General features: G+C 38.5%; 2 protein-coding genes across 2 annotated transcripts; both read left to right on the forward strand.

The window, feature by feature from the left end:
• The first annotated feature begins 16036 nt into the window (after window positions 1–16036).
• Window positions 16037–19077, forward strand: LOC113293087 (DEAD-box ATP-dependent RNA helicase CshB-like). Its single transcript, XM_026541852.1, has 7 exons — window positions 16037–16265; window positions 16657–17177; window positions 17391–17479; window positions 17614–17713; window positions 17815–18072; window positions 18266–18435; window positions 18565–19077. Exons 2-7 carry the CDS (start codon window positions 16770–16772, stop codon window positions 18851–18853), a joined length of 1314 nt encoding a protein of 437 aa, XP_026397637.1. The 5' UTR covers window positions 16037–16265; window positions 16657–16769; the 3' UTR covers window positions 18854–19077.
• A 29246-nt stretch (window positions 19078–48323) lies between these two features.
• LOC113298780 (glucomannan 4-beta-mannosyltransferase 9-like) lies at window positions 48324–53186 on the forward strand. The gene is made up of 9 exons (XM_026547606.1): window positions 48324–49194; window positions 49305–49403; window positions 49768–50020; window positions 51035–51145; window positions 51277–51413; window positions 51515–51628; window positions 51720–51919; window positions 52017–52217; window positions 52385–53186. The coding sequence occupies exons 1-9, from the start codon at window positions 48862–48864 to the stop codon at window positions 52545–52547; spliced, it is 1611 nt and encodes a 536-aa protein (XP_026403391.1). The 5' UTR covers window positions 48324–48861; the 3' UTR covers window positions 52548–53186.
• Window positions 53187–72089: the final 18903 nt, after the last annotated feature.

The raw sequence follows: 72089 nt of genomic DNA on the forward strand, positions 1-72089 counted from the left end.
TTCATCATTTGTAGATCTAACATTCTTCTTCCTTGAGGAAAGGATTCCTTCACAAAGATACACATTAACTTCTTCAAGTGCATCCCTTTTTGTGGTACCTCTAGTTACAGGACCCATGAAACTGTATCTTTCAAGAAAAGAGAAGTGAAGGGCATTTTGATTAATATAAATAAACTTACGGACACCTAAACTCTGGAAGAACTTTGAACAAGTCTTGTACGGTTCGTGATCCTTTACTATTCTTAACAAAAAAGAAATTATCAAAAATACAAAACTTGAGCAACCTTGATTCAATCCTCATTTTCTCAAGTTAAAACTGAGGACCCAGATGTCAATATTATTAGATAGTGACGGAGTGAGCCAAATGCTCACATCTTTTGTCACATTGTGACTTATCAAGGCTTGTTGTATAAACAGACTTCTTATCTCGTATGAATCTGGTTCTTCTAGATTTCTTCTTGTTATCAGTAGAACTACACAGAGTCAGATTCATCCTTTGCATGTCATTTTGAAGTTTGGCAATCCTTTTGTTGTTCCTCTTGAATTTCTAACACTTACTTTGAACATGACTTGCACTTCCATAAAACGAACAAATCAAGGATGATTTATTGTCTTGCTTATTTTCCTCCTTTTTATCACAACATTCATCATCAACCGTTCCAAACCCGGCTAGAACAAAGGAGTTGTTTGTGCTCACAGTTTTGCTTTTGAACCCTAAACCATTTGTGTTTCCAAAAGACTTCTGACCAAATAACATTGCTGAGATTTTGTCAGAACTTCCAGACAACCTTTGCAGGTTACACTTAAGAGTATTAATCTCTTTTTCCTTCAGAGATAGGATCCTGGTGAATTCATCATTAAGACAATTTATCTCAATATCTTTCACCTGAAGTGATGATTCAAGTTTTTCCAACGAAGCCTTTATTTGGATGTTTTCTTGTGAATTTCTTCACACTTATTCAAGAATTCAACAATCTTAGTGTCACACTCAAACTCTGAATCAGAATTTGAGTAGGAAAAATTTTCTCCTGTGAGAGCCGAAAATTCATTGAAAACATTGGAAGTATCCAAGATATTGACAACTTGGGATGACTTTTCTTGTATTGAATCATCAGAAGCATTAAATGGAGAGAGACTTTACTCACAACTTTTGCTTCTTTTTACCAAGTCCTTGATCTTTTGTAAAATCAGTGATTTATCAAAATCAACATGATTGGAACAACATTAATCAACCCAAGACAAGTTAGAATCTTTGCTTTTGTTGGCCACAACATTGAACGCAGATGTTCTGACCATGTTCTGATCAAGATCAAGTATTTTTAACTTTCCAACCAGAGTATTCCTGGAAAGCGTATCAAGGTTATTTCCTTCAACGATGGCATGTTTCTTAGAATCATATCTAGATGGAAATGATCTGAGAATTTTCATCACAATGTCCTTTTAAGGAATAGTCTAACCCAATGCAAAAGATATATTAGAGCATTGCTCGGACGGACTCGCATGCGTTGCTATCTCAAGCATGTTTGTCAATGTTAGTGATCAAAACTATAAGTCTTGATTTCTAGACTATTTGTAGATGTCTCGGACTAGGACATAGATAGTGTAGTTGAGCTTAAATCTCTCGACGTTCATCTCTTGAAGACGAAGAACTACTAAAAGGATCTTGTGGAACTTCTTCGACAAAAGGTATGTGGAGACTTGAACTTATCTATCACTTGGAAATTCTATTTCTACTATCTCCAATATTGAGACATAAGTCGTGTTACGATATAGTTTTCTCTATACACATTTGAGATTTCGAGCTGAGTATATCTCGCTTACATATTTATCGAAATATGTGTTGGTAAGCTTTCGCTTCGACCAAGTTCATCTTATATCATGAGAAAATTGCCGAGTAACATCTTACATGGTTTGTGTGATACAATCATTTGGTGTAAGACTTGGAAGGTTTCAATAATGATTATTTCAATATCTTGAAAATTGCTTTGATGCTAATAGTGTGTGAAAACGGCTATTGACATTATAGAAAAATGTTTCAATGATTGAAATAAAGAGTTGATGATGTAACCATCTTTGGATATAACCATATATAATGTTCTCACACATTAGTGTATAAGTCCATAAACCGGAAGCCAATAGTATGCATATGTGTGTATACGAAATTGGTGAAGGAGACAGGTTAAGTATGCGTACCCGTACGCATACTGGCGGAAGTTCTCGAACCGAGAATTTCTGCTGAGTTTGGTTTTGGCAAAACTCTTAACTAGCCACCTTAAGTATGCGTACACGTACGCATACTGGCGGAAGTTTTTGAATCGAAAATTTCTGCTGAGTTTGGAAACTTTACAAACTCAAAAACTGGTTGCTTAAGTACGCATACCCGTACGCATACTTAAGTTGGTTACTTTGTCAAATCGGTCAAGTTCATGAACTTAAACATTTAAATCATAAGGAATGCAATCTTTGCAAACCGTGTCTATAATGTTCACGATTGATTCAAGTGAATCAAACCGATTTGATTTCAATTGTGTTTTCTAAACAATTGAACAACTCTTAACTAGTTTCATTTGAGTCATTTGAACTAGTTATGGTTAAGATGAATAAGGTTGCTATGAGAGTAATCATATGGCTGACCTCGGTTAACTATTTGTGAACCAACATGGTATACACATTTAGGTACGGTTACATAAACCTAAATGAGGGTACATTTCATTTGTGTATAACAAGCTAAGTTCGATCTAACGGTTTAAATATATTAGCTTGGTTGAATCAGGTTTTTCATCTGACGGTGAATATTGAATGCTTTGTTACCAAGGTAACTTGGATTGCAAACCCTAATTTGAAAACTATATAAAGGAGAACTATAGCAACTAGGAAACCTAATCCCCACACCTCCTGTGTGTTACTAGTTGCATAACTAGAGTTGATTCTCCTTTAACCTTAGGTTTCTTCTCGAGACCCTGTAGGTTAACGACTTGAAGACTTCATTGGGATTCTGAAGCCAGACCCAACTATTATCTTTATAGTTGCGTGATCTGATCTTGCTGTTTCTATCGTGTTGAGTACAATTGAAATAATTGGCTCGAGATTTTATATCTCCGATAGGAAAAATAGAAAAGTAATCACAAACAAACTTCGTCTCATCGTTTGTGATTCCACAATTACTTGTTTCGCTAGTCGATTAAGTTTATTGTGGGGTGATTGATAATACTGAGTTGTTCTTCGGGAATATAAGTCTGGTTTATCAATTGGTTCCTGTTCACCTTGGTTTATCAAAAGACGGAACAAAAACTCTTGGGTATTTCTGTGGAAGACAAATTTATTCAATCCTATTGACTTTTCTGTGTGAGACAGATTTGTCTATCAAGTCTTCGACTTTGGGTCGTAGAAACTCTTGGTTATGGGTGAGATCAGCTAAGGGAATCAAGTGCGTAATATCCTGTTGGGATCAGATACGTAAGGATTGTACCTTGAATCAGTGTGAGATTGATTAGGGTTCAACTACAGTCCAGTCCGAAGTTAATTGGTAGTAGGATAGTGTATGTAGCGGCTTAATACAGTGTGGTGTTCAATCCGGGATAGATCCTGGGGTTTCTCTGCATTTGCGGTTTCCTCATTAACAAAATTCTGGTGTCTGTGTTATTTCTTTTCCGCATTATATTTTGTTATAAAATTGAAATATCACAGGTTGTGCGTTAAAATCAATCAATTAGAATATCCAACTTTTGGTTGTTGATTTACATTGATTGACACTTGAATATTGGTCTTTGGTACCGTTCAAGTAACTTCTCTTATATTCAATCAAGCTCACAGATTTCTATTTGCTGATTGCGGATTGAATTAAGAGTTGGAGATATTAAACTCTTTGATATACTTTATTCTAGATTGAGTCTGACTGTCTAGTTGATTCTCTAGAAAGTATATTGGAGTAAGTCCTCTCAGATTTCCAAACGAATTGTTGGGTGTGGTTGTTAGAACCCCGCATTTTCAATTGGTATCAGAGCAGGCAAACACATTAAAGACCTTATAAGTATGTGTTTGTAGTAATATGTGTTCTGAGGACCTAAGAAGTATCTCGTTAGATAACGCATATTATATGTCTTTCAAAGGTTCGGAATCTTGGGTTTGCCTCAAAGGATAACTCTTTAGTTGATTCTTCCGAATCCCGAGGGAAAAACAAGATTTGCAGGATTGTGTCAGAATCCGAAATGGAACTCACCAGATCGTTAAAAAAATCAGCTGATATCATTGATGTTCAAGTTTCTGAAATTATGACTCTTGAAGAAAAAAATGATCTGCTTATTGATGAACTTGAGAAATCCCTTGAAAGAGAACGTGAACTCTATTGCTATATTGAATCTCTCTCTGACAATGTCGAAAAACTGGTTCAAGAAACTACTCTGCAGCGTGAAAAGATTAGTTCTCTTGAAGATACAGTTAGAGAAGGCTCAATTAGAGAAAAGCATTTAATCAGGGCTCATTCATCAGAAATAAACAGCTATCGTGTTGAAAAGGAGAAACTTGTTGCATCTCTGCAATTTTCCCAAGAATAGTGTGACACCCTGAAAAAGGGAAACTCTGTTTTGATGATTAAGTCATCTTCTACACCTTCTCCTGATACTCACAAGGTCTTTCCCAATGTAAAGAAAAATTCCTACAAGGAAGTACCTACTGAGAGTCACTTGCAAAATATGCACGTGAAGGATGAAGGTCTGGATCAAGGGAATCATGTCTCTAAACCACGATGTTGTTCTTTCTGTGGGAAAAGGAATCAATGTGCTCTTCATTGTTTTATCAGAAGGAAACATATTTCTAATTTTCATAATTTGCTTCTTTCTACTGTCAATGGAGTAAATCGTCTAACGACATCTACAGTGAGTTTCTTACCTACAGAAAACCAGAAATCTTATAAAAATGATCTCTTGTCTGGAAATCATCACATGTTACATGTTCCTCATTATGGTGTAAATCCTTCTGCCACCAATGAACACTTACCCTGTGTTTATAAGAACAAGTCTGGTAAGTCTAGATCAAGAAAATGGAAATCCTCCAAATTCCCTATTCTGGAACCGATTTCTAGAGGTCCTAGACTCAATCCTCAGAAAAATCCTTCAGATGGAATTTTGAAAAGGTTTATGACAAATTCCTCTGAAATATGTTATAATCGATGGAAAGTAGGAAATATACAAGCAAAACAGTCAAACAACTTGTACAAACCTTCTACCATTTTAGTAGTGAGGTTACTTCTCACTCCCCTACCTAACTCTAGGTAATCCCATCCTTAAATCTATCTTGAGAGGTACAAGGATGATGACTATGTGAGTATCAAGATTTGTTGTATATCTATTGTGAGATGTTGTCAATCAATCTGAGTCATGCAAGCCTACTTCATGATTCATGCTCTAAATTTTAATAATCTGTATGAACAAATCCTATTATAATTCCAAGAGAATCAACTAGACAGTCAAACTCAATCAATGGAAATATATCCAAGAGTTTATATCTCGATTTCTCAATTCAATCCGCAATCAAACAAATAGGAATTTGCGAGCCCGATTGAATAAGAGAAATAACTTGGACGGTATCACAAACCAATATCCAAGTGTCAATAAATTCAATCAACAACCCAAAGGCATGATTCAAGAACTGATTGAAATTAATACACAACCTGTGATATTTTTACTAAATAACAAAATATAATGCGGAAAAGAAATAACACAGACACCAGAAATTTTGTTAACGAGGAAATCGCAAATGCAGAAAACCCCCCGGACCTAGTTCAGATTTGAACACCACACTGTATTAAGCCGCTATAGACACTAGCCTACTCCAAGTTAACTTCGGACTGGAATGTAATTGAAAGCTAACCAATCTCACACTGATCAAGGTACAGTTGCGTTCCTTACGCCTCTTGAACCACGCCAGATTCTGCGCACTTGATTTCCTTAGCTGATCTCACCCACAACTAAGAGTTGCTACGACCCAAAGTCGAAGACTTAATAAACAAATCTGTATCACACAGAAAAGTCTATTGTATAGATAAATATGTCTCCCACATATATACCTATGAGATTTATTTTGTCTTTTGATAAATCAAGGTGAACAGGAACCAATTGATAAACCGAACTTATATTCTCGAAGAAATCCTAGTATTATCAATCACCTCACAATAATCTTAATCAATTAACGAAATAATATATTGTGGAATCACAAATGATGAGACGAAGATGTGTGTGACTACTTTTCAATCTTTCCCATCGGAGAATAAATCTCGAGCAAATCTTAAAGAAGATAGTACTCAATCACGATAGAAAACAACAAGATCAGAACGCACAACTACGGAGAAAATAGTTGGGTTTGGCTTCACAATTCCAATGAAGTCTTTGAGTCGTTAACCTACAGGGTTTCGTGAAAAACCTAAGGTTAAAGGAGAATCGACTCTAGTCGCAACTAATATCACACAGGATGTGTGGGGATTAGGTTTCCTAGTTGCTAGAGTTCTCCTTTATATATTCTTCAAATCAGGGTTTGCAATCAATGCTACCTTAATAACAAAGCATTCAATATTCACCGTTAGATGAAAACCTGATTACATTCAAGCTAATATCTTTCAATTGTTAGATCGAACTTAGCTTGCTATACACAAATGAAATGTACCATCATTTAAATAAAGGTAAATGTACCTAAACATGTACAATTATTTGGTTCAACAATAGTTAACCAATGGTAAGCCATATGAGCACTTTCATATCAACCTTATTCATCTTTATCATAACTAGTTCAAATGAATCTAGTTTGAGAGTTTTTCAATTGTTTATGTTCTCATAGAAGTATACAAGACACAATTGAAGCAAAATCGATTTTGATTTACTCGAATCATTTCATCAACATTATAGCACGGTTTGCAAAAGATTGCATTCCTTATTATATAAATGTATTAGTTCATGAACAAACCGATTTTAGAACATAACCTACTTAAGTACGCAAACGGGTACGCATACCTAAGTAGACGGACTGAGTTTGGTTACGCCTGTATGCGTACGGATAAGCATACCATTTAAACTTCCAAACTCCAGCATAAATTCACAGAACTTGAACTTCCTCCAGTACGCGTACGGGTACGCATACTTAGTTTCCAGACTTTCAACAACTAACCAGTACGCTACGCATACCACGGTTCCCGGTTTTGGACTTTACACAAATGTGAATACACAATATGTTTATATCCAATCATGGTTACATGTTCTAAGCCCTCATTTCAATCATTGAAACATTCTTGGAAGACGACAATAGATGTCTCACACAAACTATTAGCTTCAAAGCAATTTTCAAGTGATCGAATGAGCAATACGAAACATTCCGAGTGTACTTCAAATGACCGTCGCACACAAATCATGTAAGATGTTACAAGGAAATTTTTACATGATCATCTTTTGACTTTCGTCAAGAATAAAAGATAATCTTGGTTAAAGCGAAAGCTTACCAACACATATTTCGAGAAATAGATAAGCGAGATAAACTCGGCTCGAAATACCGAATGTGTATAATTGAAGTTTATATAGCAATACGAATTTTTGTCTCAAATAGGAGATAAAGTAGATAGACTTTTGAGTGATAAATGAGTTCAAGTCTCCACAAACCTTTTGTTGATGAAGTTCCACAAGTTCCATTGAGTAGTTCTTCGTCTTTATTCGATGAACGCCGTGAAGTCTAAAGCTCAAGAACACTTACTATCCTAATCCGAGACTTAGCTATAAGTAGATTAGAAATCAAGACTTATAGTTTTGGACAAACAAGCTTGAGATAGCAACGCTTGCAAGTTCGACCGAGCAGTCGTTTTCCATACGCCTCTAGAACCATGCCTGATTATGCGCACTTGATTCCCTTAGTTGATCTCACCCACAACTAAGAGTCGGTATGACCCAAACTCGAAGGCTTATAAATAAATCCGTCTCCCACATATATGTTTATCCTTTATTCTGTTTGTTCCGTCTTTTGATACAAAGATCAAGATGAATAGGAACCAACTAATAATCCAGTCTTATACTCCCGAAGAGCAGCCTAGAAATATTAGTCACTTCACAATAACCTAACTGACTAACATAAGAAGTTATTGTGGAATCATAAGAATCTGAGACGAAGAACTGTTGTGATTACTTTTTATATCTTACCTATCGGAGATAAATCTCGAGTAAATCTTAGAGAAGATAAAACTCAATACGATAAAACAAGTAAGATTAGAATGCGCAACTATAGAGAAAATAGTTGTATTTGGCTTCGCGAATCCCAAATGAAGTCTTCAAGTAGTTAACCTAATAATAGTTTTGGAAAAACATAGGTTAAAGGAGAATCAGCTCTAGTTTGCAACTAGGACACATGAAAGTGTCGGTATTAGGTTTTATTTTTGCTAGAGTTCTCCCTTATATAGTCTTTCAAATTAGGGTTGCTTACAATCAAAGCTAAGATAGCTTAGTAACAAAGCATTCAATATTCACCGTTAGATGAACTCCTGATTTAAGATTCAATCTAAGTCTACTTAGAAATTAAGCAATCAATATCCACCGTTAGATGGTCTTAGCTTGTTACACACAAATGAAATAACTTATATTTAGATATGGGTTACCGTACCTAAACGTGTATATTAAGTTGGCTCAATAACAGTTAACCGAAGTTAGCCATATGAAAACTTTTATCTTATACGTATTCATCTAACACTTCTAGATCAAAAATGAATATCAATTAATCATGATAGATAATCAAATGAAACTAATTGTGTTTCAAATAGAGTTGTTTGATTGTTCACTATCTCATAGAAACATATATGAACAAATTGAACCGAAATCGGTTTGATTCGTAATCGTACAAAGTACTTACACAAGAATAAATTCATGAACATTAAGCATGGTTTGTAAAGTTAATTTGCATTCCTTACAATATAAATGTTTTATTTAATGAGTATGAGAATCATACAATACCGATTTTAGAACTTCACCACTGTGTTCGCAAATTGGGTACGCGAACAGCAGCTCCGGACCTTGGCCTAGTCAAGCCGTTCGCAAACCCTGTTCGCGAACAACTGTTCCGAACCTCAACTCAGTTAAACTCGTTAACATACTAGCTATGCAAATAAGAGTTCCAGACATGAATCATCACAATACAGTTCGCATACTAGGTATGCATACCGTGTTGTATCCAGACATGGTAATTGTTCTAAAATATCATTTCAATCATTGAAACATCCTTGAAACACAACAATGGTAATCTCACACATACCATTAGCTTCAAGTACTTTTCAAGTGATCGAATGATCAATACGAAACTTCCCAAGCTAACATCAAATGAGTGTCTCATATAAATCATATAAGATGTTCAAGGTAATTTTCACATGATCATCTTTTGACTTAATATTTAGTATCCAACAAATAGATCTTTTCCAACTAAACTCGTCAAGAATATGATGAACATAGCTAAAGCAAAAAGCTTCCAACATATATTTCGGGAAATGGATAAGCGAGATAAACTCGTCTCCAAATATCAAATGTGTATAATGTGAAAGTCTATATAGCTATACGGTTTAGTATCATTAGAAGGTACAATAGAATAGACTTCTGAGTGATAGATAAGTTTTAGTATCCACATAACTTTTGTTGATGAAGTTCCTCCAAGCTCCTCAGTAGATCTTCTTCTTTAATTGGTGAACGCCGTGAAGTCTAGATCTCAATTACATATTATGAAAAAGCGGGGGTCTAACAACCACACCCAATATTTCACTTAGAAATCTGTATGGACAAACTCCAATATACTTTCTAGAGAATCAACTAGACATTCAGACTCAATCTAGATAAAAGTACATCAAGGAGTTTTGTATCTCAATCTCTAGATTTGATCTATACTCAAGCAAATAGAAACCTGCGAGTCTTTATCAAAGAGAGATAACTTGGATGGTACCAAAGACCAATATCCAAGTGTCAATCAATTTAAATCAACAACCAAAGGTTGGTTATTCTAATTGATTGATCCTAACGCACAACCTGTGATATTTCAATTATAACGATAAACAATATAATGCGGAAATAGAAATAACACAGACGCCAGAATTTTGTTAACGAGGAAACCGCAAATGCAGAAAAACCCCGGGACCTAGTCCAGATTGAACACACACTGTATTAAGCCGCTACAGACACTAGCCTACTTCAAACTAACTTCGGTCTGGACTGTAGTTGAACCCCAATCAATCTCACACTGATCCAAGGTACATATATGCTCATACGTCTTTGATCCCAGCAGGATGCTACGCACTTGATTCCCTTAGCTGATCTCACCCACAATTAAGAGTTTCTACGACCCAAAGTCGAAGACTTTAATGAACAAATCTGTATCACACAGAAAAGTCTATAGTAATAGATAAATTTTTCTCCCACAGAAATACCTACAAGTTTTTGTTCCGTTTTTTGATAAATCAAGGTGAACAGGACCCAATTGATAATCCAGACTTATATTCCCGAATAACAACCTAGTATTATCAATCAACTCACAACAATCTTAATCGACGCGGGGAAAGAAGATGTTGTGGAATCACAAACGATGAGACGAAGATGTTTGTGATTACTTTTATATCTTTCCTATTGGAGATATTAATCCCAAGCCAATCCTTGCGATTGTACTCGTACGATAGAATATGCAAGATCAGATCACACAACTACGAGACAGTAGTATCGGTATGGCTTCACAATCCCAATGAAGTCTTTAAGTCGTTAACCTGGTTTAGAAGAAGAAACCAAAGGTTAAAGGAGAATCGACTCTATCTATGCAACTAGTATAACAAGAAGGTGTGGTGATTAGGTTTCCCAGTTGGTAGAGTTCTCCTTTATATAGTCTTTAAAATTAGGGTTTGCAATCAATGTTAGCTTGGTGACAAAGCATTCAGTATTCACCGTTAGATGAAAACCTGATTTAGATTCAAGCTAATATCTTTCAACCGTTAGATCGAAAAACCTAGCTACACACAAATGAAATGTACGATTTTAGGTTTGTGTAACCATACCGAAATATGTACATTTATTGGTTCAATAGTAGTTAACCAAATGGTTAGCCATATGAGCACTTTCATATCAACCAATATCTTCTTCACCATAACTAATTCAAATGACTCAAATGAACTAGTTAGAGAGTTGTTCAATTGCAAGGAAATCTTGTGTAACTACACAAGACACAATTAAAGCAAAAACGATTTGATTCACTCGAATCAGTTTATGAACTTTATAGCCACGGTTTGCAAACTTGCATTCCTTAGTTTATATAAACATGAGTTCACAAATAATTGTCTTTAGATATAACCTAACTCAAGTTCGCGGACTGGGTTCGCGGACTTAAGTTCCCCGAAGGAGTTCTCAAACTCCAGCATATTTTCTCGGATCGAGAACTTCCGCCAGTTCGCGGACTGAGTTCGCAGACTGAGTTCACGGCTCTAGTTTCGGTTCTCTTGATCAACAAAGTTCGCAAACTTCGGTTCAAGGAATAAGGACTTATACATATATGTGTTTCCACAACAATGCTTATATCCACCATTGTTATATAATATAAACTCTCATTTCAATCATTGAAACATTCTTCTATAATGTTATAATAGTCGTTAGACATAAAGAATCGACTATCGTCATCAAAGACATTTTCAAAGTGATTGAAACATAACATGAATTTCGTCACTAGGTAAAGATAAGTTTGGTCAAAGCGAAAGCTTACCAACACATATTTCGAGAAATAGATAAGCGAGATAAACTCGGCTCGAAATAACAAATGTGTATAATCAAAGTCTATATAGCACAATGACTTTTGTCTCAAGATAGGAGATAGAGTAGATAGACTTTTAAGTGATAGATAAGTTCAAGTCTCCACATACCTTTTAGTCGATGAAGATCCATCAGTTCCTTGAGTAGTCTTTCGTCTTTTATGATGATCGCCATGGAGTTCTTGAGCTCAACTACACTTTCTATCCTATTCCGAGACCTTAGCTATAGTAGACTAGAAATCAAGACTTATAGTTTTGATCACTAACATTAACAAACATGCTTGAGATAGCAACGCATGCGAGGTCGACCGAGCAATGATCTAACACATTATATCCTAATCAGAGACATAACTATAAGTAGACTAGAAACCAAATATATAGTTTTGACCAACTAAACTTGACAAACAAGCTTGAGATTGCAACGCTTGCGAGTTCGACCGAGTAGTGCTCTAACATCACTGAACAACCCTCGAAGATTAAAGACCGAAGAACAAACAAATACATTTGCAAGATCTTCATCAAGAAAGAGGTATGTGAAGATTGATCTATCCTATTTACTCATGACATCTACCGTTCTATTTTATGAGACTATGTCGTATGATTTTAGGATATTTATAATTGCAAAGAAGAAATTTGTAATTCAAGCTTGTCTTGCTTAAATTATCGAAATATGATTCGAGCCATGGATGTTTATAAATCCTTGCGCTCCTAGTTAGAACAATATATTGTTCATAAACGATTTTTTTTCAAGTCGATCATTTGAAACAGAATATTGTTAGATATGTAAAAACAAAGAAAAGGTTGGTGATATGATTTCGTATACGGTGGATGGCAAAAATATTTTATATACCGGAAACGTCGTGCATCCATTAATATGTATTTCTGTGTCAATTTTCAGCATATACAATCTCTCATCTCCAGCTCATCCATAAAAACCTTTAAAAGCCTCCACCACTGTTAACCCATTACTGCTTAGATGTGGTCAATTTTGGGATGGATACGAGTGGATTCCTTTCTTTTTTATTTTTTCTTAGTTAGCCAATAGTTTAGGTTGGTTTAAGTTTTGCTTCTATCCCCGTTACTACTTTTTAGGATATTTTTGTGGTTTTTTGTTAGTGCTTTGCTCATCTTGTTTGTGTATTCTCCTTTACAGAGATTCTTTATGCGCTTTCATGACGTTTCTTTGGGTGGAAGTTCAAGTATGGTGATCAAGATTCAAGATTTGGTCCTACTACTATTTTTTTAGAAGAATTTTTTTTTTATCAAAATGGTTGGATTATAATGCTAAAATTTTGAATCTTTGGATTGCTTATACTCTTGATGGTATTTCCATCAAGATATACATGTATTCAATCTGTCTGCGCACTTATCCAGTGGATGCAAATTCATTGGATGTCAGATTAAATGTGGATGCCAAACTTGTAACCTGTCATATATTAGATAGCATGCAGATGATACTAATCTCAACGGATCTCATCTGCCGCTCATCCCTAAAATTTCAAGCCTAGAAGTAGGAGTGATCATATGAACCCAAACCCCCCAACTCGATCTAACCCTCTCTTAATTTAGCGGGTGGACACCCAACCCGTTCATATGCAAGTTGGACATGGATGCATTTTTGAAAAATCCGATAAATATTGTATTGGGTGCGGGTACAAGTCTAAGAATCCATTGGACACATGTACCCGCTAAGTTAGAGGTAAATGAAATAGCTAATATATAGGAATGTTATTATATTTTTATAAATTATATAAGTGTTAATGTTTAATTTTATAACCTAATTGTTTCTCTTTCAATAATTTACAAGTAGCAATCAAAACATCTTTCCAACTTGAAGATTTATGATCCATTTTTATTTAAAAGAAATGAAATCAGTTTTACATATAAGTGTTAATGTTTCATTTTCTAACTTATTTACCATTTTTATCAACTATACTATGTGCTAAGCTATTTTCTATTTTTTTAATAAAAGAAGTGAAATCCACGGATTTACCTGCATCCAGTACGCCGATCCGATGGACTAGACATCTAGCACCCATCATATTGACGAAATGGATTTGGGTGGCACCAAATCCATGGGCTGCACCCGTTGGTTACCCCTTAGAAGCTATTTAAAAGAACGATTTTTTAGGGACCATGATTTTTTTGGGGGATCATGGTCTGATCAGGCCAACCTCCTTATACTTATAAGGGGTGTCCTAAAGTTAGGTAAATATACATTTACTCTTTATTTTAATTTAAATTAAAACTAACCTAATAACTATATAAATATAATCACATACATCTAATCTAAATGAATCTATTAACCAAAATCAAAATCAAAAAAAGAAAATTGGAGGGGAATCGAAATTTTTTAGTTTTGAAAAAAAAAATATTCTCTTCTTCTTATCTCTTTCCTTGACGTTCCTCGTTCGATTGAAAAACCCATCAATCGTTTTTAATTCGTTTTTTGATAGGGTAAATTGAATAGAAATCATTAAACTATGGTTTAAATGGAAGTTAAAGTGGCATGTTCGGCTAGGAATAGTTTAAAAAAAAAACTAGTTTTGTAACCGAACATTCTGAAACCAAGAACACGAAGGACACTTCGGTTATCACGAATTAATTTTTTCGTAACCGAACTCCGAGTTCGGTTGGTTCGCAAAAAATAGTTTTAACCGAACTCCTCATTTAAAACCAATATATTGTGTTAAGTTGGTTCGCAAAAAATTCTAAAACTAGTTAGTAACCGAACTGTACCCATAATACAAAAAAAAAAAAACAATGTAACCGAACTGTGTTATTTTTCCCACTATGTTGAGTTATGATTTAACCGAACTTTGCATACTCTGTTCGGTTTGTTCGCAGAAAATCTTGACAAACTGAACTCTTCACTAATTCCATACATGTGGAGTTCGGTTAGATATGATGTTGGGTTAAAGTTTGCGAACCAACCGAACATTACTCTGTAAATCCTATAAACAAAGTTCGGTAACATGTCTGTTTACCGAACGACTGAAACCTCCATTAAAGAGCGAGTTCGGTAACCTGCGTGTTTGGAAGAAGTAACCGAACTACACTTTCAGATGAGTTCGGTAACCTGTTCTTCACATAAGGTAACCAAACAAGCCCAAATCTACTCTAAAAATTTACAGTTTTTTGAAAATTTAGATCAATTCAACCAACATTATCTAAGTTTGAAGCATACTTGGGTACCCAAATACCCTTCCTCCGGTTGTGGTTGGTAAAATCCATCATTTTTCATGTTTTCCTTCTTCATCTTCTCTAACTTTACTATCTCAATAATTCTACTTCTTTTAAAAAAAAAACATCTGATTTTTTAATCTCACTAATTATTTTTAACTTAATCATCTCACTAATCATTACACTAACTATTATTAACACTAACTAATCATTACCCAAAATTAATCAGGAAGGTAATTTAGCTAAAACCATGGTCCCAAAAAAAAACCATGGTCCCCAAAAAATGGTTCATTTAAAATTTCATTAGAATCCCAGAAATTAAAATGGGCCTAAACACACAAGTCATACTGCCAGCTAGGAGTGTGCATACAATCCGGAACCGCGGATTTCATCCGCAACCGTCCGCAAAATTACGGATGAAAACTTCGCAAGAGCCTATGGGCCGGTCACGGGTGAATTCTCAAATCCGCAAGATTTAGCGGTTTGGTTACGGTTGGTTTTGTAAATCCGCGAATTTATCCGCACCGTAGTCTATAAGCCAAATAGTTGTTTTTGATTTTCCTGAACATCTTTATAGTTTCATTTGCAGAAGTGTTTCTCGGAAAAATTTCTTTGATGAGTCTCAGCTCAGTAATAATCAACTCCTTGGAAGTTTCTCTCCATTATCAACCATTGAGATACCCTCACCTCTTAACTACCTTAGTCTCTCAGGTTCTCTAGCCAAACCACTTTCTTAAATGATTTTCATTTTCATTTCACACTTGTTCTTCTTCTTTATGATAAGAAAATTCATGAAAGTTGACATTAGTAATCCGACAGAAAATGCACTTGTAGGGTTGCAACCAATTTCGGATGCATCTGTTAGTAATATCAGTGCAAGTACTACTACTACAATGTTTTACTTACTTTTTTTTCTTTTTTTTTGTCTAAATTCACGGTTAATACGCATCCGATCCATACACTCCGCTGATCCGTAAAGGTCAAATCTACGGGTGATTGGATCGGTCACGGTTATATTTTTCAAATCCTCAACTTTGACGGTTTGGTTACGGATGACCCCTAATCCGCAACGTCCGTCCGTTGCACACCCCTACCAGCCATTACCACTTCAACTGAAAAACTTCGATGCACGTCCTCCACTGCCCTCTCCTCGCACACACAGAAACTTATAAGAGCTGCTAGTAATGGCGAATCTAAAAGCAGCAAGTAAACGCACTGACATTTCACTTTAGTGCTTTCATATCCAATGGCTACTACAGATGGTTCCATGAATGGAAACCGTACTGCATTTAAGGTATTATTTCTCTTGTTTTATTATAATCATTTTCATGATTGAAAAACTTGCATCTCTTGATTTGATATTCTTTGTACATATGTTTGATTGGTGAAAATTATTAACCTTTGATTAAAAAAATTTGATAATTTTCCGTGGGTTTTGAAAATAACGATTTATTATTTTGTTAATTGGTGTGTATTGGATGTGATTCACTTAGAAATGGTGAAAGCGATAATAGGATTATATATGCATTTTAGGGTTTAGGGATTGATTTAATTGTGTTTAGGTTTATAACCTCATTCAACTAGTAGATTGGAAAGTACAGCTTCCGTAGCAATATTGATTTTAGAACAGCATTCAAATTTAATTACTATTTCTGAAAATTTGATCACTTTGGATATTTCACCAGATTCTGAAGCTTATTTTGAGGGGAAGAATCAGCATGTTTCGTGGAACAGTAATAAAGTCATAAAGCTGAACCCTTGTGAAACTAGTAGGAATGATATATGTAGTAAGAGTTCTATGAGCATTGAATTAGAACAGGCAAATCACAATGCACAAACGAAGGTGAAGGAATGTGCAAAGTCGCTCCATTCTCAGGCAATGAAGTACCATTTGAAAATGGATCGTCCATCAAAGTTTATGATAATGTGTTTGACTAGAATAGAGGATGCGTTATTGCGCAATGGCACCTTGAAGAAAAAGAAACACAAGAGTTTTTTGGTTAGTGATTGGGGAGTTGAATTCTGGCAAGGTTTTGTGTCTGGGTCTAATATCTTGGATACAAGTGGAGATTGTTCTTCAATAGAGCAGATTGCATGGATTGTATCCACAGCTGCCGACGTTATCTCAGAAAATGAGAAGGAAGGTGTAGACATTGATGGCCCTTCGTTCTTATATCTTGTACCGTCTCAAGAAAGAGCGGTTCAGGTTTGTGTTCTAAGCTCTCTTAATTCGTTTTACTCCATACTTTCTTTAGCGGTGCTAGGTTTTTTGTTTGACGGTTGAACAATTACTTGACATCTTTATGTCTTTCGATGCATATTCTTCTAGTTTACTCGAGTTTATTTCATCTTATGGCACCATTTAATTCCTAGAGTAATTGTGAATATTTCTTGATGCTCATATTACAATTTTGCGTAGGTATGGTCAGTATGCAAACCACTCCAGGAGTTAGGAATACAGACGGTGTGCTTACACACTGCTGCTCCACTAGATCACCAGATCCGTAGGTGAGTACGGCATCTGAATTGTCATTCATGATTTCTAAATATAGGAAATGGAAGTTCATGTTCTGTGCATAAGATAATGAGATTTTTTTTTTTACTTTCTGCACCTTAATCGAGAAGTGTTTGTTTTCTTGCAGTTTAAAAGCCTCTGAGCCAGAGTTTGTCATTTCCACCGCTGAGAGATTTTTGGAGCTTGTCTCATTAGAGGCCATAGATATGTCTGGACTATCCTTACTGGTATTTTTTTTGTCTTGGCGTCAATAATTCATGAACTCAATTAGTTATGCATTTTCTCTGCAGTGACTTGTAATAATTCAGTGATTTTTCGCATTTCGCAGGTTATTGATAGACTGGAATGTTGTCTTAGAAATGGATTTTTGAATGAGATGAAAGTTATGAAACAATCTATTCCTGGCGAGTCTCAGGCAGTAATTTTCAATGGTAGCTTGGGATCCTTTTCCTCTTCGGCACTGCAAAATCTGTTGGATGATCATAAAGCCATTTGTAGGTTGTCTGCAAATGTTTCTATAGCTAGTCAAAGCGCTGGCATCTCTCAGAGTGTAAACACATGCACATCAAAAGAAAAATTATCCAAGGTATACACACATAAAATGTTTGTACCTTTTTGTTTCCATTTTTCAGTTAGCTGTTGTTTCCACAAATGGCTTCTTCTTGTCATAATTTGGAGGAAGATTCTTCTGGGGTGTTCTAGTTAACCGACCTGTCTATCTAACTGGATACTATATCTAATTTGACACCGTGTCTAACCTATGTGCTTGATGCTTGTAGGGTATACAAATTCTGAATAAAGAATACGGTAAGCATTCACAGTCCAAGTCTCTCAAGGTGCTGTTTGTGGAAAAAAATGTCAGATCACAGCTGTTTGCCGATACTCTAACAGCACAAGGTTACTCAATCTCAAAAAATTCATTCTCTGATGGTACTCAAGACTTGAATAGGTAATTATGTTAAAAAGGTTATTTGCAAATATTTCAAACCCCAGTAAAACATTACTTGCTTGCCGTCGGCACCAAAATGTTAATGCAATTTTTTTTTTTAAAACGTTAACTTGGTAATAACATTTGCAGCGAAAAGAAGGTAATTGTGTGTGTGACTGATTTGGATGAAGTTGGGAGAATGACAAATATGGGTGAGTTTGAAGTTGTTATAATGATAAGTTTGCCTCCATCTATCAACAACTATGTCAGTATCCTCACAAGAATGGCTCGCCGTACTGTAAATGGTGTTCTACATAGTCTGTTCTCTCTACAAGAAGATGCAAATCTGGCAGGGCCACTAATTGAGATACTGGAGCAGTGTGGTCAGATTGTACCAGTACCCTTCGGAAACTACCTTTACTCTTCTTCTTTATTATAGCTTAATTTTCACTTCAAATGTTATTTTCTTCTATTGCCTCCATTCTTTGTGCTTACATCCTAGTTATTCTATACATTAATAACTTGTGCAACTCTAGGTAGGCCGAATCGAACAACATTAGTTCATTACAGTTGAACTTACAATTCGAAGTTAAGCTTATTTTAAATTTTGAAACGATGAAGTAACATTGAGTTCATTTTGATATCAAATTTTGATCAGGTAAATATGAGGGCCTTTGGTTTTTTTTACAATTCCTTGTAACATGTTGTATACAGAGTATTTAATTTCTGCGAGATAGAAAATAATGTGAAAAAAATTGGTACTTTTCATTGACACGGTTAGACAATCTCAACCCTGATTCAATTGAGATCAAATAGAAACTAGGAAACAGTCCTAGTATTAGGACCCGATTCACAAAACTATCCTACTGTTACAAACTATTAACAAAATGGTCACATTTTTGTTAAAAAGAGAGTTAAGTGACGACTTACAGTTAAATATGTTAACCAAATTATCTATGAGTCTTCCCTACTTATCCCTCCGTACACAATTCTCCTCCGAGGTTTAGTGAAGATTCTTAAGCTTCCACCACCACTTCAACTAATTAGCTAAATGGAAAGGGTATTTTGAAAGAAGATATTTTAGGAAAAGATAACACCGTGCAAAATATTAAATCGGATGAAAATATGACTGTTCTGTGAACGAATTACAAAAATGTGACCATTTTGTGACCCAATTACGAAAAATATGACCATTCTGTAAATGGCCCTAAAAACTACTTAAATGTAAAAGTTGTAACAGATTGTTCTTCCATTTATGCACAACACTCCCTCTTATCATCTATCCATTTGCAAAATGCACTCAGTTTTTATTGTCTAACAGTATGGTTCCGGAACCAAAACGATTCTAATCAGATATGGAGGACCCTTGTCCGCAAAGACACCCCAAAAGGGAAGGTAGTGTATTATGATAAGTGGGGCCATGTCCACAAAATTTGATCATCAATACTTGATGGAAACACAAGGATGAGTGAATTCTAGTGTGGTGTCCTTGAGATTTGGGGACTGATGTCCCTAAACCTAACATGTATCAATTATTATATGGAACCATCATTAGGTACCACTACTATTGAAGAGCAGGCATATAGGTCTGGAATGGAACTATTGTCGACTAGTTTTATAGACTAGACAGGGGATTCTAGTCACAGTTCGGTGGCCGTCTGTTGTTGTTCACAGGGTGAAATTGAAATGAAGAGCGAAAATGCTAACTGTAGGCAGAGTTGCTTGTTTTGACAACTAAGGTCTGAGGTTATGTCTGTCACTCAAAGGATAACATTGTCTAATCTAATCAACATTAACCAAACCAGTAGAGTAGGTTAACAACAAAGATACCCTTTTAACATGTGAGTGCCATTAAAATAAAAAGTTATGGTGAGTATCAAATAATTGTTTTTTTTTTTCTTACAATAAATGATAATTAAAGGGTATTCTTTACCTAGCTTTCTAACACTAATTAAACCCTTCCAATCAGTGGCACATTGTACTGCATCTGTATGTATATATTAGGTGTTTTTAACTTTTAAGTTGTCATTTCTGACATATATAATCTGGATTTAGCTGTTTCTTTTAGTGACTCATTAGTACACTAGTGATTAACTTAACCTAAATCATTACTGCACAATATATTACTAATTTAATCCAATCTATAATTACCTCTGACTTGACTTAGCTTGTGTTTTGTTTGGTTATAGACAAATGCTATCACACACGACTTCACGGGATGGTTAAATCAACTGTTGGATTCACACGCCAGTGTAATCATCTGAAGGGAAAAAATCAAGCAGTAAATTCTACATGATGTGGTTTTAATTTTTAATTAGGTCCCATATGAAATCTCTCTTAATGGAGTAGTAGACTTTTAGTGTCCTAATAAGTTATACATTTAATGGCCTTATGATCTTTTTTTGGTAGGAAATGTCCTTGTGATCTTGATTTAGTAGCATAGTTATTCTTGTTCTGATTAAAGTTATGTTAACAATAGGAAACTCTAAGCAAAAATAGCATTGGCCCATGGTAGAGAAAAAACCCAAATAAATAAATGATTTTGTCCCATTGGTAGTATCAACTTGGTGAAGTAATAAGCCATGGCAAGAGTTTAGGTTACCCTAATGAGAAATGCTAGTGATTAGTATATGTGATTTTGGCAACTTTGAAGTTAAGTTAGAAAGGAGGTGTAGTTGAGATTGAATGAGGTGTTGGGTCCAATTCAAACCTAAATAAAGAGGATGGGTTAACTAATTAAGAGAAGATGGACTATTATTAGTACATTAAAAAAGTTACTTGGATGTGACGTAGAAGAAGGTTTAAGGTCAGGAATATCCATCCCATTTGGAAGGTTCTCTTTCGTTTTCGCAGCTTCCTTAATTTCTTTGTGAGGATTTTGGAGACAAGGTGTAGATACACCATCATTTCCATGTGTTCTTGTAAAACCAATATATATATAGACCCCCCACCATTTATTCCTTTCTTCAAGTTCAAAAAACAAAAGACTTATTCTTTTGCCTTGTTTGTGACAGAAACGCCCACAAACTAAAATTGATTATTTTTTTTTGTGTGACAACTATTCTTAAACTTAAGCAAATGCAGTTTATGATGGCTTCTATGCTGTTAACACAACAGAAGCTGTCGTACTAATTGAAGCAATTAATGCCAAGGAGCTGAGTGGGATTACGAAATGAAATTGTATTCACGACTGCAGCTGATAGTCGAGGCTCTTCACAAATTGCACCATACAAACGCATAGTCCAAGTATATAAAAGTGAATTTTAATACCATACCCACTTGCAAAATGTGTTTGATAATACCCGCCGTGGAAATTGTCGGTTGTTATAGTGCAGTAGAGTTGACCATCTAACTCCCTATGTGGACACAAAGATATGGTATCATCTGAGTATTCACAAATAATGTGCGCAGATTCATGACAATACAGTAAATAAATTGCGCCTGAGGGGAATGGATAGGTTATGTCGAATCCTTGACTCAGAGTTCTAATACTCTTCCTCGTCTCATCAACTACAATCATTGTTCTTGGTTCATACAATAAGATAAATAGTGGATGAAATATAAAATGTACGAACATGATATATCATGAGTATCGAATTGAACATATAAAGTATAAATGCATGAATATGGATGAAACGATTAACTTATATGATTCATCACTCAGATCTCGGTCTACGGGATTGGGTTTTTCATTATATGTATGAAGGTTACAGAAATAGTCGAATGACTTTGAGACCAATATAAGCCTGCGTAGCAGGAGGAACTTCACTTACACTTTCTCTCTCTCTCTGTCTCTCTCCTATTCTTCTCTCAATGTTTTTCGGCCTCCTCTTCACTTGGGAGAGAGGGGTATTTATAGGGAGGTTACGTGGGGTCCACTTATGAAGCCCGTTATAACCTTATCCTCTTGTGTTTTGTGCCACTCACGCAGAAGTCTTCGTGTTCTCGGCTGCATCTGCGTGTTCTGTCTGGATACGCAGTATTATCTGCGCTTCCAATACAGGCTGACTGACACGTATGCTGTTTGAGGGTATTTAATGTGGGTAGTTGAGATGTCTGTCCGCGGTGGACAGCTGTCCTCTGCCCCTGTCTTGTCTGCGTCAGTCTGACTATCCCCAACCGTAGATCTTAGATCTTTCTGGGGATATGATAAAGTGACTCTTGGGTTATCCTCCAGTGCTTTGCAGTGTTCTAGTGTTTCTGTCTCCTCGATCCTCTACCGTTGGATCTGGTGGGTGGCGATGCTATCTTGACAAGGCGCGCCTCTTGGCTGTCCACGTGTGATATCATATCTTGATGCTCTCAGCCGCATGTCCTCCACGTGTGTCTTTGTGGACACGTGGCGGAAGATGAAATGTGTACCTACAATTTTCCCATTTTCATCCTACTGGGCGGTTAGTCGAAGTGGGAAGAAAAAACGTGTTACTCTCTTCATCTTCTCTTTATTATTTTCCTAGATTTTAGGGCACGTTCCGCACTATTTTCAATAACTTCTTCTTGGGTAGTGGGGCGGTTTTATTTCTCTTTGTATATATATATGAGAAGGAATATGAAAATTCTCTAGTCATAAATTTCATTCCTTCTCTTTCCTCAGAACTTTTATTTTTTGTTCTCTGCTTTTGTTTCCTTGTTATTAATTATTGCTGCTGCTACTGTTGTTTTTGTCTTTGTTGTTGCTGTTCCTCGAAGCTTTCTGCTGCTGCTTTTGTTCGTCGAGGCTTTTTTCACGACCCTGATTTTTCCTTTATAGGTAAGTGGTTCTACTGTGTTTGATTATCTTTTGATGAAAAATATATTCGTTTTCTGTTGTTGCTATATGTGTTTGTGATGAAGAACATATATATAAATGTGTGTATGATTGCCCATGTTCGTCATTACAAACAGTAATGATATCTTCCTTCGTGCATGCTTGCCCCTATTTGTTATTTCCCCTTTTTATTTAGGTTTTGTTCTTATTTTCCATCTGGTTCATGATTATGAAGAACTGAATGAAATTGGATTTTTTGATTTTCGTTTTGTCTCCGTGGAAATCTGAAACTTGTTTGTGTACTATGCAGACATGGCTGACCGTCTGCAGGTTTCTTATCAAACTCCACCGCCTAGTCCGCGTAGATATCCTCCGCGTAGGGATCCTGATGTTTCTCCGCCTGGTGGAGGTTCGTCTAAATCTTCCCAAGGTGATGCCCGCGTTCATAGGGTTTAGTCTTCTTCTGGTCAGATGCACTTATCTTCTAAGAGAGGTGAGTCGCATAGAGGGAATACGCCAAAGGGGGACCGGCCAAAAGAGGCTCTTGGCTCCCGGTATGCTGTTTCTCGTCCCTTAGTTAATCCGCGTGATGATCCTAAGAGAACGCGGGATGTCCTACCTCTTCGGTCAGTGGCGCTTCCTTCCGTGTCTCATCAACATCCTCTACCTCCCCCTCCAGTGTCTCAACCCAAGGGGAGGTCTTCGAAAGAAGTGGTTTCGAAGACTGATGTATCTAAGGTTCATCCTAAGAGGAAAGCTTCCGAGAGAAACCCTTCGAAGGGTTCTGCGCCTGATCCCGTGGAGGAGGAAAATATTTCTCAGGAAATACGTAGCGTCGTTGTTGGGGAGAAGAAAGTGACCTTCAAACATATTGATCTGGAGGTTTTCAAGGAAAAGCATGGTCTTCAGTTATTCGATGTTCGTTTTTACGCTGCTGATGATGATATTACTTATGAGATGATATCGACATATAAGTTTGATGAATTTCATCTGCTGACCACGGTGGGGGCCTTTGAAGCGGGTCTTATGTTGCCTTTGTACAATTCTGGGGATTCTTTTTATTATGATGTGCTGGCTGGTCGAGAGGGTTCTTCGAAGAACACACACTGTCGCTCTATTTCCCAGCTTCATGGGAATTATCTTCGTGCACTGAGGGAGTGTTATCTTCGGAGCAAAGGAGAGACAATGATGACTCTTTATGTTCCCAATCCTGAGGAAAGGGAGTGGTATACGCCTGAGAATTTTAACAAGTTTTCGGTGACTATGTTAACAGTAGGAATCGTAAACCGTGGAGTGTGAGTCTTCGTAATATTGCCGCTCCTCGTGGTGAGATCCGCCTTCTGAGTGAAGTAAGTGGTGCTAAGGTGAAGTACGTCCCGGGTACAGAGAATTCTACTAACAAACTGGTGTTTCCTACTCGTGAGCGGATCAAGCGTGATCATGACTATGAATGGCACGCAACTGTTATTGAGGTTGTTGGTCCCTGGGCTTGGGGGTGGGTTCCAGGTCCGCAAGGATGGCGTCCTACCGCAGATAGCCAGATACGTGCGGCTCCTCCTGCTCGTTATGGGAATTTCCGTCCTTGGCATTTGAATTTTGAGGGCATGAATTTCCAATATGCCCTCGATGTTGTTGATGGAGATGACGAAGAGAGTTCCGATGCTGATCTTCAGGCGAAGAATGCTGCGGTTGTCAAGGTAAGATTTCCATATGCCTTGTCCTTTAGTTGAGGCAGTTTTAATTCTTTTCAAAGTCAGGGATTTTTATTCTTGTGCCTTGTCTTTTTAGGCGACGAAGAAGAGGAGGATAAATCCCAAGCAGTCCACCACCGCAACAAGGAGGAGGTTATGAAGAAGTTAAAGTTAACAGTTGTGACTGAGCTTGGAGAGGATGAAGATATGTCTGATATGGAAGAGCGTACTGATACATCCCCTCCATGTCATGATGATGAAGAATTTGTTGAAGGGAATACTACCGCTGGTGGCAGCGGTATTGGTGGTGAAATTAATCCCGCAGGTTGTCATGATGCTGGTGCCGAAGCTAATCCCGCGGGTTGCAGTGATGCTGGTGATGATAACACTGGCCTTGGTGATGAGGGTGTTGGTGATGAAATTCCTGCTATGTCTCAGGAGTTTTCCTTTGGTCGGATTTATTCCTCGGAGGATAGTTTTGAGATAAACGCTGCCTTGGGCCTGGCTTCTGAGTTCAACCTGCTTTCCCCAAACGATGGTCGGGATGTTCTTGGTAACTCTAGCAAGTAAGATGGAAAGGTCAAGGGAGTGGTGGATGCTAGTGATGTTCCAGAGGGGAGCGGTGCTAGATACCTTCCAGATTTGGATGCGGGAGTAGCCTCGAACTCTTCAGGTGCTAAATTCACGAACATGGGTAAGGCCTCGGTTGGGTCTTCTGGAGATGATTTTCCTCAGTCACTGATCCTTGAGGGTGATGATTCCATCTTAGCTTGGTTTAAAAAGAATAACTTGATGTTCGTACCCAATCCAGCTCCTGTGGTGGAGGGTGAGAAGAAATATGATGCATATACCCGTAAGATGATGCAATTGTCTCCCGAGGACCAGGTTGTAGAATCGTGGGATAAGAATCTTCGGGCCTTGGAGGCTGCTCTAGTAGTCGACGCTCCCTCGACTGTTGCTGATATGATGGCTTGGCTGATGGGTATCAGTATGGATTTCCCCAACACGGATGTTAGAGTGAGTTCTCTTATCATTTGCCTTGTATCAATTTTAGCAATTTTTAGAGTCAGGGTGTTCTAATCTTCTGATTCGCAGATGATGAGGAGTGAGCATTGCAATCACATGTTGTACCAGTTTTTTAAGGCCAAATCCCTTAAGTTGGAGGCTAAGCTTCGTCTTCGGGAAGAGGAGCTTACTGCGGCTGAGACTGTCATTGCTGATAGGGATAGGGAGATATGTGAGTTGAAGAGTCTCCTCAAGGCTAAGGAGCAACAAGGCAAGGAGGAGGAGAAGCTTCGCTTGGATCTTGCTATGGCTCGTAGTGAGTTGGAGAGGCCAAGAAGAATTCTTCGGCTGTTACAGGTTTGATTATCTGTTCTCTTCCTTGCTGTTGTCCTTTACTGTAATTAGTGTTCTGTCTGAGTCTCCCTCCCCCACCCTATCTTCAGTGGGTGGAGTTCCTGAGTTAGTATGGCTTCGGAAAGAGCGGCACGTCAGAAATCTCGCATCGCAGAGTTGGTAGAGAAGATAAAGAGCGAGGCTGATAAGTGGAATGCTCGTGCCGATGAACATAATGCTCTGGCAGAGGAGTGGCGGGTCAGACGAGTCCAAATGATTGATATGCAGAACAAATATAACAATGATCGTCGTTTGTTTAATGGAACGTTGTTGTGGACGCGTGATAATCTTCGTGAATCCCGAGAACAGGTCTCATCATTGGAAGCTAAAATCAATCTCTTGGAAGAAGAATTGCGTCAAGCTCGTTCTTCTCAGTCTTCTGATGTTAAAGATTACATTCAGCGTCTTGCTAGGGAGAGAGATGACGCTAGGGCTGAGGCTGGTGCTCTTAGCAAAGCTTTAGCTGCGTCTAGGGCTGATGTGGTACGCCAAGCTGAGTCTGAGAGAAATCTTGAAGTAAATATGTATCGGCTCAACAAGGGTCTGGAGGGAAAAATGAGGTCAACCATCTTCGTCACTTGGATTCAATGAAACAGGTAGAATTAGATGCGAGTCAGTACGCCCTTTCAACCCTTCAAGCGGATTATAAGAAGTTGTCAGATGAGTATGATTTTCTTGATGAAGCCCGTGATGCTGTTGTTAACGAATATGAAATAGCTTCGGCGAGAGTCGAAGGTATATGCTTATATTATCGAGTGTGATTCTGTAATTTCCTGGACCTAACCATCTGCATTTTTCTTTTCCTTGCAGAGCTCCAGGGACAGCTTCGCACTGCAAATGAAGAGCTTGCGGAGGCTCAATCTCAATTAGTGCATCAGGAAAGCCAGATTAATTATCACAAAGGTTTAGCTACAGCAAGGGACGAGGCTGCCCAAGCCGCTTCGAAGGAAGTGAGTCGCCTTTCCTCGTTGTTGTCAAAGGCTGAGATGATGAATACTGTTATTGCGTACAAGGCTCGGTGTCAACTAGTGGAAGAGACTAAAAATTCTGGATAGCATCGAGTATGATCTTAAGACCGAGCATGGCCTTATCAAAGCTATCCGCGCCGTGAGAACCCCCGCCCCTACATCTGGTTCTTCAGGGCCTTCCTCGGGTGGGAGCGTACCTTCAACGCAGAAGGGGAAGATTGCTAAACCTGCTGGTGGGGTTGAACCATCCAAGTAGATTTTTGTAAAGTTGATCTTTGTTGATTATGAGGCTTCGTGAGATTCCTTTTGTATTTTCTTGTTTCCGCGTATCATTGCCAAGCCTGTAATCAACTTTTAATGAATTGATCATTGTTTTAACTTTTATCTGTGTTGTCCGTTTTTTTGTATTGTTATGGTTAATTTGGAATATAACTGAATGTAATAGGATAGCGAAGTGTTTGAGTGCGAACCCGAAGATATGTGTATCTTCGTGAACGTCTTGAGACCTGTCACCCGCTGGCTAATCCTGGGCCAGAGGATTCCCAGACGGTGGGGGTCGGGGCAGCGTTCTAGGATATGAGTTGTTTGGAATGTACGTTCATTCCGTCAACCCGCTGCCATAAGATTGGTTGGGTATCTCTTTCTGCTGGATGCCTTCCCCATGGTCCTACACTTATAGACGCTGATAGGGGAGTCCCGAGAGATTGTAGGTGACTACTTTCCCCAAGTAAAATAGAACAACAATTAACACAGTGTTTACGTGGTTCGACAGCAGAGTGTCTACGTCCACGGGTGAAAGAGGTGAAAGAGGGTTAAAGTGTCTATTCAGTTTGTTGAGTTACATTTAGAAGAATTCCATTGATGGAACCTCTGAGGTAGTAAATAGTAAAAAACAGGATGAAGTATTGACGCGGAGGCTGTATTTACAGGTGTAGGGTTCTCGTGAGGTGTTATATTTACACGCAGTCGTCTTGTTACTATGTTGCTCCATGTATTGTGACTATTTTTTGCCAAAAGTTTGCTTGATTGATAGGTTGAGGTTTGTATTCCTCTCTCAGAGATAGAAACATGTCGATCGCAAGCGTCGTTTTCTTCTTCTGGCGCTCTTCACGCAGATGCAGGTCTGCGTTCCCTCTACGGGTAGTATGGCTTGAGATATTTTGCATTCCATGGGTGTTGAGGATCTCCCCTTTTAGGTTGCGCAGATAATAAGACCCATTTCCTGCAACATCATGTATGACGAAGGGTCCCCCCCATGTTGGTGCTAATTTCCCCACTTCTTTTCTCGTTGGTATTGGGGAATGGTCCTCAGCACATACTGCCCTTCTACGAAATTTCTAAGCTTAACCCTCTTATTATACTCCCTTGCTAGTTTCCTTTGATAGTTTTCCATTTTTTGTAGTGCTGCCTCCCTCCTCTCTTCTAGATCATCCAACCTTTCCAACATCATGTCCGCTGTGAGGTTCTTCTCCCATGCTTCAGTCTTCGTAGTTGGCATGATTATTTCTGTTGGGATAATAGCTTCGGCTCCATAGGTGAGTAAGAATGGGGATTCTCCCGTGGCTGATCTTCGAGTTGTCCTATAAGCCCACAAAACGTTGTGTAGTTGCTCACACCAACGCTTCTTGTATTCGTCCAACTGCTTTTTGAGGATGAGTGCGAGGGTTTTGTTTGTGGCTTCTGCCTGACCATTGCTTTGAGGGTAAATTGGTGTTGACTTGTTCTTTCGAATTTTGAAAGTATCGAAGAGTAAGTCGATGTTTTTTCCCTGGAATTGCTTGCCATTGTCAGATACAATCTCAGCTGGTATGCCAAACCTGCAAATGATGTTTTGAAAATGAATGTGAAGACATCTGCGTCTCGGATCCTTGCCAGGGCTTTAGCCTCTACCCATTTGCTGAAATAGTCCGTGGCCACTATCAAAAATCTTCTCTTCCCTGATCCTTCGATTAGGGGACCCACGATGTCTATGCCCCATTTTGAGAATGGCCAAGGGCTGTCTACTGGGTTCAACATTGTTGCGGGTGCGTGGATTTTTTTGGCGAAACGCTGGCATTCTTCGCATCTTCGTGACATTCTTGCAGCGTCTCGTATCATTGTTGGCCAGTAATATCCTTGAGTTTTCGCCTTATCTGCTAGGGATCTCATTCCGCTGTGATTGCCTGCGTCGCCGCGGTGTATGTCTTTCAAAATCAAATGTCCTTCGGATCTGGATAGGCAACGTAATAATGGTCCGAGAAAAGATTTTTTGTACAAAATTTCTTTTCTCAGATCATATCTTCCTGCCTTTGACTGTATTTTTCTGGCTTGCTTTAGATCCGAGGGTAGTATTCTTCTTTTAGGAAAAGATGAATCTCAGATCTCCAATCTTCTTCTTTGCTGAAGTCTTCATCTTGATCTGCCTTAGCCATGATGTCGTCTTCTTGGAAATCATCCGCGATGAATTCTCCCACGTCATCATCTGCAATATCTTCTTCTGCGTGGTTCCTCTGCTGTGCAGCGCAGAGTTCTTGAATATCAATTGAAGGCTCGTAAATCCTGGTTACTTTGATTGCTTTGACGTCCTCGTTTCTGAGCATCGATGATATGTAGGCCAGGGCATCCGCGTGCCTGAGTTCCTTCCTTGCCAGGTGTCGGAATTTGATGTTTGGATTTGTGATGCCAGTGTTTGCACCAATTCCATGTATGCTGACAATGTTCTGTCATAAACATTATATTGCAACCCTATTTGTCGGATGACCAGCTGTGAATCGCTTGTCAGACGCACGTCAGTTATGCCCATTTCTATTATCAACTGAAGGGCATGCACCACTGCTTCATATTCAACTATGTTGTTGGTATGCCCCTTGAATTCTAACCTGAAAGCATGTATGATCCTGTCTCCTGTTGGGGTGGTGATTACGATGCCTATCCCGCCCCTTCTTTATTTTTCGACCCATCTACGAAGACTTCCCATTGCCTAGGATTTTTTGGTTCCAAGATGTCTATAGGGTCTTTACCTTCGTCCATTTCTGGTAGTCCTGCTGCCTTTCGTCCTTCGATGATGACTTCTTCGCAGTTATCCAATGGTAAGTCTGCTAGGAAATCTGCTAATACTTGTGACTTCTGAGAGTGTTGTAGCTCATGGATGATATTGAATTGATCTAGGTGAGTATTCCATTTTGCAATTCTGCCTACTTTCCTGCGTTTTTAAGGACTGCTTCTAGCGGAGCTTTGCATGGGACGCGGACGTAGTGAGTCAAAAAGTAAGTTCTGAGTTTCAGGGTTGCCCATACTAATGCCAAGATGAGCTGCTCGATCTTCGTGTAGTTCCTTTCTGCTGCGTTCAGAGTCTTGCTGATGTAATAGATGGGCTGCTATCTTCGTGTTGGTTTTAACCAATACTGCGCTGATGTTCTGCTCTTATGTGCCAACACTTCAGGGTCGGTTGGTTTTTGTAATATAGGGATCTCAGCCAGGTATTCTTTGATATTTCGAAAAGCTTCCTCGCACTCTGCCGTCCATTCGAATTTGCTTCCTTTTTTGAGAATGTTAAAAAAGTGCTTACATCTATCCGAGGACCTGGATATGAACCTCCCCAGCGCAGCCAGCGAACCATTGAGTTTCTGAACCTCTTTTAAATTCTTTGGGGATGGCATTCTTACGATGGCTTCAATTTTAGCGGGATCGACTTCAATGCCCCTCTTCGTCACCAAATATCCGAGGAACTTTCCGGAAGTGACACCAAAAGTGCACTTCTCTGGGTTTACCTTCATGTTGTGCACTCTCATTGCTTGGAAAATATCTTTTAGGTCTTGGTGATGATCTTTGCGCAGCTTGCTTTTAACGAGCATATCATCCACATATACTTCCAGCGTACTTCCAATCCATGGTTTGAAAATTGCATCCACCATTCTTTGGTAGGTTCCCCTGCGTTTCGCAGTCCAAAGGGCATTCTTACATAGCAATAGAGGTGTGTGGTGTATAGAATGTTGTATGTTGCTGATCTTCTTCTGCTAGGAATAATTGATTGTATCCAGAGTATCCATCCATGAATGACATTTCTTCGTATCCTTCAACTGCCTCGACAAGTTGGTCAATGCTTGGCAGTGGATAGCTATCTTTAGGGCAAGCCTTATTGAGGTTGGTGAAGTCGATGCATATCCTTACTCCGCCATTTTTCTTCGGTACGATGACCATGTTAGAGATCCATGTTGGGTACTTAACTTCTTTGATGAATCCTGCGTCCAGTAGTTTGCGGAGTTCCACTTCAACTGCTCGATGGTATTCTGGAGCTACTTTGCGCACCTTCTGCCTAAAAGGGGGGGTACCTGGTTTTATTCGAAGTTCGTGATGAACTAACTTTGGGTCAATTCCCGGCATGTCCCCCAATTTCCAAGCAAAAGATGTCCCGTATTCCTTTAGAAGTTTGATTAGCGCGGCTTCTCTTTCTTCATCCATCAAGGTGCCTATTCTGATAATCTTCGGGTTTCCCTCAGTACCTATGTTGACTTCTTTAGCTGCTTCGACAGGTGTAAACGTGGGTTTTGGTTCCCCAAGAGAGGAACATTCTTTGATTGCTATTTGGTGGGCTCTCCGTCTTCTTTTGTCGCGGAGGTGCTTGCTTCTGCGCTGCCAGTGGTGCTTACGTTCAGAAGGCTTTTTCCGGAGATTTCTTCCAGATATGTATCTATGGTTATTCCTTATTTTTGGCTCTTCGGGACTGGTGCTTTTCTTCCCGCTCATTATTGATCTGATTCTGTAAGGTCTGACATTCCCGCGCAGTTACTTGGTCTCCTTTAATTTCCATGACTCCCTGGGGTGTTGGGAATCTGAGATATTGATGGTAGGTTGCGCTACTCCCTTGAGCTTGTGAACCCATCTTCTTCCGATGATGGCGTTGTAAGGTGAAGGTGCATCTACGACGCTGAATCGAGTGTCCACTTTCATGGGCCCTGCGTCTACTTGTAAGACAATGTCCCCTAGGGGCTTTGTAGCTGCGCCGTTGAATCCGTAGATGGTGTAGTAAGATGACAGGTTGCTCGTCGTTGAGTTCCATACGTTTGAACGTGTCATAGAACAGGACGTTGACTGAGCTTCCTCCATCGATGAGAATTTTCTTGACATTGCACCCTGCTATTGGAAGTGTGAGGACTAGAGGATCATTAAGGTCTTCCATGTCTTCTTCCACATCGTCTGCATCGAAAGTCATGGGCGCTTCCATCCATTGTTCTTGCTCGTTTACCTCTTTCCCATCGATCTTGTAAAGCTCACAATAATCTTCGAATTGTTTTCTCAATCTCTTCCCAATCTGGGAGGTTAGGGATGGTCCTTGAATCTCTGAACATGAAATCGTGTTGAGGGTGCGGTTGCCTTCTGGTAATTGACCTGCTTGCCTCTCTTGGTTTTATCTTCGTTATCAATCTTCCGTATATATTTCTTCAGGTCTCCTGCGTCGATTAGTTTTTGAATCATTATCTTGAGATTTTTGCACTTTTCTGTTTGATGACCGTTGAAACAGTGGTATTCACAGTATTCCTTGTATTTTTCTGATCTAGGAGGCTGCTTTCCCTTGGACCATGGCCAATCGAAGTTCTTCCTCCCTTTGATCTCTCTCAGGATGCGCGAATAACTGGTATTCAGCTTGGTATAGATTTGATCTTCAAATTTTCGATCACCTCTTCATATATCATCCCTTCGTTCTTTCATTTCTTCGTTAGGACGTTCTTCTTTGATTCCTCTTTTGGACCAGCTGGCTTGATCCAAGGAATTTGTGCGTGTGGGACGTTGAGTATGAGCTCTGGGATTTTCACGCTGAATTTCTTCTAACCTTGCATGTTTTTCTATGATTATCCGGAGATCTCCTTCGGTGGTAGGGATGGTTCCGTGGATCTCGACAAATAAAGGACTCATCATGTCCATCTCCCATTTGTACCAGTTGATACTAACCACGGGATCTACGTTGCCAATAGCTTGGAAAATCTTGTGCCATCTATTAGTATATTCTCTGATGGTCTCTTTATATTTCATTTCCAGCGAGAATAGTTTGTCCATGCCGGTATTGACAACCTTGGTATACATGTATGTTGCTAGAAATTTTTCTGTGAGTTGGTCGTAGGAGTTGATGGAGTTTGATGGAAAGTTATCAAACCATGACAACGCGGACCCTTTTAAACTTGATGGGAAGTATCTGCACAATATGGAGTCTTCGTTATCCCAACGGGCCATCATTCAATTATAATATCGAAGATGAGCCGCAGGATCAGTTGATCCGTCATAGCAATCGAAAGCAGGAACCGAACACTTCTGCGGTATGGAAGCCCTGGCCAAGTGTGGTGTCAGCGGGGTAGTGTTTGCTTCCTTCATCACTTGCTCTAGCCTTCCGCCTTCCTGCCTAGTCTTTATCTCCTTGATTTTTGCCAGCATTTCAGCATGCAGACTTTCCATTGCGATCTGGTGTTCCTCATGAATGGTAGATTTTGCTCGTGGGAAGGCGGTACCGTCGTAGTAGTCAGAGTTCTCGGGATTGTAATCAGGATCTGATCTTTGGCTGCTCCTTGCTCCTCTTCGATTCAATGGAAGTGGATTGTTTGCGATCACCATTCTTCTATCTTGATTAGGTGCTACAGCCTTGGAGTTGGCTTCGTCACGTTGGTTTCTACCTCTGCGCTATGAATGATTCTTTCCTTTAGTGTCTGGTTCTCTTGTGCTAATATCGCTACAGCATCTGCGTATGCCTTCTGGTTCTTCCTTAATTCTGTCAGCTTGGCCATCATCTGAGCGGAATGATTTGACCCTTGATTTGGTGTTCCTGCCCGCAATTGCTCATCAGTGGCTATGGTTTTTTCCTCATCCACGATCTGTATTACTGGTTCTGGTGGGTCTAACTGTGCACCTTGGGACCTCGACGGTTGTTGTGAGGGTTGGCCTGCTATTAGAAGCGGTTGCTTGGCTGGAAAGGGTATGTTCTGTTCGTTGGTTAAGGGCATCCCATAGAGGGGTTGTTGTATTCCTGACTCTGCCACGACTTCCTGATGTTCCTGCAGTTGAGCATTGGTTATTCTGGGAGCTCCAACTTTGGATCCTCCAGCTCTTGAAGCTCCTGCTTTGGCTGCCGCGGCATTTACTGCGTTTGCTGCGATGATGTTGGCATTGATGGGGGCCATGCTTTCTGCATTATCCTGCGCCCTATTCGCTGCCTTTAGCTTTTCACCTCTCTGCTTACTCCTAGTTACCACTGGGGTTGTCCTTGGCATCTCTTTTGAAGGAGATTTAGCCTTCCCGACATCTTTGCTTCTCTCCATCTTTTAATATTTTCCTGAAAGAGAGAGAAAAAATCATGAAGACAATGGGCCCCACGTGATATCTATTAGCGTTTTGAGTCCTCAAAGGTGTAAAATCTTGAAAATACTTAAGGCGTCCATCTGTGTAGATGACCGCAGATCTGTTCGAAGTTTTGATTTTCAAAGACCTAAAAACTTAGAAAATGCATGAAGAATCAGATCTACTTAGATAAACGCGGATCTGTTCATAATTTTGATTTTCAAAGACGTGAAAACTTAGAAAATGCGTGAAGAGTCATATCTACTTAGATAAACGCGGATCTGTTAATAATTTTGGTTTTTGAAATCATGAACGGAAAAAACCGTAGTGTTCCATACGTCGTTATTTTCAGAAAACGAAGCCTGAAACAAGTCACAGGAGAAGATAAATCTTTTACCGGGATGAAGGTCCCTGTTTATAGCGCCAGATTGTGAACACAAAGATCTGGTATCATCTGAGTATTCACAAATAATGCGCGCAGACTCATGACAATACAGTAAATAAGCTGCGCCTGAGGGGAATGGATAGGTTATGTCGAATCCTTGACTCAGAGTTCTAATACTCGTCCTCGTCTCATCAACTACAATCATTGTTCTTGGCTCATACAATAACATAAATAGTGGATGAAATATAAAATGTACGAACATGATATATCATGAGTATCGAATTGAACATATAAAGTATAAATGCATGAATATAGATGAAACGATTAACTTATATGATTCATCACTCAGATCTCTGTCTACGGGATTGGGTTTTTCATTATATGTATGAAGGTTACAGAAATAGTCGAATGACTTTGAGACCAATATAAGCCTGCGTAGCAGGAGGGACTTCACTTACACTTTCTCTATCTCTCTGTCTTTCTCCTATTCTCCTCTCAATGTTTTTCGGCCTCCTCTTCACTTGGGAGAGAGGGGTATTTATAGGGAAGTTACGTGGGGTCCACTTCTGAATCCCGTTATAACCTTATCCTCTTGTGTTTTGTGCCACACACGCAAAAATCTTCGTGTTCTCGGCTGCATCTGCGTGTTCTGTCTGGATATGCGCTTCCAATACAGGCTGACTGACACGTATGCTGTTTGAGGGTATTTAATGCAGGTAGTTGAGATGTCTGTCCGCGGTAGACAACTGTCCTCTGCCCCTGTCTTGTATGCGTCAGTCTGACTATCCCCAGCCGTAGATCTTAGATCTTTCTGGGGATAGGATAAAGTGACTCTTGGGTTATCCTCCAGTGCTTCGCAGTGTTCTAGTGTTTCTGTCTCCTCGATCCTCTACCGTTGGATCTGGTGGGTGGCGATGCTATCTTGACAAGGCGCGTCTCTTGGCTGTCCACGTGTGATATCATATCTTGATGCTCTCAGCCGCATGTCCTCCGCGTGTGTCTTTGTGGACGCGTGGCGGAAGATGAAATGTGTACCTACACCCCTACAATTATACGAAGGCTATACTAGTTAGGTAGTTCGCCCATGCGCAGAACAAAGTTCACATAGTAGCTCACTTAAAACGTCAGTTCATTTGTGCTAAACCAAACCAGAATATATTACTCGTATTTCCTAATTTCAATAATAAAACAGACTCAAAAGTTTTAAATATACGTATATAAACAGCGACGGAACTACACAGAGATAAATGGGGTCCTCGGACCCCATATATTTTTAGATCTTAGTGTAAATATAAGAGGGTTTCTAGTTAAATTTAGGCTTTGTGAGAGTAAAAAAGATAATATAATATAATCTATATCCCTTAGTTTGCTTTGACCCCCGCAGCACAGCGCCTTAGCTCCGTCACTGTATATAAAGATCTTCATACATACTCTATAGCTGATCGCAAAATGTGTTGGGTTGTGATGCGACGAAGAAATTGAGTGCTGGTTTAAAACTGCAATAAAGAAATTCAGGAGTTAAAGACAGTGCCGACGGTCAAAGGGAGACAAACAGTAACATTAACCTTAACTCGGAATTAGTAGTAATTTAATTATTTTGCTGGTGAAGTTGGCCATCTGGCTTTTGTATGGAGTATATGCATTGGTTTCATTCGCGGGCGTTAAAAGATGGGGCAACTTGACAAAACTTTTTGAGGTGGATGAACGTTAAAATGTGAGACGTAATGTGGAGGGATTAATTGCTGAAACACGGGAACAATGCATGTTCGTTTGCCTTTATACATACACAAAAACTGTAGTGAGATCACCCAATTCACTATACACTACTGAAGTACTGATGCATCCTTCCATTTCAAATGACATTAGCTTTTTCATTCTTTTTTTGGTTCAGAACCTCATTACAACATCAGACTCCATCAAAGTTTTATGTTGACGACTTTTATTTGGAAGCATCCAACGAATTGTTTTAAGGAAAACGGTGCTTCATCGCTGAATAACAGATTTATATACTAATGGCTTAATAGTAATACCAGCCAAACAAGTACAATTAACCCGACCAGCTAAATCTGTGTTCTAGTTGATAAAAATTGACACAATTTTCTTTACTGATTTTAAACACTAACCGTCCAAAAAGGAAAACTAACCATTTCTGTGTACATGGGGTGAGCTAGAATATTCCTCATATTGTTCTGAATTGTTTGTATTTAATAAACTTTGTTAATCAACCTTTATACATCGATTAGGTAAAGACTTCAGACGTAAACTTGTAAGAGTGTGAGGGAGATTGCTGTTCGAAGCGTAAAACACGGTCTAGTTAGTACTCTAATATGTGTGCCAAGTAAGTTTAGGGCGTAGCGAACTACATTTTACGAAAGAACATGGGACCTGATTCAACGACTTATCGCTCATTCATTCATTGTACGCTTCGCGGTCCTACTCAACCCCCTCTTCCTCTTGTTATTTTCGAGTTATAGAGAAGGGCACCATCTTTATGAATTATTGTGGATTCAACCGTGACATCATAGTTGATCATACCGGCAAAAAAAAAATCCAATGTTATAAAAATCGGCCCGTCATCGGATCGGAGAACTTACTGGAACATGATCGTGCGGGTCAACCATTGTTCACAGGGTCATATATATGAACATGTAACATTTCAATATTAATTCTATTTTCTATGTTTTTCACTGAAAAACATATATCTATAAGAATTTAAAATAAAAGGACATTGATTCTTAAAGATAATTGATGCATTTTGAAGCTTGAAACCTTAAAGCTGATCACCACAATCCTCAAACAATGTATTTAGAATTTAGATAGCAATTCAAAATATAAAAAATCAAAAGTAATAACTAATAAGTAACCGTGCAAGGTAGTGTTTAAGTTCAATTCTAAGTTCTACTATTGAGTCTTAACTTCCAACAACAAGAAGCGTATGATCTTCCTCTAACTAAACTCGTTTCATACTCTAACGGGGTATCATGCAACGACTGTGAGTCAGATAATACCATTTAAGCATCGGTTATATATTGCACCACAAATTAAGTATATATATAAGTACTAAGTACTGGTTAAGGTTTCAGGAAGTCGGTCGTGGATTCACAACGTGACTGAGAATAAGAGTTATCAGTGCCTCCAAATATCTCATGTATTTGTACAAAGTCGAGGAACAAACATGACATGTGAGTTAGCTGAACTGCACTAGGAGTTGGTGTCATAATCCTAGTCATGTCATTACTGTCAGGCTTCCCCTAATTAGATAGCAGGTGCCTTCACCACCATGCACGTGAATCATGTGTACTTATACTACTTGCCAGTACTCTTTGTAAGCTAGTGAATTATTATCAGATCTATTATCTCTTTCTTATGTTATTCTCCTCTCGTATTTCTTAGTAGTCTTATCTTATCCTTCCCTGCAACTCTCTTCTCCACCTCATAATCTCTTCCCTGTTATTATCTTATGAGTATTATCAGCCTTTCTATGTGTAGATCACTACAAATTGGTATATAGAGCAGTAAAATTCTTTGGGTTCAATGGCTAACATAACTGTTGTTGAAGAACTTACTAAGAAGATTGAGGAGCTTAACCAAAAACAACAAGAGTATGCTCAAAATCAAGAAATACTTTCTGAGAAACACGATACTCTTCTTAAAAAGCACGATGCTCTCTTACTCACAGTTACAGAGAACCATAAAAAACTCTCTGAGGAGTATGTAAGAGTTATAAGTAAAAAAAAAAATCCCAGATCTTAGAGAATAATAATAGATCTCATGTTCATAGAGATCTTCCTCCAGGATTTGGTGGTGTTCTTGGCGCTTCACCAGGTTTCTCTACTAATACTCAAGATCGACAGCAGAGAACTACTTTTCCAGTTGAAGGCAATCATTCACATCGTGCTGTAGCTGGAATTAACGAAGGCAACTTCCATCAACCTAAACCGAAGGTAGATTTTCCGAGGTTTGGTGGCCAGAAACCAAGATATTGGATCAGAAAGTGTAGAAATTTTTTCCAGATCAACCCTATGGACGATGAACAGAAGGTAAACCTTGCTTCCCTATATTTAGATGGCAAAGCTGATGTATGGTTTCAAGATTACCAAGCTTGTAAACCAGTGGTGGTTTTGGAAGAGTTCCTTCGTGATCTTTGTAGGCGTTTTCAAGAGATTGGTCATGATGACATTGTAGGAGAATTTAATAAACTCTTTCAGATATGTTCTGTTAATGACTATTTGGAAATTTTTTAGGAACTTAAAGCTCTCATGTTTGCTAGGAATCGTTACCTTACTGAAGCTTATTTTACTTCTAGCTTCATCAGTGGACTTAAAGAGGAACTCAGAATGCATGTGCAAATGTTTTCTCCAGCATCTTTAGATCATGCTGTGTATCTGGCTAAGATGCAGGAAGCAGTCTTAGAGAATGCTTCTCAAAAACACAGAGTTATTCATAGGCCACCACCCATTTATGTTCCATCTAATTCTGCTTCTACCAAAAAAAATTCTCCTAACACAAGTCCCATAGTTCCCTTAAAACCAGTTACCACCCACAATTCAGTTCCTCCATCAGCTTTACCTCATATTAAGAAGCTTTCCTATGCTGACATGAGAGCTAGAAGGGAAAAAGGACTTTGTTATAACTGTGATGAGGTGTTTTCTAATGGTCATAAATGCATCAAACAACAAATTTATATGTTAGCAGCAGATGAGGAAGACAATGCTGCTTCTGGAGGATCATCACCAGCTACACACTTGCAAGTGGACAATGAATCAGAAGAAGAAGTAGAAGTTTCAGTTCATGCCATCTCTGGTAATGTTCATCACTCTACCATTAAAGTTATTGGTTCAGTTAAGAAGCAAAAGTTTACTATTCTTATAGATAGTGGTAGTACTCATAGTTTTTTGGATCCTAATGCTGCTCACTTATGTGGTGCTACCATACTTCCTACTGTTGCCTTACAAGTTGTTATGGCTGATGGTAATAAGCTTGTTAGTGATTTTAAATGTCCTTCTTTCAAGTGGAAGATGCATGATCATTCTTTTCAGTTTGATGTCAGAGTGTTGCAATTAGGTGGTTGTGACATGATGTTGGGTGTTGATTGGATGAAAGAACGCAACCCTATGATTTTTGATTTCAAGAAACTTACTGTCTCCTTCCTCACCAATGGCAATAACAATATCCTTCAAGGTCAACCTGAGACCACTAGAATATCTTGTATGTCTGAGAATGATCTTCAAAAGTTCCTTCTTAAGAATAAAACTGACTTGGTTGGACATCTATGTTCCACTTCTGCTGAAACCCCTCAAGCTTCAATACCCACACCCATAAAAGAATTACTTGATTCTTACTCTTCAATTTTTCAAGAACCTACATCCCTACCACCCTCCAGAACACATGACCACCATATTCCCCTTAAACCAACTTCATTGCCACCAAATCAAAGACCATACAGAATCCTTATGTGCAAAAAGAAGTAGTGGAGAAACTAGTCAAAGAAATTTTATCAACTGGTGTTATTCAACCTAGTCACTCTTCATTCTCTTCTCCAATCTTACTTGTCAAGAAGAAGGATGGAAGTTGGAGATTCTATGTAGATTATAAGAAGCTAAATGATATTACTATCAAGGATAAATATCCAATTCCTGTCATAGAGGAGCTTCTGGATGAACTGAAAGGAGCAATAGTGTTTTCTAAGATAGATTTGAGATCTGGTTATCATCAAATTTTGGTTTATCCCCTGACACTCATAAGACTGCATTCAAAACTCATCAGGACCACTATGAGTTTCTGATTATTCCATTTGGGCTCACTAATGCTCCAGCATATTTTCAAGCTCTCATGAATGATGTTTTTGCTCTACATTTGAGAAAATTCATCTTGGTCTTCTTTGATGACATCTTGATCTATAGTCCTGACATGGCTTCTCATATACAACACTTAAGGATTACTCTTGATCTGCTACACCAAAATTCCTTGTTTGCAAATATGAGCAAGTGTACTTTTAGCCAACAAAAAATTGAGTACCTGGGCCATATTATTAGTGGAGAAGGAGTGTCTGCTGACCCTTCCAAAATTGAATGTATGCTTCGCTGGCCAACTCCAACTTCTTTGAAGGAGTTAAGGGGCTTCTTGGGACTTACAGGATATTATAGGAAGTTTGTTCAACATTATGGTCTCATTTGCAAACCTCTTACTGACTTGTTGAAGAAGAACTGCTTTGGATGGAATGCTTCTGCTCAATATGCTTTTGACCAACTCAAGGCAGCTGTTACTTCTACTCCAGTCTTATGTTTACCTAACTTCTCCAAACCATTTGAAATTGAGACTGATGCTTGTAATTTGGGAGTAGGTGCAGTGCTAATGCAAGAGAAAAATCCTATTGCCTTCTTTAGCAAAGGTTTAGGACCAAGATTTTCAGCTAAATCAGCTTATGAGAAGGAGATCATGGGCATTGTGATGGCAGTTAACAAGTGGAAGCCATATTTGTTGGGCACTCATTTTACTATTTTCACTGACCATCAAAGTCTGAAGTTTTTTATGGAACAAAGACTTCAATCTATGTTACAACAGAAGTGGCTCTCTAAGCTCTTGCAGTATGACTATGCAATGGTCTATAAGAAGGGGAATGAAAACAAGGTGGCTGATGCACTTTCTAGAATGCCACAGCTAAGTTGTCAATTGATTACTTATGTGCAACCAGTATGGCTTGAAGAAGTTGTTCAGAGTTACACAACAGATCCTTTGGCCACTTCTCTTATTCCCAAATTACTGGTATGTCCTACTTGTCAACCTCACTATTCATATTCCCAAAGTATTATGAGATACAAGAATAAAATATATGTTGGTTCTGGGGGTACTTTAAGACAACAACTTATGACTGCTCTACACCCTTCTTCCATTGGAGGTCATTCTGGCACCAAGCTAGTTACCAAAAAGTAAGCTGTATTTTTATTGGGTGGGCATGAAAAAGGAGATGCTTCAGTTCATCAAAGAGTATGACATTTTTCAACAACACAAGAGCTCAAATTCCTTACCAACTGGTCTTTTACAGCCATTTCCAATTCCAGACCAAGCATGGCAACACATTAGCATGGACTTCATCAGTGGGTTACCTAAATCTGAAGGCAGAGAAGTCATACTAGTGGTGGTGGATAGATTCACTAAATTCAGCCATTTCATATCCCTCAGCCATCCCTTTACTACTTCTTCTGTAGCTAAGATGTTTATGGATCACATTTTCAAGTTACATGGTCTCCCTAAGTCCATAGTCTCCGATAGAGACAGTATCTTCTTGAGCGGTTTTTGGCATGAAATTTTCACTAGAGTTGGCCCTTATTTACACATGAGCACAGCTTATCACCCACAGTCTAATGGTCATACTAAAAGAGTGAATGCTTTTTTGGAGTCTTATCTGATGTGCATGACAAGTTACAAGTCAACTAAGTGGGTCAGTTGGCTATCTCTTGCTGAATGGTGGTTTAATACTAACTACCACACTAGTATTAAACTCACTCCCTTCCAAGCTTTGTATGGGTATTCTCCTCCGAAATTTGGTCTTTTTTCTCATCATCCTACTACTAACCCTGCTACTGAAGATTATTTACAACAAAGACAGGCTATGGGGATTCTCCTTAAGTCCACCTTGGAGGAAGCTCATCACATGATCAAGCAGCAAGAAAAAAAAAGAGAATTGAGAGATAATTTTTTGTTGGAGATTGGGTTTATCTTAGGATCAAGCCATATAGGCAAACTTCGGTACAACTGCGTAGGAATTTAAAGCTGGCAACTAAGTTCTTTAGTCCATACAAGGTGATTGCTAAGGTTGGAACAGTGGCATAAAAATTACAACTTCCCCCTGACTCAAGAATCCACCCAGTCTTTCATGTGTCTCAACTCAAGCCAAAGCTGGGACTTGGTTCTCTTCCTCAGACTGCATTTCCAACCTTAGACTCTGCTGGTAACTCGAAGGTTCAACTATTGCAAGTTTTAGCTTCTCGTGTTGTTAAGAAGCACAACCAGTTGGTGCTTCAAGTCTTGGTGCATTGGTCCCACTCTAAAGCATCTGAAGCTACATGGGAAGACACTGCTCTCATGCACCAGAGTTTTCCTAAGTTGATTCTTGAGGACAAGAATCCTATGGAGTATGGGGTATTTGTCATAACCCTAGTCATGCCATTACACTGTCAGGCTGCCCCTAACTATATAGAAGCTGCCTTCACCACCATGCACGTGAATCCTGTGTACTTATACTACTTGCCAGTACTCTTTGTAAGCGAGTGAATTATTCTCAGATCTATTATCTCTTTCCTTTGTTATTCTCCTCTCATATTTCTTAGTAGTCTTATCTTATCCTTCCCTGCAACTCTCTTCTCAACCTCATAATATTTTCCTTGTTACTATCTTATGAGTGTTATCAGCCTTTGTATGTGTAGATCACTACAGTTAGTCACGGTACTCGCATGAGTAAGGCTCTCGTGGTTTTGCATGGTCGGTGTTAGGAATCTTTATTTGGAGGTACCAAGTTCTGTAAATGATTCCTGGATCATAGGTGGTTTTCATTGCTTGGTCTGATTCATGGTGGTCTACTGTGGAGTCCCACCTATGAATCATCTCGTTCTTGTTGATGTCTATATGGTCTTCTCCAAGGCTAATATGCAGGGATGCAAGAAATTGGTGGATATCTTCAGTAGTTTCAGCAGCTCCTCTGGCTAAATGATTAACATCTACAAATATGGGATTTTCTTCAGCAAAAACACTGACCCAGACATAACCCAAAAACGTCAGAAACTTCTTGAAGGTCCAGAATATTTCCTCCAAAGGTAAATACTTGGGCTCTCCCCTTTTTACTAATAAAAACAAAATTCAAACCTTCAAACCTTGCGTTGAGAAACTGAAGTTCAGGCTTGCTGGATGGAAAAGTGAAAACCTATCACCAAATTGAAGAGCTACTATGATAACCAGTGTCACCTCCACCTCAAGCATGTCCTAGATGAATTGCTTCAAAATACCAAAGAAAACTTGTTAGGAGATTGACAAACTCCAAAGAGACTTTTTCTGGAAAAAAATATCCTTAAAAACCTAAAGGTCTATACTTCATTGCCCGGGGTTCAGTTTGGAAACCTAAAGAGCTGGGTGGTCTGGGATTCATAAATATTGAATTCTTTTACCAATACTATGGTCACTAGAATAGCCTGGAGACTTGTATCCGAACCTGACTCCCTATGGTCCTCTATTATGAAAGCAACCATTTCAGTGAAGAATGAGTGATCAGAATGGACACCAACCCAAAAAGAACCGACTCTTGGATTTGGAAAGGCATTCTGGAAGGAGTAAGAAACATTCAGAAGTATTATTGCTGGAAAGTGGGAAATGGCCAACACATCAGAATTTGAGAAGACAGACGGATTCACAAATCTGATATCATTCCCCAAAATCCAAACCTCTGCCCCAGTGACCTGACAACCTTCAATCAGTTAATCAACGATTGGGGAGAATCGGACCTAAACATCCTTGTTCTTTGGTTCTCTGAAGATACTCAAGCTTCGATACAAAATACCATCATAAATCTGCAGGAGGAGGATAAAATTGTATGGAGCCTCACTGATAATGGAGAGTTTACTGTAAAATCTCTTTATGATAAGATTTTATATTTGAGTTTTTTCTTTTTTTCTTTATGTTTTTTTTTTTTGACAACTACAAAGATGATATATATTACCCGGTCTGGAAGGAGAAATGGAGTCTGGATACTTCTCCATATATTCATATTTTCATATGTAAATGTTCCCATGGAACTCTACCCACCAATGCAAAAACTGATAGCATCCTCAGTTGCATTCACCTCATTTGCAGGCTTTATAATAGTGCCAAGGAGGACTTAAATCATACTCTTATATCATGCCCTCATGTTGTTGTTGTTACGTATTTTGCGACCAACATTGGATTTTTGGTGATTCTACAAGCTTCCCTGAATGGTTACATACCTGGTTTTAGCTCCAAAATCACAAGAAAGGCTGGATTCCCACCTTTCCTACTATATGCCGTGAATACACGAGGGTACCAAAATACACCACCAACTTTTTCTTAGGAAACCTGTATGGACAAACTTAAATACAATTCCCGAGAGTTCAAATTAATGAATCTCAATCAAGGAATAATATCTAGAGTTGTATATCTTTCTACCACAATTAGAAAATTTACAGAGAGAAGTCCGTGAACCTGATTTACGTGTGAGAATATTTGGACGATTCCAAAGATCAATATCCAAGAATCAATCAAGTCATATCCAACAAACAAGGATGAATGTACCTACTTTGATTGATCAACATCATCTTGTTCCTTTAATAGAGTAATGCATAACCAAAGCCACATCCTCAACAATCTCTATCATCAAAGAAATGAGCAGAAAAATGTGGACATGATTGTTAGAGATAATAGACAGAAGTTTGAATAACTATCAACATCACTTTTATGTTATCTCCTATCATAGAAGGGCATACTAATTCTCAAACCTATACTAACTATGCTTTGATTGCAATGTCTTATGCAGGATAATGTGTGGGGTATAAAAAACATCAAAGACATCGTCGATGGGGCCAACAGAGCTAGAAAATAAATATAACTAGCAATAAGATGGGTCAAGGAGTTGCAAAGTTCCAACATCGACTTTAAAGCTAAAGATGACGCAACTCTGATAGAGCTAAAGGAAGAATACATGACTGAAGTTCAAGGAATATTCAATCTAGGACATCACCAAATGAGGGATGGAAATTTTGAGGCAGTTTTTTTTGTCCTGGTGAACTGATCAAAGTTACTAAAGATCAGAACATAACGACAGTCAACCTGACTACTCTAGCTAGCCATGAATTCTAGTCATTTTGAAAACTTTAACCGGAAAGGTCCAAATTTGGAGTTTTTTTTTAAGTCAAATTCAATTAGTAAATGCTCATGGTTGAAAGAATTCTCTGTATGAAACACATCGGTCATTGCATGATGCAGGAGTAGAGCTGGCAAACAAGCCAAAACCCGCGGGTTTGCCCGGCCCGACCCGTGAAAAACCCGCACCCGGCTCGGCTGGTGTCTAAACAAGCCGGGTTAGGGTTGGAGAAATGCCGGCTTGTGAGTAAACGGGTTAACCCGTCCCGGCCCGTAAATCCGCGGGTTCATCCCGTTAACCCGTCTACAATACCTACTTACTAATTTTTAATTAATCCTGACCGTCAGATTATCTAGGGTTAATCCTATCCCTAGGTTTAAGGTATAAAAAGTTAAACCTAAAACTAACTAAAGAGACATCGTTCTCTTTCCTTCTCTTTTTTTTCTTCTGCTCCTTCTCTTATTCTCTGCGTTCTTCAGCTGGTAATTTTTGATGTTTCTTTTTTTTTGTGCACAGGTAATTTGCAGCCATTAAAAGGACTATCTAGTTGTCTAAACAATAAGAAATTGAAGATATTTGAAACGGATCCTTTTGATTATGAAAGTATTATCAACGCTTTGAAAGATTGTTCTGCTTTGTTCTACACTTTCGAAACTCCTCAAGAACAACCCATCTTCGATGTATGTACTACTTAATTTTCTGTCTGTACCCTTTTCAATTGCTTAATTAATTAGATGTCTGATGATCTTCATTTTGATTTCTTGCTTTTTTTTCAGGAGTTTATGGCTGAAATTGAGGTTAGAGCTGCTCATAGCGTATTAGAAGCTTGTGCCCAGACAGATACGATGGAGAAGGTTATATTCACATCATCTGTAACAGCAGTTATTTGGAGAGAAGACCATAAATCCACCACCGCCGACGAAGAACTCTCTGAAAGGAATTGGAGTGATGTCAAGCCGGGTAACCCGTGAACCCGCAAGCTTTACCCGTTACGGGCGCGGGTTGAAGAAATGACCACCCGTGAAGAATATCGACCCGCAGGTTTTAACCCGTATTAACCCGAACCCGTGTAACCCGTAACAAGCTAGCCCCGGCCCGCCAGTTTGCCAACTCTATGCAGGAGGCAGCTCAGCTGACCATTATGTAACTGTTGAGTTACTATCTTATGGTAGTTTACTATTTTCTTTAAAAGAAAAGACAACAAATGGCTCCGAACTCACGTACATAGTTTTCTAAACAATATGCCTAATGTAATATTAAGAATCATGTGACTGATATATATGCCTCTATTATCGCAAGTAAAAAGAAAAAAAATGCATTTGTTGTTTCTTTTGGTCAATTTTAAAAAAAAGTTTTAATCCAAGATCAGAGAGAACATGTACACATTTGAATCTGTTTTCAACCAATATTAGCATGAAGATACAATAGCCAAAAAACCGACCGGAAAATATCACCTAAAAAACGAAAAAATAACTATGATTATCTCACAATTTGCTGATGTCACAGAGAGCCAAATGGTTGGCCATAGTGGTGTTAGATACAAAATGATCTAGCACCACAAGAGCGTAGCTCAACCCCCTCCCGGGTGTTCGTATAATAGTCCCCAACATTACCATCAAATTGACTAGAATTTTGGAAGTGGTAATAGAATTTTTGAATGGGCACCTAGTTCAGTTGGTCATCCCCGTTTCCCAAAGTTTTATACGTTCCAGGAGGTCCCAGGTTCGAGCCCCCAATGGCATAATATTGCAGGAGTTAACATGGAAGGTAGAATTAGCTTGCCTCCTTGTGACACAATCTCAATCCCCATCCGCTTTGATTCCCTTGATTAGATTACCCATGAGGTTCGCTGGTAGGTGACAACCTGTTCAATTAATATAGTAGTATATTGTTGGAGCTTAGCTTGTTTGACTTCCAAATAGTTAATGTAATATTCTTTATCTATTAATAAAATAAAATTAAAAATTTAAAAATTAAAAAAAATGGAAAAGTAATTAAAAGAAAATTGATCAACCCGAAACTACTATAGAATTTTAAATACAAAATTGTGTGGAAGGTAAGAAGTAGGAAGATTTAGCCTTCGGTAGTAACAGGGAAAACCAAAAAGACGAGAGATTCCAACTCTAGGCCATAGACTCGTGCTTCATAGGTTCAGCGTGGAACGAGACAATAGCTATATTTGTTGAATGATAAAACAGCACACAAACTACATATAAGGCAAACCTAAAAAGGTTCAGTCTCTATAGAGCTGTTCAGCTGTTCGGTATCAGCATCACTCCAATGCCCAGGCGGGTATGGGTCAGGTCAATACTGTAGTAAAATAAAATAAAATCTGTTTGGTTTCTTTCTTCATCTCTTCACCTGTTCACAACGTCTCATTTCACTCACAGTTGTGGGTAATAATGTGTGATCGGTTGGTGCTCGTGTGCTTTTCAGAGAGAGTGAGAGAGAAGAAGAACTGCACAAGTAATTAAAAGCATACCAACCAGCAGAAAACCAAGTGAGGGTTATAAATTCTCTTTATGCCACATTATCTCTGTATCTTTTTTTTTTATATATACTTTTCTTGAATTAGAGCAACCAAAGTTAAAGACCTTGAGTTTTTAATCAGATAAAAATAGATTCAAAGAGGAAAAAAAACCAAGGAGATATTTGGTATTGTTCAGTTTGTTCTCTTTATAATAGAATGCTTGTGTTTTAAGTTGTTTTTCTGATTAAATAGAGAGTGAGATCTGTGTTTGGTATTTCGTTAAATCTTCAGTGTTGATTATTTGAGCAAGTGAGTGAGTGGGTCTAACTCAATAATGGTGTTGAAGAGCTTGAACTACTGACACTAGTCCAGCTCTTGAGCAGCATTTGCTTATTTCAGAAGCTTTTAATTTACAGAGAGTAAAGAAACAGAAAGAGATTCTTTCTCTCAAAGCTTATATTATACTACCTTTTTTTTCCAACTACTTTAAGCTCATGCAGATCTGCTAAGATTTCCTCACTGCCCCCATTGTTTTCCTGTTTCTGGGTTAACTGGGTTTTCTTTCATTCGTGCCATTCCTCTGTTTCCTTCACTGTGGGTGGTGTTTGTAGAGTGAGAAATGGAGATTGAATCAACTTCATCGAGGTTTATACCAGAGGGGTTTGAAGGAACTGCAAATGACATAGCAGCACAATTTGGATTCATATTTCAAATGCTCAAAGCACCGTTGTTTATACCCATACTGAATATAATGGTGTTCTTATGTTTAGCAATGTCACTCATGTTATTCATCGAAAGGCTTTATATGGGTGTTGTTATTGTTCTTGTTAAAATATTTGGTAAGAAGATTGATAAACGTTATAAATATCAACCCATTCGAGATGATATCGAATTAGGCAGTTCAGCTTACCCAATGGTTCTTATTCAAATCCCAATGTTCAACGAAAAAGAGGTAATCGATCAATCAATCATCTTCGCCATTAATGCATATTTTTCCTTTTACTTCCTCTGTTTTACTCTGTTCCGAAATCAGTTTTGAATATTTTTATGAATATAATGCAGGTTTATCAGTTATCTATTGGTGCTGCATGTGGTCTGTCATGGCCTGCTGATCGGATAATCATTCAAGTTCTTGATGATTCTACAGATCCAGCCATTAAGGTAAAACGTTTAGTTTAATTTAACTACTTTTTTTTTTTACTTTTTTAATCCGAATTTATAAGTTTTTTTTTTCTTTCTGAGTTTCTCTGATTGTGTTCTTGCGGTTGCCAGAGTGTTGATGATTACAGTATTAATTATTGCAAGTCAAACTCTAACATCTCTCAATCAAAAACCTACAAAATCACATTTTCTTCCTAAAATTTGTCTGTTTTCTGGGCATTAGGTCTCATTCGTTTCAACCTTTTCGTTCTATCTAAGAAGATCTCTTTGTCCATACCCATAACTTCAAAATCAAAATAAATTGAAAACGAAAAGCTGATTTTCAATTCAATTTCTGTGTTTGCTTCTTTTTTTTAATGTGCAGGATTTGGTTGAGCTAGAATGTAAAAGATGGCAAAGCAAAGGAATTAACATCATATACGAAATCAGAGATAATCGGCTTGGGTATAAATCCGGTGCACTTAAAGAAGGAATGAAACGTAGTTACGTTAAGCATTGTGATTATGTTGCCATCTTTGATGCTGATTTCCAACCTGAACCTGATTACTTATGGAGAACTATCCCTTTCCTTCATCATAATCCTGAAATTGCTCTTGTTCAAGCTCGCTGGACTTTCGGTAATTTGCTGAATCCCATCTCTGTATTACTCCCTCCAACCACCATTAAATGACCTATTTATTTTTAGATTTTGTCCCACCATTAAGTGACCTATATCACTGAACAAGAGATATTTCTAAAATTATCCTTTTAATTGATTATAAGAAATATGCATAATTTGATAGACATGTTTATATTCGTTACATAGGTGTTTTAAAATGCTTTTCAATGATATGGAGTTTGCGAACATCCGTGATGTAATTTGATAGATAAATCATTTCAAAATTTCACTAATTATTATCTATAAGGATATAATTATTAAAAATATTTAAATATACTCTTTTTTCTTGCTTATCTTAAAAATTGTGCAAACTTAAACCAGATCACTTAATAGTGGGTCGGAAGGAGTAATTAATAGTGTCTCAAACAGCAAACGATCAGGCCTAATGTCCCTATTAATCGCTTATTCATTTTCGAGTGTCGGTGGGGTTTGGTTTTGCTTCCATTTTGAGATCAGTGAGATGTTTCTTTCAGTTTCATACAAAATGAGGTCCCAAAACAAAACCTACTTCCACTACTGAAGTTCTTCCACCTGTCACCAACAATTTCAGACTTACTTTTAACTTTTTCTCATTTGTCTTTATTTAGTAAAAAGTAGTTTAAGTACTTATCTAGGACTCCGAGCCTGTCTGAACTATCAGAGCGAATAAAAACGAAAATACCCTCTAGTCATTTCTGGGCTTACCAGCAAAAATTGTCCTTCGATTTTTTATTGTTGTTTGAAATCTGGATTTCTGGGTGACAAAATTTCAGTCAATTTCAGAAGTAAAAGTTGATTTTCTTACTGTATAGTCCCATCTCAATGAGAACAACTTTATCCATTACGGATGGTAAGTTTTGTCTTCTTTTTGAACAATCCATGTGCATATTATACCGGTTTAAGTGCTGATTCCATCACCGACTTTGTTTGCTGTTTTCTTAATTGTCAGTTGAACTCTGTTAGCTGACATGTGGTATTCCGGTTGGTTTTGCAGTTAATTCCGATGAATGTCTAATGACGAGAATGCAAGAAATGTCGCTGGATTATCATTTTACAGTTGAACAAGAAGTTGGATCATCTACTTATGCTTTCTTCGGATTTAATGGTAAATAAGAGAAATGGTGACACGTTGTGCTGTGCATATTCTGCGTGTTTAATCTCAATCCTTATTTGCTAATGTTATTAGCAACTGCAACTTGTACATTTCTGACCTCGCCCAGTTCGGTTACAATACAGGAACTGCTGGAGTATGGAGAATTTCCGCAATTGAAGAAGCTGGTGGCTGGAATGGTAGAACCACAGTTGAGGATATGGATCTAGCTGTTCGTGCAGGTCTCAAGGGATTTAAGTTCCTTTACATTGGTGATCTTCATGTACGTTAACAATCGCAGTCACACTCAATAGGAGTTTAAATTTGATAGTACAGGATATTGCAACATATACAAAGAAATTTCAACTGAATTTAATTGTATAGGTGAAAAGTGAATTGCCAAGTACCTTCAAAGCATACCGTTTTCAGCAACATCGATGGTCCTGTGGTCCAGCTAATCTTTTCAGGAAAATGGTCATGGAAATTGTGAGGAATAAGGTCAGTTTGGGTTTGGCTTTCTTCTACTTTGCGTCATTCGTTTTGCAATCGAAAAATATGAGAAATTTGCTTATTTGCTTTTCAATTGCAGAAAGTTACTCTATGGAAGAAGTTCTATGTTATCTACAGTTTCTTCTTTGTTCGAAAGATCATAGCTCACATTGTTACGTTCGTCTTTTACTGCATTGTAATTCCCGGGACAGTATTGGTTCCTGAAGTCCATATTCCTATGTGGGGTTTAGTTTATATTCCTTCCATCATTACCATTCTTAATGCTGTTGGAACTCCAAGGTATGCCAATCACTCAAAGTAACGTTATTTTTAGAGAATGGCGAGAGTTAACATACAAATCGACCAATCATCTGATTTGCTTCTTTCAATCATGCAGGTCTGTGCATTTACTAGTCTTTTGGATTCTCTTTGAGAATGTTATGTCTCTGCACCGGAGTAAAGCATGTTTTATCGGTCTATTTGAAACGGGAAGAGTGAATGAATGGGTTGTGACTGATAAACTTGGAGATGTTACAAAGGCCACCAAACCAGGACCTAAAGCAACTAAGAAACCTCGATTCAGCAAGATTGGAGAAAGGTAACATTATCTACTTGTATTTGAATTCTTCGTGTATTTCATAGCAAGCCTGATATGCTGTCCTTACAAGTCTAACTAGACGTGTCCTTCGGTTGGGTTAAGAGGGAGTATATACTACCCTATATGTATCTGATCTTCTTCTTTTTTTGACATTGAAACATCAAAAGGCTCCACTTGACAGAGCTTGGAGTGGGAGCATTCCTTTTCTTTGTCGCTTGTTATGACTACTCATATGGGAAGAATAATTACTGGGTATACCTATATTTCCAAGCAGTAGCTTTCTTCGTCATGGGATTTGGTTACGTTGGCACATTCGTCCCCAACTCTTAGCCAGCTCTAATCGAACCAATACGTTGTCAGAGAAAAGTTACCTTTGGTATTCGTCTGTAACTTGTCTATATCTTTATCTTCAGCGACAACAATATTTAGTCTCAGATTTTATCAGTTAATTAGTGTGGTAGCTTGCTATAAGGGATGAAGTTACACGAAATAGTTGGTTTGGTTTGTCACTTATTCTTTCATGCCGAGGAGGGGAATTGCTTTCTTCACATGCTTCACAACAAAGACAGGAAATCTCTTGTGAATACTACTAGGTCATCAATTGTTACAAAATGTTAGAAGAGAAGAAAGAGAAAACAAATAATTAATCACAGAGATGCTGAGTAAAGCCAAGCTACAAAGGAGAAGAAGAATCGGAAATATATTGCGGTTCGAAGATGGACAATGCATATTTGCAGAACTAGAAGCTTGTGAGTGTTAATTAGTAGCTTAATCATAAGTATATATAGATAACGATAATGTAAAACATCTTTGCATGAATTGTTTGATAGTTATGGATTTTTGTAGTTTTTCTCCTTTTTTTTTGTTTTGGTTCTTTGTTCTTTTTCCTCCTTCATTTGGTATTGTTTGAAATGGAATATATGAAGGTGGGAATCTGTTATATCAGGAAATAAACTTTGTATTCATCACTGTTTTAGTCTCCTTTTCTTTTTTCCAAAAAGCTTCCGTAGTAAAAAAAAATGTCTAATTGGCTTGCTTGAGCATAATGTAAACTTGGATTCTCTAGAGTTTGCTTTTGTTTTTGCCTTCGCCTTTGCTCAGAGCACTATAAACTTTTGAGACCTACTTGGTTAATTTAAACAAGCTTGATTTTTTTATTGTGAACCTGCATATCTTCATTTTCTAAACAAACTCGGATTTTGGCTTGCCTTCTTTCGGATGAAAGTATTTGACATGATGCCCACTGCCAATCGGGGCAGGGCCTGAGTTCGATGCCCACTGCAAAATGAAAATATGTACTGCAGTACAAATCCTTGGTGGAAGTAGAGAGATCCCGAAACCCCAACAGAAATCCCTACTTGTTCTCATGTGGATAAGTGTCCTTGCTATTAAGAAATCTCGTTATTATTTATTTTATTTTTGATACTAAAAAGAATTTATTGATCAATTGTCAATCGGAAATGATATTCACAGCTCTATAACAACACATTACTCACATCTCAACAACATCCAAACCCCACATCTATCAAATGGTGAATCCTTTTACCCATCCATGGACCCCCTCCTTAACAACCCTGAATCAATACCCTCTCAACACCTAGCATTGAGTGCTAAATAGAGCTGTGAAGGGAGCTGTAAATATCATTTCCGATTGTCAATGATGATTACAAAATCTTCCTCAATCCACTTAGCAGTGTCAGCAGGATGGTTACCATAATAACAAAAATAGACTGCTTGCTCTCTGGCTTTTTTTTTTGTTAGATTGTGAGCTACATTATTCCTAGTCCTATGGACTGTTTTACAAAACCAAAATTTATTATTTAAAAATTGTTCTTTGATAGAAGTGAGTAAATTATGATTGACCCAGTGAACTAGTAATTCATCATTATTATAAGTAATTTTATTATATTTTCACAATACAATTCAAATATCACTTGATTGAAACCCAGAGACTCCATCCATTCCATTTCCATCAATAGAGCTTTACATTCCATTTGTTCAGCTCCAAATTCAGCATAGTCACATTCTAAGAAAGGATGCTCAGTTGTTTCAGTAATGTTAACACCAAGAGAAGTCAAAATAGTTCTAGCATAGTCACATTCTAAGAAAAGATGCTCAGTTGTTTCTAAACTATGATTACAGAAACAACAATGTAAGTCAATTTCAGGCTTATAGTTAGAAATTCTCTGGCTCTAGTAGGAACAATATCCTTTAGACAACTGGACACGATGTGGAACTTTAATATGCTATAGATGTTTCTGATAGAACCTAGTTCTGTCACGGTTTAGTTTCGTCACAACAACACTATAAGTTGGTGGTATTAAGGGTCTAGTAGTTTTCATGTTCAGTCTTTTATTTGAGTTATAATTCCTTGGAAGGTTTTTCTCGAAAGAGTTTTTTAATCCACCAAGGAGTCTGATAACTTCAGGAATAAGTTTAGGGGTTCTATTAGGATCAGTCTTACTTTGGAATCTATATACAGAGTCTGTCAGGTCCTTTATTTGCATCGAAAATTCAATAGACATCTTGTTTATTACCTCGTTTCCCTTGTCTGCAAAAGCAATCATTCCTGCTGGCCGTGATAAGAACTCAGTTCTTATCATTTGTATCAGAGCGGTTTCGCTCCTTGTATGACCAAAACCCGCAAACAGAAGAGAAATTCATGGAGCAATTAACAACTCAGGTTACTGCGATGGCTACATCAAGCCACTGATTGACGAAACAATTGGAGAAGTTGTTGGAGAAAGACGCAGCATCAAACAGTGGAGCTCGTAATACACCTAAGAATGATGGAAAGGTGATTTTTCCGTGATTTGAGGGTACTAATCCTGAAGGTTGGTTATATCGAGTTGAATTGTAATTTCAGTTTTATGAAATACCACCAGCAAAGCAGGTGCAGGTGCAGTTGGCAGGAATATTCTTGATGGGAAGGCGTTACAATGGTTTAAGTGGATGAAAAAGATTTCTCCCAAACCTAACTGGGAAGGGTTCTCTGCATCTTTTCTGACACGATTTAGACGCACTAAATATGATGACCTAGCAGCGGCTCTAGCCAAAATCAGCCAAGCAGGCTTTAATTCTATCGGAGAATATCAATTAGAATTCGAACGGCTTTCAAATTTGTTAAGAGATATCCCAGAGACTTTTTTGGTTAGTCATGTGGGTGGGTTGAAACCTGAGGTCAGATTAAAAGTACAAGCGTTAAGTCCAGAGTCTTTAGTTGAGACTATCGACCTAGCTCATTTGCAGTACGAAAAAGTTAACATAAGACAACAAGCTTCAATACCTGCAATGCGACCTAATACTACAACTACAACACCAAAAACTAAGACTAATCTTATTCCTCCAATCAAACGGCTTACCACAGAAGAGGCTGAGGAAAGACATAAGAAACAGTTGTGTTATAACTGCGATGAAAGATGGTTTCAAGGTCATCGATGTAAGTAAAAGACATTATTCCTGATGGAAGGTGAAGAGGACGTCGACGAATAAGACGAGGTTAATACATGGGATGCAGAAGAAAAACTCACACCGGAAATATCCATGCATGCCTTAGCAGGATCAGTGACTCCACAAATCATGCGAATTGTGGGTCAAGTTAAGAAATCCAGGGTCACAATTCTTGTCGATTCGGGAAGTACCCACAATTTTATGGATCCGACCATTCCAAAACAGTTGGATATTGAGATGGTTGAAGATGAAGGGTTTGAAGTGATGATTGTTATCGGGTCTCAGATTTCATATCTGAGGCAGTGCCAAAACTTGGAATTTCGTCTTCAAAATACTCCTTTTGTGAGCGACTTCCATGTGTTGGCGTTAGGTGGTTGTGACATGGTTCTAGGAGCGCAGTAGATTCAAACTTTAGGACCAATTCGGTGGGATTTTAAAAACTTAACGATGGATTTCAAGGTGGGCGACCAAAATATACTACTGTTGGGACGTCCAACTAAGGCTAACCAACTAGCTTTGATGCACACAATGGAAAAGCTAATCAAACAAGGAACTCCATCCTTAGTTTGTCGTGTTCAAAACATGGAAGCAAGTCTGACAACGTCCTTGTTACCAAGTGAGATTACACAATTAATTGATCATTACACTCCAGTAATTACAACGCCCACCAAGTTACCACCAAAGAGAGCTCATGACCATAATATACCGTTGATATCAGGAGATAAACCGGTGAATGTACGACCATACCGCTATGCGCACTGTCAAAAAGATGAAATTTAATGACCAGTTCAGGAGCTTTTGGATGCAGGTTTGATTAGACCAAGCACAAGTCCCTTCTCATCACCAGTCCTCTTGGTCAAGAACAAGGATGGAACGTGGTGGATGTGCATCAACTATCGCTCTCTCAAACAAGTAACCGTTAAAGATAAGTTTCATATACCTATTATCGATGAGATTCTTGACGAATTGCATGGGTCTAGCTATTTTTCTAATTTAGACATGTGTTCCGGTTAGCAGCAAATTAGGATGTATGATGAAGACATATTCAAAACTGCCTCTCGCACTCATGACGGGCATTATGAATTTTCGGTAATGCCGTTCAGTTTAACTAATGCACCATCAACGTTTCAACACCTAATGAATGAGATCTTTCGACCACATTTACGAAAGTTTGTGTTGGTGTTTTTCGATGATATTTTTATTTACAGTCGAACTTGGGCGGAGCATTTGCAACATCTTGAAACTGTATTCAGATTTTATTAGAAAATCAACTTGTGGTGAAACTTAGTAAATGCTCATTCGGAAGGGAGAGCACTGAATATCTTGGGCATATCATCACATCTAAAAGGGTTGCAGCTGATCCCTCCAAAATTGAGATTACGCAGAATTGGCCAACGCCAAAAACAGTGAAGAGTCTCCATGGATTCTTGGGATTAACAGTTTATAAAAATTTATGGTTCGATATCGCATCTTTTAACTCAGTTATTGAAGAAAGACAACTTCGTCTGGTCCGATGAGGCGGAAAATGCATTCGTGTCCCTTAAAAAGGCCATGACAACAACGCCGGTTCTAGCACTCCCAAATTTTAATCAGAGTTTTTTTATTGAAACAGATGCCAATGGGCATGGATTCGGGGCATACATCTGCCTGCATGACCCCATTTGAGGCATTATATGGCATACCTCCTCCAGTTATGCACCATTACACCCCTAGAGAAGCAATAAGTACACCGGTTGCAGAGGCATTATTGCGGAGATATCAAATTTTGTTGTCACTCAAGGAGAACCTAAGCGTTGCACAACATAGAATGAAGAAAATAGATGATGCTAGGTAGGAGATTATGTATACTGGAAGTTGCAAATATATCGACAATAGTCAACAGTTAGAAGAGGTAATCAAAATCTTGCAGCAAAGTATTACGGTCCATTTAAGGTATTGCAAATAATTGGCAAGGTTGCCTATGAGCTGGAGTTACCTAGTAAGTCCCGAATCCATCCAGTCTTTCACGTTTCTTATCTTAAGCAAGCTCTATTACCTAATTCAAAGATTTATACTGACTTACCTGAACCAATAGAAGATGACGACAGAAAGATGATTGTGTCATTACTGTACCTTGAGGACAAGGAAGTTTCTAATGGGGGTGGAATGATAGAACCCAGTTTTGTCACGGTTTAGTTTTTTCACAGCAACACTATAAGTTGGTGGTATTTATGTTTCAGTATTTTATGTTTTGGTGTTTTATTTGAGTTAGAAATCCTTGGAATGTTTTTCTCCAAAGAGCTTTTCAATCCACCAAGGAGTTCGATAACTTCAGGAATAAGTTTAGGAGTTATATGATGATCAGTCTTTCTTTTGAATCTATATATAGAGTCTGTCAGGTCCTTTATTTGCATTGAAAATTCAATAGACATCTTGTTTATTACCTTGTTTCCCTTGTCTGCAAAAGCAATCGTTCCTACTGGACGTGATAAGAACTCAATTTTTATCAGTTTCCAAACAGTTCTAGGTATATTATCTTCACTGATAGCATTTTTTACATATTCAGAGCACAAAGTATTATAGGCACTTTTGATAGTAAATTTTCCACTTCTATCAGGTTCCCATATTAGGTAGTCTTCACCTATAATAGACACATGCATATTCAAAATTTTAGTTGTTTCATGATTAAACAGTGCCTGGTATGAAAAGATCACAAACAAAAGTATATGAATCAATGCTAGAAAGGCCCACAACTGGGACAAGTGGACTATTAATACCTATAATCCAACTATCTAGCCAAATATTGATTTTAGTGCCACATCTAACAGACCATATAAAGTATTTCTGGGCTACCTGAACCATACAAAGGGAGCTTTCATCAGTACAGGCTTGCAAATCCATTTTAGTAAGAAGGAACAGATTAAACATTTCAAGATTTCTAAATCCAAGACCAGCTAAAGCTTTAGGAATACTTAATTTATTCCAACTTATTAAACAAATACCTATACTGTGTTGATGCTCCCATCAAAACTGCCTTTAAATTGTGTCCATTTGGTCTATTTAAGTCTTAAGAATTTTGAAACTATCCATTTGATGAGTAGGAAGAGCATTCAAAACATGCTTAACTAATGTAGATCTACCTGATTGGTCATTGTTTTTCTTTTCCAAGATTTAATCCTAGTTCCAAAGGATTGCATAATTGGATTAAAAGCTTTAGTCTTATCCTACCAATTAAGAGAGTAACTCTAAGATATTTATCAGAGTCAGTCATTTCGGTCATTTTAAGCTCAGAGACTAGAAGATGCTTAGCACTGGGACTGATGTTATGACTAAAATAAACACTAGACTTCTCTACATTAAGCAGTTGACCAGAAAAATTACCAAACTGAATTATCACATTCAAAATTCTAGCAATATTATGCATATCGGCTTTTGCAAAAATTAGAATATCATCAGCAAACATAAGATGAGTAATACTAGCATTCCTATCAGCCTTAAAACTTGAGATTAAATGATTAGATTCAGCATGCAACAGTAGTCTACAGAGATATTTCATACAAATAATAAAAAGGTAAGGGGAGAGAGGATCCCCTTGCCTAATTTCCCTAGTGGGTGAGAAGCTAGCAATGGGAGTACCATTCAATAGGACTGAGATTCTTGTAGTAGAGATACATTGTTCTATATAACTATCAAAATTCTTATGGATTCCTTATAAGAAAGGTCATTCAATCCTATCAAAGGCCTTAGAAAGATCAAGTTTCAAAGCCATTGCACCACTTTGACCCTCTTTATGTTTCATGGTATGAATCATCTCATGGGCCATAATTATGTTATAATAGATTGCTCTCCCTGGTACAAAAAGTAGTTTGGTATGGAGAGATGAGATGTTTCAAATGTGGTTTTATTCTATCAGCTATGATTTGAGATATGACTTTATAAATAGTGTTACATAAACCAATGGGTCTGAAATGCACAGGACTAGAAGGAGTATCAGTCTTAGGAATCAAAGATAAGTAAGTTTTATTAAACTAAGTAGGCATGAATCCAGTATCAAAGAAATTCTACACAACTTTAAAAACATCATTTCCTACTATGTCCCAGTTGGACTGATAAAAACCAGCCTGAAATCCATCTGGTCCTGGAGAGCTCCAGGCAGTCATACTTTTAATAGTTTTATGAACCTCATCACTAGTAAGAATTCTAGTAAATCTAGCATTATGATGATCAGATAAGATGGTTGGTATAATATCAAAAGTTTCATCATAAATACAAGGATTATTTGTATCGCTAACAGAACTAAAATGAGCAACAAGAATATTAGCTATATCCTCTCTATTATTATACCAAATACCATTAGAATCACGTAGATTGTCAACATTTTTCCTAAACATTCTTCTACTAGCTAAGCTATGAAAATATTTAATATTGTTGTCCATATCTGTTATAAATTTGTCACCTGACTTATGTTTATAGAATTCAGCTTGTATGGTAAACCAGCGATCCATATTTTTGGTGATGTTTGTTATCCTATCATGTTAAAATTGAAGGAACTTCTCTTTAAACATATTCCAACTGATTTTGGAGATTATTAATATTTTTATTAATGTCTCCAAATTCAATTTTGTTCCAGTGAGAAAGTCTTTTCATAGTATTTTGTTACTTAGCAGTTAACTTAAAACCAGCAGAATCATTGGTATCAACATTACAAGCAACAAAGAGTTGGTGTTTAAAAGCAAAATGTTTCATCCATATGGCAAAGAACTTAAAAGGTCTCCAAGTACAATTAGTTGTATTATCTGTAACAAGCATAATTGGACAGTGGTCTGATCCAGTTTGAACTAAGTGATGAAGTCTAGCATGGGGAAAACTTATAGATCAATCATGATTGCTTAAAGATTATTACTAGACCAAATAAAGTTTCTACCCACATATCCAGGATCCATTAGGCCACAAACATTCAATTTGTCTTGGAAAAATTTATCATCACTAGTCATGCTTGAAGAATCAAAAACATCACGCAAATGAAAATTAAGATCACCCATTACTAACCAAGGTTGCATAATATTCTAACTAATTTCTGTCATATATTCCCATTGCTCTTGTTTCTTATATATGTATATATGTAGAACCATACATAAAAGTTATTAAAACCTCAGGTTTACTATGATACATTCTAGTTACTGCGTGAATCATATTTTTATAAACATTTTGGATTTCACAGTGAACTCCATCCTTCCACATGAGAATCAAACCACCAGCCAATCCTACTCTATGAATATAAACATAGTTACAGTAATGTTAGGAGTTAGCCATAGCAATCATTTTTTCACAATCTACTTTTGTTTCAAAGAGAAACAAGAAATCTGGAGATTGTCTTCTAACCAATACGAAAAAGTTGATCCTTGGTGAATTTTAGAGACAGACCTTAGATATTCTAAGATAATATTCTCATTGTATAAATGTCTATGTAAAATTGTAACAATAAAACTAAGAAATATTTGGAAACAGGAAATTGAATTTTGAAATTAGGGCAAAAATTTAGGGTTTAGAAAATTACCAAAGACTGTAAATATCCAGCGTCATTTGCAGAGTTATAAATTGCTCTCTCATCACCATAATTTCATTGGCATTCCATTTGAAGATCCATTGAACTTCTGGTACCATCAACTCCTTGTTCCTCGAAAAGAATATCATCATCCTGATAAACTGGATTGGTATGGGTATTGAGTGTAGATGGTGGATTGTGAAAACTCTGCAAATATCTTTATCCTCTGTAAAGGCCAAACTTAATACGCTGACATCCTGCAGAGGATAAAGATATTTGATAAGTGATGAATACTTCTTCACTTTATTAATTCACCTAGAATGGAGCATGTGGCAACAATCCCAATATTCTGTGAATTAAGTACACAAAATTCACCTAGAACGGAGCATGTAGCAACAATCCCGAATATTCTGTGGATTTTTAGTATTATTAATTAATGCACGGTTTGCCTAATATTTCCTGTGTTGTTCCCGGGAACTCTCACTATTGGTGTGGCATGATGACTGAGTGTTGTTCTTGATAGAGTAACATGAATATCCAAGTATCAATAATGAGGCATGCACGAAATACCCGTATAGGCAACATCCCTCGGTGTGCTTATATTAGCCCGATTGAGCATATTTAATCTGGACTGACCGTATCAGTCTCAGAAATGATCACGGCCACGCAGGTTGACCGCATGATTTAACCATCCTAAACGATCCTCAGCAGGAGCAGGCTACCACCTTGATGACCACCAGCGGGCCTATTTATGCCCTGGACGGTCGAACATCACGTCTTACTTCCCGGCATGCTGAAAGCGCCAGCCTTAATAGGGTGGCCGCGCTTCTTTTGGAAAAAGTTCGAACGAGAAGGACTGCTTAAAACAGTCTCAAAACGATCGTGACCGTCCAACTTCACTAATCTGATTGGAAGGCTTAGATCACGCCATGAAATATGGAGGAGGCTCTAACACGCACATTAGCGGGGCCACTCTATCCCTACCTGGTGGGTTTGCTCATGGCGTGATCATGCAGTCACGATCGCATGCCCGAAACATGGCTGGTGTGATGCTTTGCAAGCGTCACGAAAATTCCACTAATGTCTTAAACTGATCACAACCATCCAACTTCACCAGCATGTTTGGATGGCTTAGATTGCATCTAAGACCATTAGAGAAGTGCACACACGTTCACCGTCAGCCCAACGTGGGCCCCACACAATCGGTCCTTCTAAAAAGGTAGCATGACTTGCCAAACCGTTTGGTAAAAGTCGTGTGTGCGTGGCTGTTTTAAAACCCTAATTAGGGTTTGCGGCGCTGCATAACTGTCGCAGTTCGATCACGACCATCCATCTCGCAAGCTTAGATGGAGGGTGTAGATATAGACTTAAAAGTTCCAAAGCATGTCAACATGATCACCGTGGGACCACCTTTGCGTGGAGCTGGTCGGCCTAGGAAGACTAGGACTCAATGACCTCGATACGCGTACCCGAAAGTGGCATGCTAGGCGACTTCCAAATCCTTTGCGGCAATGGATTTCTACCGCAAATCGATCACGACCACTCACCTTTGTCGGTCAAATTGAGTGGCCTAGATCGAACCTTCATGAGACAAAGAGGTATGGGAGTATACACCGGCAGGCCGTCTACACGCATGCCTGGTCGGCCCCACCAAAACTTGCACCCAAGCTCGGATTCGGTCAAGCATAAGAGTGATGCTTGCACACCTCCTAAAACCCTAAAAATCCATCAACGATCGTAAATAAGGGTCATAAACCATCTCGTCCGTCCAACTTTGCTAGCTTGGCCTGACAGCCTAGTTTAAGAGCTAGACGAACAATGAAGCATCCCTGTGATCACCGTCTGTGACTCTTCCACATGGAGTGATCGTCCATGAGATGGCTCGCCCATGCGGTCTCTAAATGATCACTCGAAGATGGCTGGACGTGATGATGGTTTAAGACACTTAATCCACGACTTATTCAGTTAAGCCTTAAAATAGCGATGCTTCATACATATTGATCATATTCGATGCATTACATGCATATAATACACATGATATTTTATAAATATCGATTTCTTTAATAACTTAGTTATTTAACTTAGCACCATATGCTACTTCCAGTGGGTCCTAGGATCCACTCATTCGAGACATCAAGCATGTCACAAACTGGGGGATACTTACTGGGGTATTAGTCTGGCGGTTTACAACGTGCAGCGTGCAATGCGTCATCACAAGAACGTGTCAGGAGGCATGGACGGTTAGCAATGATGGGATAAGTGGGCAAAGACTGATCGTGTGACACTAACACGACCCCACTATTCCATCACTCCACTTCCTACAAGAGACGAGGGTTGTGCTTAATAACTTGTATAAATAGGTTCTCCTCCCTATTTCCAAGACAGACAGAAATCAAGGGTTGATACAACGTATTCAAACACCCAGAGCTGATTGCTTACATTATTGCAAGCCAGTTCGATATTCTGATATAAGTCATAAACAGCCAACACCTCCACAATATCAACACCTTCTTAGCTTCCCTCCCTAATATCAACCCCATCTCCTTCACTTTGTGACCGAAGCAAGTGTGGAACGACCATTTCTTGGTTTAGGACAGAATTGTATAGATTGATCTCTCGAATCAGAAAGCACTCCCGTGCAGTGCATTTGTTTAGGGTTTAGATTCGTTTCTCATCCACACACATCCAAATTTACCAAAAACCGTAGAAACAGTTTTCACCCATAAACAATTGGCGACCACGGTGGAAGATTAATCTCTCGGTTGCAAAATTGGATTCTCAATATTCATTCCAGTCTTCTCAATTTTAAAGGGATAGATCTTAGGTCCAATTCAATCATTAACCTATTTATTTTCCAACAATCCCAGCTTTCACCTCACCATGTATTCTCGCCATCCAGATTCTTCGGAAGCCATAGAGAATTCAGACATCATGGGAAGTGTGGCTAGGATGCTAGAGGATATCCTGGCAAATCAAGATGGTATTGCTAGAAGACAGAGCGAGTCGTTCCGTCTTTTAAACGATATAGCAATTCAATAACGAGAAAGATCGACATGCGTTTACTCAAGGAGAGCCGCAAGCACCGATAAAAAAAGCGCTAGATCCTTATCTGAAAGCCATGTATTCACCAGCGGAGATGTAGAAAGAACGCGCAGCCACAGTGGACTAAGGAGAGACGAACAACATGTTCCAGCCGGCAGCGGAGACTCAAGACAACTCCATAGAGGAAAAAACTTATCATAGGTACCCCAACATTTACCGGATAAAGAAAAGGAGCCTGCAGCTTAAAGCCTTGATGGAAGATTTATATCTCAAGACCCTTGCCGAAGTTCAGAAGGCTGCCCAATCTGCAGTGACTTTTCAGTCAAGCGAAGAGATGCTTGAGGAGGGAGAAATCAATCAAGGAGCACGTGATGCAGGGGCTGGGAGCATTCAACTCATTCACCCAGTAGTGATGTTATCGCCAATACGACGCCTTCTGCGTTATGACAAAGCCGCCCGACTAAGCGGGCCGCGGGTATGATAACACACGCTGGTTTTCCAACTCCATCTCCGAAGCGTGTTTCACATCATAGCCAAAGAGAGACGTCACGACATCCTCTAATGCAAGAAAAGCTAGACTCAAGATGTCCACATTTCCCGTTCCCAATGAAGAAGATATTGGATTTGTTTGAGGCATGAGTGCGAGATGGAGAGGTGCAGTGATATGATTTGCAGATAGTGGTAAAAAGTGATTCGATTCTCGAACTTGTAAAGGATAACTTTAGAATTAAATTAAAAACTAAATAGAAAACTCACTAATAATCATAACAAACACTGACAAAGTTGGTATCAATATTAAAAGAACACTGAGGCTAAGATTCCACTATTTCCCAAGTTTAAGGTGATTTAATCCAATCTTTGTATTCATGCAATTTTCTCGTTCAATTTGATTCTTACTATTGCGACAAGTAGATTTTCAAAAGCAATAATTGTAAATACCAAGTATGAAGCATCAAAAGTCTTAAACTAAGAATACTCCATCAAAATATATCACAATTACTCATATAAAATTATATTCGATATTAGTTCAAGGCAAATAATCATAATAAAATTGCAATAAATAGATAAAAGAGAATATACCACTTCTTGTTGGAAAAATAGATTCCTCTAGTGCCTCAGCAATGGGGTTTAGATCCTCATATTAACCATGTTCTCAAAATATGTTTTTATAGCTCAAAAGTGTACAAGGAGGTGAAAAAGTGATAACATAGCCGATTCGCAACAGTATGAAGGTGTTGCAGAATATCTGTTACAAAGAGGAAACAGTAGCTAAAGACCTAATGCAATTACTGTTGATAAACGATAGATGGGTTCTGCTGTTGAATAGTGATAGTGTTATGTGACAGATACTTGTGCGTCAATGTTCTTCGTGTTCTTCCTCTTCAGCAGCAGCAGCAGAATAAGGTATTTTCCTGCAACTCGATCTCTAGATCTCTGTGGTGTTCTAAACATCTCTGAAAGGCTTCTTCCCCCTTCTATGAGTTATCCCAACTCCTTTTATATCCCACAGGTCGATTTAATCTCCAAGAAATCTCTTTTTTCTTTTTGCCAAAGTTACGGGTTTTATCTATTCTTTCCATATCCTCATACGCGGCTTCAAACACTCCCTGTTTTTCTTCTCACGCGTCTTCCAAGTATAATCCAACGTCCCAAACTCTCTCAAAGATAGTCTTAACTTCAACAGAGAATCCTATTTTCCTATCTACCTGATAATTTCCATATATCAACCAAAATCCCGTGAAAAACTTCTCCTCCCTGTTTTAGACAACTCGATGATTTCCTCCTCTATTTTCGAATCTAGAGGGATTATTATCCCTGTTTTGATGAATCTAGTGAATCCCAAAAAATATCCACGTCAAACTCCAACTAAATCTTCTCCTAGTCATCAACAGAACTTCGATAAACTTCCACCTCCTCTATTTCACTCCAACACGGTTGTCCAGCCCAAAATACTCGATCCAAACATACACACCAACCCTGTCAGGCTCTAACAGGTCCATTTCCAACGAAAATAAGCCATTGAATCTCCACAGAAATCGCTCAAAACTCCAAACCTAAATCTGCCTGCGTCTGCACTATTTTCCCGCCAATTTGAAATTTGAGTTTGGGAAGAAAGGTGGTCGCCCCCTATCCAGAGTGGGGTGCGAATAACAGCTGCCTTGGGGGTGTCCTGGGGGTGCCCCTTATCCAAATCGGGGGTCCGAATAGCAAGTGTCCTCCGGGTGCTTTCCGACAACTTTTCGAGCCAATTTTTTCCAAAAATGTTTATTGGCCAAAAATACCTACAAATAAATAAAACACCATAATAAGTACAAAAATGAGCCCTAATAATATATAGAATCGAGATAAATCGGGCACAAAAATGTGTCTATCAAATACCCCCAAACCTATTATTTGCTAGTCCTCGAGCAAAAATAAAATAGAAATAAAATCCTAACTCACTGTCGCAGGCATCGTCGATTGCATTTAGCGTATGCAATAAGTCTTAAAACCCCTAGGTGTCCCTAGTGGCCGAGTTATAGTCTCGGGAGGGCTTACCAGAGGTATACCCACAAAACCTTTACTCCAGATCCTAGCTATCTACGCAGAACCTTGGAAGGCACTAAAGAATCTCCTTGGTTGGCATACTTATTGACTACATGAGGAAGTACCCTGATGCGAAATTCCAATTGTTGTACACGAGTTTGCACTCAAGCGTACTAAAATTCATATGAAGTGACAGAGCTCTACTCAGATAGTCGCACTATGGACATCAATATTCGGAGTCAAAACTAATCACATGGATAGATCAAGAAGATGGATATAGAGAAAAACATAGATGGTTTTGATGTTTACTAGGTGAACGGTGTTTCTCATATCTGTCTGAAGGTCTCTGCCAAAATGAACCTATCCTAATGGACTGAGATACTAGTCTGACTAATATCAACTCACTGGCATATACAAGGGTACCAGTGGTTGGTGGGCCCGGAGGTGTGTGAAAATTAAGCGATAAAAACGGGCCTACAGTAATACCGCAAGTGCACGGTCGTCAGTTGTAGCTCGTGCAAGTACGGGTCGATCCACAGAGACTGGGTGTGTTTGGAGTTTCTAACTATTTGGGCTCTAAATTGCTATTGGGCTTCTAATTGTGCTTTGGGCTTAGTGGGTTTGTTTGTAACAATGAAATGGTTTTGGGCTCAGTGGGCTTTTGGATTGACTGTGAACTTATGGGCTTTTGGTCTTTTGATGTGAACTGGGCTTGGTAACAGTGAACTGGGCCTTAGGCCTTAACCTGAACTGTGGCTGGGCCTTGAACTAAACTTTGGTCTTAGCTGAGCCAAGCTCAGTTGCATCAGCAGCAGTGCAAAGGGCAGGTGCTCAGCAGGGAAAGGGAGAGCAGGAGCTGTTCAGGCAGACAAGGTAAAGCAGGCTCTAGGCAGACAGGGCACTAAATCACACAGGACCAAGGATGGCATTTACAATGACATGTACAAAGAAAAAGTGACAATGGTATATACATGGAAGCAACACAGGGCAAAAGGATGCAAATTTACAATGGCAATGAAGATGGTAGTGAAATAATGAGACAATGGATGATAAAACAAAAAACACAAGAAAACAGATACAAATACAAAACACAAAACATGTGACAGAACAATGAAACTAAACAAGAACAATGGAACCAAGGCCTAAGCCAAGGGCAATGACAGGGGAGCAAAATTACAGATACAAAACAGAGAAACAACACAACTAGGTTATGAATCCACCTTGTGACCTAGCCAGATAGTGTAATTCTATGTTAAATCCCTGTCCCTAATGAAGCTAGGTGAAGGTTCAAGCCTGCCTATGTTCCAGGGCATACATAAATGGAATGGAAGGAGAATAAGCTTGCTCAACTGTTTACTCCTAGCATTGACTGTCTTTTGACAGCACAATCAATCACAAGCATAGTTGAGCACTAAATTCCTCCATTACTCAATCAACTCAATTTACATGAATTATAACCTAGCATTCCACCACTAACAGTGACTTAAGGCATCATCTCAGCCTATCTATACACATACACATGTGAGCTCACATAACAGCAACAAAAACAAAACAATTACTAAACAGAGCATTGAACTGATCATAAACAAACACATAAGACATAAAACAAAAACATGAACTGAATTGAAACTAAATAAGAGTAATGGAATAAACATAAAGATAGTTGCAAATTAAACACTAACCCTTGAGACACTGGCTATTCCAGTGCTCTTGGGTGACACACTGGCTAATCCAGGCATAAGCCTTTACATCACACCCACAGTCCCCTTTTTATACCCAATTACATAATTAGGGTTTACACCCTTTTCACCCAAAAATTCCCAAAACAGTAGACATTAGGGTTCTGCCTAATGTGACAGAAAATCACAGTTAGGTTCAATTACCTACCCTATATCACCAGCTTTATCTTCTCAATGCTCTATCTCAACCTAATTAGGATTTATGTAAAAACCCCCAAATTGACAGAACTAGGGTTTGGTAAATTCTTACCCAAATTGATGTGATTTGACGAGTTTTTCTTCGACCCATTCTTCTCCTTGGTCTCCTGCTCCTCTCCATGCCTCTGATTTCTTCTCTAGCCCTAGCTATTGTACCAATTTCTTTCCTAGGGTTTTCTGAGAAAGAAAAGAAAAGAAATTGGTAGGATAGATGGCTAGAAGATGGGGGGAATGATTATAGTGGAGTTGGTGGTGGTGTTTAGGTGGCTATGGAGTAGGTGGTGGCGATGGCAGTGGCAGGGTGATGGTGGTGGTTCTGCACAGGGTATGGTGGAGAGGAAGAAGGTGAAGGTCGATTGTTTTGGGAAGAAGGGGATGTTTGGTTAGGTCATAGGGTTCGGTCGCTATGGTGTGTAGCGGGATCATCGAGTTCGATGTTTGGCGAATCTCGACCGTGGGATATGGAGATGAAAGATCAATCTGACGGTGAGATGAAGTGGATCCTGAAGCGACCGTTGGATTATACAATACAACAAAATTAACGACACCAGACGGAGTTAGGTGTTGTAGTGTTAAGCGGAAGTATCGAGGTTTGATGCGCAGGCAAAGAAGCGATCGTTGGATTCAACTACAATCTAATCTGAAGGCTTGGAATTTAAGCGCTGTGGTGTTTTTCAGAGACTTCAGATTTTGATGCTCTACGAAGGAGCGACCGTAGGATTTCGATGTAGTCCCATCTAACGGCTGAGAATGGAGGCGGTTATGGATATAGAAAATGGGTTTGGGTAAGGGCTTTGGGCCTTGGGTATGCCAAGCACATATCTTCTTTAAGAACAATTCTTCCTTCTTGAGCCCCTTCCTAGCTTTTTGGACGTGTTCTCCATTCTTTGCGGCTTCCTTGCGTAATTCTTCCCGGCTTTTCACTACTTTTCTGCTCTTTTCGCTCCGCGACTCATCCGAACTTCATTTATTACCTAAAAATGCAAGATTAAGTAAGAAAAATATTTATTCTTGAAAACAATGAAAATACAGAATATGGGATAAAATGTAGAATTAATGCACAAAAGATGAGTTAAATGCCAAGAAAAATATATAAAAATATGCACTTTTTAGCACTCATCAGTGGTCGATAATCCTAACTCTAGGTCAATGCAACTGGCATATACAAGGGTTCCAGTGGTCGACTTTATTGAATTTATTCCAGTTGGTCTGATGGTCTGGTCTCAATTTCTCTCTTTTTTTTCTTTTTTTCTTTTTTTTCTTTTTTTGTATCTCAATCACTCTAATTCACCCTAGCATTGGTAACAACTTGAATCGTGAGCCCCACCTAATCACTTAGAGAAACATAGTTTAAAAACAAAAAAATAAAAACAGAAGTGAAAAGGACTCAACGAGATATGGTGAAACTATCATGTTATTTCTAACACCTGAGCTCTGTGCTTTTATGAATAGACTCTTTAGATGTTTCCATCTAGTCAGATTGGTTCCTCAACTCCTACAACCAAAATGCTTCCATCCACTTAGATTGGTGTGCCATCCTTAATAGGATAAATTTCTAGGCTCTGGAGTTTATTTATTGCAACGAAAAGGTAACAAAAAGTTCTACCCCACCCCCAAACTTAAATCTAACATTGTCCTCAATGTTTCTAATTAAAGAACAGTACCAAAAATATAAGTAACATGAGGAAATAGTAAAGAGAGAAGTCGGAAAGATAGTACCTGGGTGAAGTGTAACCAAAAACCTACAAAAATATATACAACATACAAAATCGCCTCGATGGTCAATCAAGGTAAACAGGGTCCTCCAGAGGGACCTCCTCAACATCACCTGTAGGAAAAGGCTCTAAAAGGGCTTCAATCGCTGACCGTTAACCTTCGAAGAACTACTACCATCTGGTGTCTCAATCTCAACACGCCATGAGGAAAAACAGTACGGACCACAAAAGGACCGGTCCACCGAGAGCGCAACTTCCCGGGGAATAGATGCAAACGAGTGTCATACAGAAGAACTTTTTGACCTGGAGAAAATGACTTTCGTAAAATATTCCTATCATGCACAAGTTTCATTTGTTTATACTCCTTAACTATCGTATGCTCTACGAATCTCGTCCAACTCATTGAGCTGGAGCTTTCTTTGAGCTCCTGCTTGTCAAGTGAAAAGTTTAAGTTCTTAATAGCCCAATAGGCTCGATGCTCTAACTCAACATGCAGGTGACATGCCTTGCAAACACTAAACGATAAGGTGACATTCCAATGGGTGTCTTAACGCAGTACGGTAAGCCCATAAGGCATCAGTAAGCCTCGACGACCAGTCTTTCCTGTTTGGATTAACTGTTTTCTCTAGAATACGTTTAATTTCCCTATTGGAAACCTCTACCTGACCACTAGTCTGAGGGTGATATGGGGTTGCTACTTTATGGGTAATACCGTATTGTTTCATTAAAAGAGCAAACGGTCTATTACAAAAGTGTGAACCTCCATCACTAATTATAGCTCGCGGCGTACCAAAACGTGTAAGTATATTCTCTTTCAAAAACTGGACTACGACCCTGTGGTCATTCGTTTTACACGGAACCGCCTCAACCCACTTAGACACATAGTCTACAGCGACAAGTATGTAAAGATAACCAAACGAAATAGGAAATGGACCCATAAAATCAATGCCCCACACATCAAAGACCTCAATCACTAAAATAGGGTTCAAAGGCATCATATTTCTACGGGAAATGGTTCCTAACTTCTGGCAACGCTCACAAGAAACACAATGACTATGGGAATCTTTAAACAACGAAGGCCAGTAAAATCCACACTGCAAAATCTTAGCAGCAGTCTTCTTAGCACTAAAATGACCCCCACATGCATGTTCATGACAAAAGGAGATAATACTAGACTGGTCACTCTCAGATACACATCTCCTAATAATCTGGTCCGGACAATACTTAAACAGATAAGGATCGTCCCAAAAGAAATGCTTAACCTCGGCTAAAAACCTAGAACGATCTTGCTTACCCCAATGTTGAGGCATTCGACCAGTAACAAGATAATTCACTATATTTGCATACCAAGGTGATTGGGAAACAGAAACAATTGTTCATCAGGAAAACTCCCTTATAGGAAGGGAATTATTAGGGGAACTAACAACTAGCCTAGACAAGTGGTCTGCTACCACATTCTCTGCACCTTTTTTGTCTCTAATATCTGGACAAAATTCTTGTAACAAAAGGATCCATCTAATCAATCTAGGTTTGGTATCCTTCTTAGACAAAAGGTATTTCAAAGCAGCATGATCAGTATAATTACGCTCTTAGAACCTAATAAATAGGATCTAAACTTATCCAAGGCAAACACAATGGCTAGCAATTCCTTCTCGGTAGTTGTATAGTTCATTTGGGC

This window comes from Papaver somniferum, chromosome 7 (genome assembly GCF_003573695.1).
Source record: "Papaver somniferum cultivar HN1 chromosome 7, ASM357369v1, whole genome shotgun sequence".
Classification (NCBI taxonomy): domain Eukaryota; kingdom Viridiplantae; phylum Streptophyta; class Magnoliopsida; order Ranunculales; family Papaveraceae; genus Papaver; species Papaver somniferum.

Coding starts and splice junctions, on each gene's coding strand:
- LOC113298780 (XM_026547606.1), top strand. CDS start 48,862: ATGGAGATTGAATCAACTTCATCGAGGTTTATACCAGAGGGGTTTGAA. Junction 49,404..49,767: donor CTACAGATCCAGCCATTAAG/GTAAAACGTTTA, acceptor TTTAATGTGCAG/GATTTGGTTGAGCTAGAATG. Junction 52,218..52,384: donor TTCAGCAAGATTGGAGAAAG/GTAACATTATCT, acceptor AAACATCAAAAG/GCTCCACTTGACAGAGCTTG.
- LOC113293087 (XM_026541852.1), top strand. CDS start 16,770: ATGAGCATTGAATTAGAACAGGCAAATCACAATGCACAAACGAAGGTG. Junction 17,480..17,613: donor CTAGATCACCAGATCCGTAG/GTGAGTACGGCA, acceptor GTTTTCTTGCAG/TTTAAAAGCCTCTGAGCCAG. Junction 17,714..17,814: donor TGTCTGGACTATCCTTACTG/GTATTTTTTTTG, acceptor CGCATTTCGCAG/GTTATTGATAGACTGGAATG.